The sequence below is a fragment of the Bubalus kerabau genome, chromosome 4 (genome assembly GCF_029407905.1).
Source record: "Bubalus kerabau isolate K-KA32 ecotype Philippines breed swamp buffalo chromosome 4, PCC_UOA_SB_1v2, whole genome shotgun sequence".
Taxonomy (NCBI): Eukaryota; Metazoa; Chordata; class Mammalia; order Artiodactyla; family Bovidae; genus Bubalus; species Bubalus kerabau.
The window spans coordinates 31,347,096-31,418,723 of record NC_073627.1 but is presented as its reverse complement, the minus strand read 5'-3'; the positions used below and the strand labels follow the sequence as shown (position 1 = coordinate 31,418,723).

At 49.2% G+C, this 71,628-nt stretch overlaps 1 protein-coding gene across 1 annotated transcript; it reads right to left on the bottom strand.

Moving 5' to 3' along the window:
* Positions 1-32,055: 32,055 nt before the first annotated feature.
* On the bottom strand, positions 32,056-71,329 carry CDRT4 (CMT1A duplicated region transcript 4). Its single transcript, XM_055579634.1, has 6 exons — positions 71,274-71,329; positions 66,958-67,052; positions 64,998-65,080; positions 34,780-34,843; positions 34,515-34,589; positions 32,056-32,573 (listed from the first exon to the last, which is right to left on the bottom strand). Exons 1-6 carry the CDS (start codon positions 71,327-71,329, stop codon positions 32,119-32,121), a joined length of 828 nt encoding a protein of 275 aa, XP_055435609.1. The 3' UTR covers positions 32,056-32,118.
* Positions 71,330-71,628: the final 299 nt, after the last annotated feature.

Genomic DNA, 71,628 nt, shown 5'->3' with positions numbered 1-71,628 from the left:
AGAGATTTAACTGTAATGATCAAAAATACCAACTGGCTTTATTGAGCGCTTACTACCTGCAAGGTATATCGTGCCCCCCTTACGGAGACCTGGGTTCGATCCCCGGGTCAGGAAGATCCCCTGGAGAAGGAAATGGCAACCCACTCCAGTACTCTTGCCTGGAAAATCCCATGGACAGAGAAGCCTGGTAGACTACAGTCCATGAGATCGCGAAGAGTTGGACAGGACTGAGCGATTGCTTGCCTTGCTTGCCTTACGGGGTCAGCAGTAGAGAGGAGAGAGGTGGGCCCAGAAGGAAGGAAGGTGGGAAAGGATGCGGCCCAGAGGACCTCGTGGAGGCGTCAGGCCTCATGACAGCAAGTGGGACTTCACTGCCTTCCTTGGATGTTCCCCTGTGTGGACAGTACATCCAGTGCTCTGGGAGTGGACAAAGGTTGCTAATGGATTGAAAAATCTCTTAAGAGAATTTTTTTTTTCTGTCTAAAGTCGAGTTCATTTCTTTTTTTGGCTGGGATTCCTTCAAATAACTCAAAGAGCTGGGGTTTTGCTTTTACAAATCTAGTGTTCTTCCCTGCCAAAAACCTCTTTGCATTTATGAAGCTCGGCAGTGTCTTAGGAGAGCTGATGGGCAGGGTCACAGGAATAGACAAGCCTTTGCCTTCTGGGTTTGTGGGGTTTTTTCTCACTTCCATCCCACCCCTGTCCTCACCTACACCCTCCTACCCCTTAGTTAGCATTTTCCTGGATTCCCTGCTTCCCCAGGCCCCAGCCTAGATCTTCAGCTTCAGAAAAGTCTTTCTGAAATCCCATGTCCATCATTCCACGTCTTGCTTGCTAAGCCAGCAAGGATCTTTCTCACTGAATCAGAGTCCCCAGTCTGACAGTATCACTGTCCTGAGAGCCCACTTCAACTTCCCATTCTGGTGTGCCCCGTACCATCCCTCTTTGGCTCCAGCCAAGACCATCTCCTCCACAACTGGCCTTCCCTGGCCTTTGTGCTAAATAGCTCCATCAATTCAGAGCCACCAGCTTCTGCAGGATCCAGCTTAACGCCTGCAAGAAGAGTTCCAAAACATCCATTTGTGTTTTGGGTCATTGTGTTTAGTGTCCTCCTGTCCAGACACCTGCAGTTGAAGCATTTCCAGAGAGAAGAACATCTGGTTTTGTATTAGCCTGTGGGCCAGGTGGTCACCTGCTGAACAGAACAAAGGAGGAAAGGGGAGGTGGGGAAGGAATATCTCACTTCTTCCTAAACAGCTTCTCAAGGAATGATGTACTTTGATGTCCACTTTTAAAGGCACATGGGGGCTGCCATTCTTCAGGCTTTGGGGACTTCTGGGCTGGAAACTGGGCTTCATTTTTCTCACCCAGGGTTAGCAGTGAGCCTCCCACATCTGCAAAATCACTTGCTGTGTGTCCCTATCTTCTACCTTCCAAAACGTCCCTGCAGTTGACTCTTCTCTCATCTTCTTTACCCTTACAGATGTGAGCCTTTTTTTCCCAGCCCCTCCTCAGTGATGTTCACAGTTTTGTGAATATGGGTCCCATCTGCCTTCTTGCACCAGAAGTCCCAAAGGGCCGTACTTTGCTGAGGGGTGTAGAGAGCTGTATGTGACCCCAGATGAGGGGTCGAGCGAGGTGAGTGAGGTTTAGAGAAACAAAGAGGGCAGATTCGGACCAAGCCAAAGGCACAACTCAAACCACCACCCACACGGCCCGGGGCTCACACAGGCTTGGAGGTCACCTAACAGTTTGGACTAACCTTGAAGAACTGTGGAGAGCCCTGAGAAACTCCCAGGCAGGGGAAGGATTCACATTCTGGAAAGATGATCATGAGGGTAAGAGAAATCCCAGGGGAGGGGTCTCAGGCCAGAAGGGAACCCAACCCCCACAAGTCCCCAGGGAGAGGCTGGAGCCTTGTGCGTGGTCCTGCAGGGCCCACGAGGCCTGCAGCAGGTGAACTCACTGGGATCTGGGGATGCATTCGCTCCAGAGAAAGCAGTTCAGGAGTCTGGGCGGTGGTCCCATTTCCAACTGGGCATCTGTGTGGTGACATTTACCAAGACAGGGAGCCCTGGGGACAGTTCAGCCAGATGTGGTGTATCTTTCTTACTTAAAGGAAAAAGAAAAGCATATATGTGGAATCTAGAAAAATGGTACAGATGTACCTATTTACAGGGCAGGAGTAGAGATGTAGACATAGAAAATGGACGTGTAGGCAATGGGAGAAGGGTGAGATGAATTGGGACAGTGGCATGGACATATATACACTGCTGCTGCTGCTGCTAAGTCACTTCAGTCATGTCAGACTCTGTCCCCATAGACAGCAGCCCACCAGGCTCCCCTGTCCTTGGGATTCTCCAGGCAAGAACACTGGAGTGGGTTGCCATTTCCTTCTCCAATGCATGAAAGTGAAAAGTGAAAGGGGAGTCTCTCAGTTGTGTCCAACTCTTCGCGACCCCATGGACTGCAGCTTACCAGGCTCCTCGTCCATGGGATTTTCCAGGCAAAAGTACTGGAGTGGGGTGCCATCGCCTTCTCTATACCACTATGTGTAAAACAGATAGCTAGTGGGAACCTGCTGTATAGCACAGGGAGCTCAGCTTGGTGCCCTGTGATGACCTAGAGAGGAGGGATGTGGGAATGGGAAGGAGGTCTAAGAGAGAGGGGGTATATGTATACATATGGCTGATTCACTTCATTGTACAGCAGAGACTAACACAACATCGTAAAACAACTTCACCCCCCCACCAAAAAAAAAAGATGAAGGGCTAGATTTGGCCTATAGGCCTTAGTTTGACAACTACTTGTTTTGAGCATTAATTCAGATAATCCCAATTAAAGCTTTATAATAATTACCCACACTTAATAAACATTCAATAAATATTAGCTGTTATTATACAAAAAAAAAAAAGCATCAGTCAGGACCCTAGATGAACCTCCCCAGATACTCCACTCAACAGACCTGAGGAAGGGTCTGGGTCTACCCTGAGCTCATCAGCACTTTATCAGCACCGCCCTCTGCCCTTTCACGGCCCAGCTCCACATCTTAACCTCTGATTGGACTTTCTGTACAATGAGGAGCCAAGAGACCCGGCCCCTTGGGCCAAGTCCATAATGTCCCAAAGCCAAGCGGCAGCCACACCTGGGGATGTCAGCTGTCACTCTCCCGCCTTCACTGCCCTGTACTCACACACAAGGGTGTCCGACCACACCCTCTCACTTCTGAGACCCACATGCAGGCTGTCTGCTCTACCTGAACCTCTCTCCCTAACCCCGGGACCTCCTGCAAAGCCCATAGGACCCCCAGGCCTCCTGAGACTCTCTTCTAGCTGGAAGCAGAGTGGGTGACAGTGATGCTCTGATTGATGACACACGAAACATCCAGGTAAAAGCAAATGACGTCACTCATGCTCCTGCCATGCACGGTGACCCTCAGGCTGTCGTGGTCCAAGGCCCAGACTTGCTCAAAATCTCAAGTGTCTCCTTACAAGTGCTGAGCGGGATTTAGCACCAAGAGGGACTCAGGGTTGAATCAGGGTAAGTATCACCTACACCACTGCAGTCTAGAATTGACCCCGATCCTGCAGCTGTGGGCTGAGTCGTGTCCCCAGATTCACATCTGGACGTTCTCCTCCTGCCACCTACGCATGTGATGCATCTAGAGATGAAGCCAAGAGGGAGTAGAGATAAAATAAGGTCATGGGGATGGGCCCTCATCCAATCTGACCAGTGTTCTTCTGACAAGAGGAGAGCAGGACAAAGATGTGTACAGAGTGAGGCAGGGGCGAGAGAACACTGTGTGTGTTACCAAAACCAAGGTCACTCTGCTTACTGCACGACGGGAGAGGAGGCGTTGAGGCAAGGAATAGCGACTTTATTCGGAAAGCCAGCAGACCGAGAAGATGGCAGACGGGAAAGTGGTCTACTCAGGGGCCACTCGTGTGGATTCCAGAGCCAACTGACTGGGTTCAAACTCCCTCACCTATCCTCCCCGGGGTACAGTCCCACTGGGTGTGGTTGTCTGCAGGATGAAGGAAAACAAATTGGTTACAGACTAAGCCCACAGTAAAGGGTCATGACTGTGGGGGAATTCCAGGCCATAAAAGCTAAGAACACAGAGATGGGTGGGATTCCAGGGCTGGAAACTGGAGGAAAAGGCCTTTCCAGCAGAGGGGATCCTGGGCCAGGATGCAGGGCTGGGCTGGATGGATTTGGGGGGTGTAGCGGTGGGGAGCCTGGGCTGGGGAGGGGCCAGAGCAAGGGAACACCCAACACCAGACCAGACTCTGCTCTGGAGAAGGAGAAACAAGTCAAGGTATGTAAGGCAAAGAAGCAACCAGCAGGGAAGCAAGTGATGACCGGCCAGTGGACTAGGGGTCGGCAGAGAGGACTGAGAAACACGTACAGACAGACATGGGCTTCTTCTAGCCCTTCTCTCTGCTCATCTTAAATATTTATTTCAATGTCTGCATGCATAAGCAAGAGCCCAGAGGCAGCCGCCCCCACCTCCAGCTCTTAAAAGACTGCTGGAGGAGTGTTTCTGGAAGAGGTGGTTAATGCCTCTGCTCCCGGCCCTGAAATCCATTTCTGAGAAGCAGTCCAGGTGTTCACGGGCTGGCCGCCAGTGGGGTTTCTCAGATACATCCCCTCTCCTGGGTGGGTTTTTGATGGGACTCGGGGAGGTCAGGTTTCCAAACAAAGAACTGTCCTCGGGGAATTCAGCGGGCTTTGGCTAATGAATAAATAAAAGCTCCCGAGATGCCCCTGACATCCATTCACCGACACTGTGCTATTTAATCTTTGATCTGAGGGGTGAGTGTCACCCCTAACCTGCAGGAACCGAGACAGACTGGGCAACCAGCACTGCTTCCCAGTTCACCCACATTATTTGGGTAGCAGAAAGTGTTAGTCGCTCAGTCATGTCCGACTCTTTTGCAACCCCATGGACTATAGCCTGCCAGGTTCCTCTGTCCATGAGATTTCCCAGGCAACAATACTGGAGTGGGTAGCAGAGAAGTGGAAAAGAGTTGTAGGAGGCTCAGATGTTAGCTAATTCAACTCCCCTATTTCACAAAAGAGGAAATGGAGGCCCAGAGAAAGGATTTGCTCGAAGTCTTTTGTTTTGGGAGGGCCCATAGGTGATACATGAGTTTGAGTAAATTCCGGGAGTTGGTGATGGTCAGGGAGGCCTGACATGCTGCAGTCTATGGGGTCGCAAAGAGTCAGACACGACTGAGCCACTGAACTGAACTGATAGGTGATACTGGAACTCAGACATCATGATGTCATAACACCCAGCACCCACCAGGCACATGCTGCCCGACAGAAAGAAGATGTGAGTCCCAGTTGCGCTTTTTAACTTTAGAGCGGCCCCATTTAAAAAGTGAAATGGGCATCTAGATCACAAAAGTGAATTATGCCAAGTTAAAAATTTTTTGAAGATATGAAACCAACCTGAACACAAGCTTTTTCTTTTCTATGATTGAAGTCTGTACTGAGTTGTTGAGACTGTATAATAAGATTATATCCAAACACATTAGCAGAAGCAAACTATTACATACTACATATAGGATGGATAAACAATAAGGTCCTATGGTATAGCACAGGGACCTATATTCAATATCTTAAGATAAACCATAATGGAAAAGAACACATACGTGTATAACTGAATCAATTTTCTGTATGGCAGAAATTAACACAACATTGTAATCAACTGTACTTCAATTTAAAAAATTATACCCCTAAAAAGGAGAAGGAAATGGCAACCCACTCCAGTATTCTTGCCTGGAGAATCCCACAGAGGAGCCTGGCAGGCTACAGTCCATGGGGTCGCAAGAGTCAGACACGACTTAGTGCACTGTCTCTCTCTCACCCCTAAAAAATAAAAATAAACATTTTAAAAAGTGAAATGGGGATTTCCCTGGTGGTCCAGTGGTTAAGACTCTGATCTTCCACTGAAGAAGGCACAGGTTCAATCCTCAGTCAGAGAATTAAGATCCCACAGGCCACATGGCCAAAAACATTTTTAATAAAAATAAATAAAAACTGAAATGAATCATAATATATTTCATCCGGTCAATGCAAAGTATACGGACTCCTCTACACACACCTCTCCTTCCACCAGCTCAAAACACGCTCTGCACCTGCCAGGACTTGTGGGGGATGCAGGCAGGGAGCAGGGGGCCAGGCTAAGAATAGCAGCCTCTCCAAGGAAACAGTAGACATGGAAGCCCAGTAAGCCACAAATTCTGCAGAAAATCTGCACTTCTCTCAGGAGCCTAGAGCAGAGAGAGAAATGTCCCCATAATGGAAGCGTGGGCAGTTGTGGACATTGTCCCCGCCCATGGCACACAGAGGACTTTTTATCCAGCCACCCATCTCCAGGGCTCTTTTTGCTGACACAGGAGGCCCGTGGGCTGCTGGCATTCCAGCCATCTCCAGAGGTGGCTGCATGGGGGCGGCACTGCCAAGTCCTGGGAGGAATGCTCGGTCTGGCCCTGATGCTGGAGGCCCGCAGGTCAGCCCAGAGGACTAGTGCAGAATCCCCAGTCCCTCCAATCCAGGCCACTGGACCAGCTTCCAGAGCTCCACTCCCTTCCTACCACCTGGAGTCCATTTCAGGTCCTTTAAAAGCTGCTGCTGGGTCTGCTTGTCCAAAGTGGTCCACGTGCATCTCAGGGCACGTGCTTCTCCCCTGACCCTCTAGACGAGCTCTGATGTGGGAGCCACTGAACAGGGTTGGGGAGGCAGCTGCCGACCAAGGACTGGTTCCCAAGGTCACAGAACCCTGATATCGAGGCTGGTATATCCCTCACTTTCAGCCAGCCCAAGGTGTGGCCCACCTGAGTGCCAAGGCATGTGGAATTAGCCAGTTCTTCGGACAATAGGTTTTCACAGAGGTGAGCGGTAAGGTTTGATTTAGGTCTGAACTGACCAATATAAGTAGCCACTGAGCAACATGGCTCGTCCAAGCCGAGATGCTGTAAGTGCAAAACACACACAGGTGTCAAGAGCTTAGCGTGCAGAAACAGTGTGAAAGATCAAACTGAAAACATTTATGTTGCTGCCATGCTGAAATGAGCATATTTTGCATCTATTAGACGAAGTATAATGTGCATGCGTGCCTGCTAAGTCATTTCAGTCATGTCCAACTCTGTGAAACCCCATGGACTGTAGCCCACCAGGCTTCTCTGTCCATGGGATTGTCCAGGCAAGAATACTGGAAAGTGTTGCCATGCTCTCCTCCAGGGGATCTTCCTGACCCAGGGATCAAACTCGTGTCTCTTTAAGTCCTCCTGCATTGGCAGGCAGGTTCTTTACCACTAGTGCCACCTGGTAAAAGTCACTCAGTCTTGTCCGACTCTTTGTGACCCCATGGACTGTAGCCTGCCAGGCTCCTCCATCCATGGAATTTTCCAGGCAAGAATACCAGCGTGGATTGCCGTTTCCTTCTCCAGGGGATCTTCTCAACCCAGGGATCGAACTCAGGTCTTCAGCATTCCAGGCAGTCTCTTTACTGTCTGAGCCACCAGGGAAGCACCACCTGGGAACTACCTCCGCCTCCCCCCAAAAAAATGGTTGGTTAAGATAGTAAACTTCATGTACATGTCTTTTACCACAGTGTTTAAAAAGTTAAAAATCAGGGCCTTTTAGCCTAAAGATCAATGTCTTTCTTTCACTAGTCACCCTTTCCAAGGCAGCAGAACCAACAAGCTGTTGGGCATGTGAGCAGGAGCCAGGTGGCCAGCTTTGGGGTGATCAGCCTCCGAGAGGAGCAGAAGCAGGGCGTGCGCTCAGCAAATGGGCTGGGCATTGGGGCAGGTGGGGCCCAGCTCGTGCCAGGCCTCACCTCAGGTACGTCCCATCCCCAGACAGATCTTGTGTGCGCCCTAAAGGTGGAACTCAACCTGTTATTACAGAGGTGGCTGTGATCAAAAATGTTTATGCTGTCGGGGGCAGGGAGCTGAACATCTAGGTGGAAATATGCATGCCTGGAGTTGCATGGGGCTGGGAAGGTGGGGGCTGAAACCTGAACTGGGAAATTAGATCTACTTTAACATGGCGGTGGGGGACATGGTGGGATTGGCATTTGGGGGTGTAGTTTTTCATACCAGCTCGTAAAGGTGCCAGGTTTGTCCTGTACAAACTAAGGGAGGAGCTTGACCTTTTGAGCCCAATTGTGCAGTTGAAGCAGCCATGCGCTTCCTGGGACAGGGCACATGTAATCCAACCTGCTGAGTCAGGCAGGGCAGGGCGGGGGGTCCCTGCACCCCAAGAAAGTGGCCACCCAGGGCTGACTTCAGTGTCAATGAGGAGGAGGAAGGAGCTGCCGGGCTGGGAATATCTTTCTTATCCAATCATGAATGTGCACAGGTATCAAGGGTCCATTTTTGGGAATGGGGGTGTCCCAGAAGGTGGATATTTCCTCCCTCTGAAATTCACCCAGGCTGCCCGGGAGCCCTTGGATGGCCTGGAATGTTTATCCAGAGTGACAGATGTCTTAGTGTTGCCCCTTTTCAGCCACTGGGGCGTTAAGACTGTCTGCCTCCATCATAGTCAACGGTCACACACAGTGCCAGGCAGCAGTTTTGGTGGTCTTGCACCTGACCTTGGCAAAGGCAGGTGGGCATATATGCATGATTCTGCTCCCCGAGCAAAAGATTCAACTGTTTATGAAAAACAGTATTGTTTTCCCTCTTGGTCGTCTAAGTCATAGGAAATTTTTGTGTGGTGATGCAAAAATCCCAGAAAGTTTGGTTTTTAAAAGTTCCCTCAAATGTGGGTGGTTCCTCAAGTTTGCCCAGATTTATTGACTACCCTGCATCCATAAATCAAGCCTGACGCTTTCACCCCAACACCCTCCAGAGGCCCCTGGGATCCTCATTAGTGAGTTTTGGCAGCTGGCGGTTGCATGCAGGACTTTTAAACTTGAAGTTAAAATGACTCTACAAGCCTAAATTAACAGTCAGCAGAGAATATCGTTTGAGCTCAGTTAAAGACAACCCTCCCAAGATTCAAAACCCCTCTAATAAAGGCATCGTAATTAGTCCCAAATCAGTTAGCTGTTTTCCTTGAAAAACTTGTCTTTGTTGTTTTACTCAATCCGTCACCTGTGTATGGTACTGTAGGAAGCCTACCCAACCCAATTCCTTCTCCTGCCCTCCCTGCCCCCACCTCCTCCCCACCCAGACGATGACTCCGCTAAGATGCCCCCTCAATGTCCAAAGCAGCCAACAGCGCATTGACACGGAGAGATGGGGGCTGACAAGGCAGCCCTCGGCCAGTGCTGCCTCTGTAAACACATCAAAGCTGTCGTGCTGTGTTCAGTCATGTCCAACTCTCTGTGACCCCATGAACTGTAGCCCGACAGGCTCCTCTGTTCTGCAGGAGGAGCAAACAGTTGGCATAAAAACCCAAATTCCTGGAGCTTCCCTGGCGGTCCAGTGGTTAACACTCTGAGCTTCCAAAGCAAGGGGCACAGGTTCAATCCCTGGTTGGGGAAATAAGAGCCCACATTCTGCACAGTGTGGCCAAAACAAAGCAAAATAAAACAGGCCTGGACTTCTCTGGTGGCCCAGTGGTTAAGAATCTGCCTGCCAACACAGAGGACACGGGTTCAGGGAAGATCCTTCTTGCCACAGAGCCGTTCAGCCCAGGAAACACAACTACTGAGCCTGCGTGCTCTACAGCCCGAGCTCCACAGCAAGAGAAGCCATCGCAGCGAGAAGCCCGCACACCGTAACTAGACGGTAGCCGCCACTCACAACCAAAGAAAGCCCACGTGCAGCAACAAAGACCCATCAACGTCAAAATGAAATAATTTTTAAAAAATAAAAATAGCCTATTTGTTCTCTCATAGTAAAAAAAAGAAAAACAAAAAACAATATAAAGTTTAAAATAGCAATTTTTTAAATCAAATTTCTGGTGTGGATATGGGGGGAGGGGGTGATGAGGGGTAGTGTAGCTCCTGACAATAGCAATTTACATTTGGGAAAGGTTTTAAATCATGTGTTACAGGATCGTAATTGTAGGGCTTCTTAGAACTGGTGGTTTGCCTACTGAGCTCCCAGCATGTGCTCAACATCCTCCAGGGAAGGGGGTGAGCCCGACCAGCTCCAGAGCCCCACCCGCCCCCTCAGCCCCAGCCTTCTCCCTGCCTCCAAGCAGACCACCCAGCTTTCACCTGCTTGATTTCACCCCAAAATCATTTCATGGGAAGAAAAGTCTCTATGATTACAAAGAGTATATAAAATAAATATTCTATATATAATATCAATATATATTACTTATAACATACTATGTTATATATAATGGTATATAATTAGTATAATATTATATGTTGTATGGGGACTTCTCAGTTGGTGCTAGTCATAAAGAATCTGCCTGCCAGTGCAGAAGCCACAGGAGGCAGGGGTTTCAGCCCTGGGTCGGAAAGATCCCCTGGTGGAGGAAATGGCAACACACTCCAGTATTCTTGCCTGAAAAACCCCATGGACAGAGGAGACTGGTGGGCTACTGTCCATTGGGTTGCAGAGAGTCAGACACGACTGAGCCACTGACCACCACCACATATATAACATAGGATAATGCTATAACTCTGGAGGAGGAAATGGCAACCCGCTCCAGTATTCTTGCCTGAAAAATTCCATGGCCAGAGGAGCCTCGTGGGTTACAGTCCATGGGGTCACACAGAGAGTCAGACACGACTGAGCAACTGAGCACACATATAATACATAATATATATGTGTATTATATAGTATTACACTGTAATATATTATATATAGCATAATATATTAATTATATATATACTTATAAATATGTATATATGCCACTGATTTAGCTGATTTTGACATGCATATAAAGTAACTCAAAATACAAATATCCAACAAAAAGTCTCTATGGTGAAATACAGGGAACTACATTCAATACCCTGTGATAAGCCATCACGGAAAAGAATATATGTGTGCATACCTGAGCCACTTCACTGAGCAGCAGAAGTTAACACAACATTGTCAATCAACTATACATCAATAAATGGTTTTTAATTTTTTAAATATAAATATTCCTCTTGCCTATGATGCCTTTTCTGAATCACATGGATTCGACACGTGTGTCTACAATTCATTCCTAATGAGAAAGAGCTCTTCAGGCCAACAGGAAACTAACTCTGGAGGAGATCTGTCCCTAGGGAAGACGCTCAGACGTCAAAAACGAGGACTGTTTGGATGGAGATGATCTCTGGCAAGAATGCCCTTGGCGAGTCTTGCGCGTCCCAAATTAACGCTTCGAAGTCAAGCCAGCCGAGAGCACCGGCTCTTCCTCCCCAAAGAGGCCGTGAGCGCCGAGATGCTGTACAGATGTGGCTGCCTCTGTGGAAGCCCCTGCTGGGAAAGGAAGGGCTGAGCTCGCCAGGTGGCTGCAGGGCCTGGCCTCAGAGGTGTGCTGTGCAAGAAGCAGGCCCTGGACCGTCGTCCTGACTTAAGGTCCTCACGGGTGGGCGTGGGGTGCAGCGAGCAGAGCGGCTCCAGGACAGACATGCGTGCTGCCTGCACTGTGGGCTCAGTCACTCAGTCTCATCCGACTCTTCGCGAGCCCACGGACAGAGGAACCTGGCGGGCTACCGTCCATGGGATTTCCCAGGCAGAATACTGGAGTGGGTTGCCATTTCCCCCTTCAGGGGATCTTCCCAACCCAGGGATCAAAGCCGTGTGCCCTGCTTTGGCAATCAGATTCCTTTACCACTGAGCCAGCTGGGAAGCCTGTACTGGACCCGCTCTCATTCTGTCCCCAGTCCTTAGTGGGGCCTTCTCTCTGGGAAGCATCGAGCTCCATGCTGAGGGGACTGAGGTGGGGAGGAGGGTCCTTGTTGTGAGGTTGGGGGAGGGGCCCTACCTACAGATGATGGAATGTCCCGTGTGAGATGTCTCTGCTCCAGGGCCCCAGGGTGAGGCAGGGCCTGACGGGAAACCCAGAGAGGCTTTCTGAGCTCCGATCAACCTCTCCAGCACTCTCATTACAGCACTGTCTTCATGGACTTGGGGTCTATAAATATCTTCCAGTCCATCCACAGCGAATGCACTTGCTCAGAGAGATAGAATTTCAGCCTTAGGAGCAACCCCCATCTCCATGAACCCACACGCCGGTCTGAGGCAGGAAGCCCCTCCAGGATGCCCTCCACGGATTGGCATTTTTGATTTGCCCTCAGGACGGGGTGCTCACTCCCACCTGTCAGGGGCTGGACTAGCTGGCATCCACTCAGAGGCACCTACTCTGTAGAGCCAGTATCCATTCTGGGGTGTGCAAGGCTGAGTTATGCTGTTCCCTGGGTGTCTGGCTTGCTTGGGTACGCCCAGGGCCCCAAGCTTGGGGATGCCAGGCCTTGGGTTACATCCCAAGTGGGGCGCCCAGCTGCCCACAGTCCCTCTGGAGGCTCACAGCTCCTTCTCCAGCATGCAATGTGCCTCTCAAGGCAGTCGGCCTGGCCAGAGGTCGGGGGCACAGTACCTGATGCCCCCCTATCTGTACCCCTGCTCTGTACCCCTGCTCAGCCATGGGGCCTACGGTGACCTAAGCCTTCAGGGCTCCACCCAGCCTGGTGGCCAGCTCAGTTCACTCACAGCGCCCTGGGCTCCACTCGTATGTGCTGCCTTCCTGGCTTTCAAGAGGTCTTTTGTCTTTTAATGGGGATATAGCTGATTTACCGGAGAAGACAATGGCACCCCACTCCAGTACTCTTGCCTGGAAAATCCCATGGACAGAGGAGCCTGGTGGGCTACAGTCCATGGGGTCGCTAAAAGTCAGACACGACTGAGCAACTTCACTTTCACTTTTCACTTTCCTGCATTGGAGAAGGAAATGGCAACCCACTCCAGTGTTCTTGCCTGGAGAATCCCAGGGATGGGGGAGCCTGGTGGGCTGCCGTCTATGGGGTCGCACAGAGTCAGACACGACTGAAGCAACCTAGCAGCAGCAGCAGCAGCTGATTTACACTGTTGTTTTCATTTAAAGTGTACAACAAAGTGAATCAGTTACACATACACATATATCCACTCTTTTTTAGATTCTTTTCCCACGTAGGTCATTACAGAGTGTTGGATAGGGTTCCCTGTGATATACAATAAGTTCTATTATCTATGCACACTCAGTCGCTCAGTCGGGTCCAACTCTGTGCCACCCTATGGACTGTAGCCCACCAGGCTCCTCTGTCCATAGAATTCTCCAGGCAAGAATATTGGAGTGGGTTGTCATTTCCTTCTCCAGGGAGTGGTATGTATATGTCAAGCTCAATCTTAGCTTTGGAGTTTTTTTTTAAAAGCAAGAGAGTGGGGTTTTGTGTTTTTTTTTTTTCCATTTATTTTATTTGGCTGCATCGAGTCTTCGTTGCTATGCAGCATGTGGGATCTCAGTTCCCCTACAGGAGATTGAACCTGCATCCCCTGCATTGGAAGGCAGATTCTTAACCACCAGACCACCAGGGAAGTCCTTGGAGGGTTCTAACTTCCTGCCTTTTGTTTCTGCCGTGGCTCAGGGGTCCCTTTTCACTATCTCAAGTGCATCAAGTTCCCTGTGAGCACGGACTGTCTCTCTTGTAAACCCTCATCAGTCACATGGCTGCCAGTTTCAGTCCCAAGTCCCCCACCTCAGAGCTTCTTCTAGCCCTGTCTGTCACCACCCGCTACTAACCTCACCCTTTCTCAGCATCTTCGGCACCTTCAAGCTCCACCTGCCCAGCCAGGGTCTCATCACATCCTGCCTCCGGTTTCTCTCTGACTCCTCCTCCCAGTGAGCTCCTAACAGAAGAATTTCATGTCATCTTATTTTAATCCCCTTTGAAGCACGTAATAGGCTTTTAAGAATGTTTGTTGAATGAAGACATGAATACAATTTGAGCCCTGCCCTTGAAGAACCTCATAATCTGGGGATGGGGAGGGGAAATGATAACAAAGGACATAAAAAGCAGCAGGAGGCGGGGCAGCAGGTTGCGGTCACCCCAGGTGCTTGGCAAAAGTTCAGTTGCTTGATAAGATGTGCACACCGTCTGTCTCTTTCTTCCCTTAAGTCTTTGCATCCAAACCTCCGGTCAGCTTTATTACTTACAACACACACTTGGGTTTGTGCTAAAATAAGGAGACCTGTTATCATGAAAATCATGGTGATTGCACTTAGGCGATGATTCACAGTCTTCAGAATTTTCTGTGAACAGAGAGTCTGTATGGAGCAGTGATGGGCTGGGTGCTTCTGGAGCTCCTTCTAGATCAAATTCCCTTACTTTATGGAAAAGAACAGACATTCCAAGTGGCTTTCCTAAGTTCCTGCAGGGATGTGGGCTCCTGGGCAGCATGTTTGCTTTCAAGGACCTTGTTCAGAAAAACGTGTGGCAGGGCACCGTGATACCCACTTACCTGTCTCTGACATCACACCTGTACCTGGAGGTTCCCCAAACCGTTTGCCCCTAAGCACAGACCCCTCGAAGGTGTTCTCCTGCCCCTGAGGCTGAAGACCACAAGAGTAAAATTCTTTCCTGATTGAAATTTATCTTCAGTATGATAAAGATGTTCCCACCACTTAAGCCATTTAGGCCAGTCCCCTCTTTCAGTGTATTGATTTTCTCCAGGGGATCTTTCCGACCCAGGGTTCAAACCCAGGTCTCCTGCATTACAGGCAGATTCTTTACCATCTGAGCCAGGAAAGAAGACCATATTGATTTTAGTAGGGGTCAATTCTAAGATAATTTCTAGGTCATAAGAGTATAATCTTAGTAAGTAGTCATGGTGCTGAAGCGGGCTCTTTAGGAAAAAAAACAAAAAACAAAAACCTGATTTGTAGTATCTGCTGATTTCTGTGGTGTGAACACTCCCACCCTGGTCCATTTCAAGCTGCCAACATAATGTCGCGGAGTCGGCAAGGGGCCAGCTGTTCTTGGCATTGGAAGTATTCATACAGTTAGCTCTTATGAGCCCCTGTGAGTGGCTGTTCCAGCCACATTTACCGAGATTTGTCTAGGAACTAGGCATTTCTTTAGGTTCACTGAATCCTAGCATTTAAACTATAATTTATCTATGACAATAGGAACAATTAAGAGTACTTGCCTCTCTGGTTTTGTAAAGTCTGAAGTCATACAAGGTGACTAAGCCCTGCCTGGCTCATGGGAAGCTCTCAGTAAACAAACACAACCATAACTGTCCCTATTACTCCATACATCATTTTATTTACTCTTTTCAGTAGCTGAGTGCAGCCGATGTCTGTCTGTCAGGCACGGGGAAGATGATGCCACTATTCCCCTTGTGACAGACCTCCTTGGGGATAAACTGTGACAGAGTCAGCTGGGCTGTGCTAAGGGATGCCCAGAGAGCAGGTAAAATGTTATTTCTGAGTGTCAGTGGCGAGGGTGTCTCTGGAGGAGATTAGCCTTTGAATCCATGGATGGAGTAAAGATCGCCCCCACCTGTGCAGGTGGGCCTCATCCAACCTGCTGAGGGCCTGAAGAGAATAAGAAGACAGAGAAAGGCAAATTCTCTCTCTCTCTGCTGGAGCTGAAACACTCCTCTTCCCCTGCCCTCTAGCACTGATGCTCCTGGTTCTTGGACTTTGGGATGCAGACCAGCTCTTATACCATCGGTGCCCGAATTCCCAGATCTTTAACTCGGACTCAGTTACACCACTCAGAAAGTGAAGAGGAACTAAAGAGCCTCTTAACGAGGGTGAAAGAGGAGAGTGAAAAAGCTGGCTTCAATCGCAACATTCAAAAAACTAAGATCATGGCATCCAGTCCCATCACTTTATAGCAAATAAAGAGGGGAAAAGTGGAAGCATTGACAGGAGACAGTGAAGGACAGGAAAGCCTGGTGTGCTGCAGTCCACGAAGAGTCAGACGTGACTGAGCGATAGTAACAGTTAGACCACAGGCTTTCCTGATTCTTCAGCTTGCAGAGGGCAGACCATGCGCCTTCTTGGCTTCCATCACTGCATGAGCCAAGGCCTATAACAAGTCACTCTGGAGCTGTAGAACAGCATGAAATTTTCTTAAGGGTAATCAGTTTTAGATGGCAGGTTTACAATTTTTCCACAACTTGTACTATTTATGTTAAAATGTTTTGTAATTACTTCTTTACATATTATGTTCATGCTTTCTTCTTAAAAAATTTAAAAATTGTTTTGTACAAATGTAACTCTAAAACCAAAAAACCAAAAGTCTCTAGCACCTGTTGATTGAGCTGAACACTCACAGAAGTACAGTGGGGGTGGGGCTTTACTGGGCACTAGGCTAGAGGCAGGGGCCCTTTCCTCACTTGACCTGTACTCAAAGCTTATTAAAAATCAGAGGCATCACTTTGCTGACAAAGGTCTGTATAGTCAAAGCTATGGTTTTTCCAGTAGATATATACAGATGTGAGAATTGGATTATAAAGAACGCTGAGTGCTGAAGAATTGATGTTTTTGAACTGTGGTGTTGGAGAAGACTCTTGAGAGTCCTTTGGACTGAAAGGAGATCCAACCAGTCAGTCCTAAAGGAAATCAATCCTGAATATTTATTGGAAGGACTGATGCTGAAGCTGAAGCTTCAATACTTTGGACACCTGATATGAAGAGCTGACTCCCTGGATAAGACCCTGATGCTGGGAAAGATTGAAGGTAGGAAGAGAAGGGAACAATAGAGGACGAGATGGTTGGATGGCATCACCGACTTGATGGACATAAGACTGAGCACCATCCAAGAGATGGTGAAGCCTGGCATGCTGCAGTCCATGGGGTCGCAAAGAGTTGGACGCAACTGAGCGAATGAACAACAACGCAGCTCCTTCACTCTCCGTCCCTGTTATCCTCATCCACCCTTCTCCATCTAAGACACACACCAGCGTGGTCCTCAAGAAACGGATGAGCCCAGTTGTACGTGATGCTCATCGGCTGGGTATGAGGGCCCACTAGTGGGCTCATCTCTGAGTGTCAAGCTCTGGACTCTTCCTGAGTTTTGAGTGATTCTGCAGGACAGATGCTGGTGGAGAAGGGGCATGCTGGGAGGGGATGTCTGAACGGTCTTGTAGCTGCAACTCTGGAGCCTAGCTCTGCCCCCCAGGGCCCGACACACTCTCTCCTGGGGCGGGCTATGGCACCCTGGCCAAGCTGCCCAGGGTGGGCATGTACAATGGAAGCCTGTTCCTGAGGAACCAGGAATAGTCTAAGAGAAAGAAGCCGAGAAGGAAAAATGTCTTCGTATCTGTTTTGCTTCCCACGCCTCACCCACTGCGAACATTAACTTCATACCAAGCTCCCACTGCTGGGGACTAGGGACGGGAGCTGTCAGGGTGGGGGCAGCCGCTCTGCACCACTTCTAGGTCCGCGGCAGCCCCGGGGCCTCGGCCCCATGGTCTGTGCTTTCAGTGTCCTCAAATATTTGTCAGCATCATCTGCACCAGTCCTTTTCCAAGGGTGACGAAGGAGGAATTTCCTTCTGAACTGCGTTTTCCTTCTATTTTGGTATCACTTTCCGAAGTGGAAATGGCAGGCCTTCAGACCACTACGTGAGCTGGCGAATTCAAGTTCTGATGTTCCCATCTCACCTGCTGGAGGTGAGCCAGCCCCGGCACAACATGGTTATCACTGCCTGGAGGTGAGGGAATACAGGTGCCTTGCTGTCACCTTGTTATGGAGTTCAGCCTTTCAGCAGGAACAAGAGGATTGCCAGTTACAAGGGTCAAGGAGCCTGCCTTCTAGTTACCGGTCTCATTACCTAAGAGAAAAGAGGGCAATTTTACTACCTGAAAATCACTTTCATTTTCACCAAGAGGCTTAGTGGTCATCAGGGAAAAAAATTCAGAAAGATTCTCTGGGCTTACCTTATCAGACAATAAAAGAGATGTTAAAGCTGCCATAATGGAAGCAATCTGACTCTGGCAAACAGGCAGATCAATGAACTGAAATAGAAAGTCCCCAGAGAGACTGGAAAATGTGGAATAATTTAAGGTATAAGAAAGGCAAGTTTCCAGTCATTGAGGGAAAGATGGATTGTTCAATAAATGTTGTTGGGAAAACTGGCTGACCAGAGAGGGAAAGTTCAACTAAATCCTCCTTCCTGCCTTTATACTAAAATTAATTAATTACAATTTATACTAAAATTAATAAAAAAAAAACAGAAAAACTGTAAAAGTACTAGAAAAGGACATGAGTTAATTTTTTCATATCCGATTATGAGAGGAAAAAGCTTTTATAATTCAGACAAATTTTTTTTGTCTGAATTAGACAAATATTGATGAGGCTGACTGTAAAAATATTTTAAAGTTTATGCATTTCAAAAGTACTAAAATGGAATCAAAATACAAAGGAAAGGTTGGGAAATATTGGAAAGACGGGTTATGAACAAAGGACTGAAGAGCTTAGTACAAAAAGAGGACTTGAGAGCCACAAGTAAAAGGCCGTTAATTTTTTTTAATCAGTAAAACATATTTTAAAAATGGTTCACAGAGAGAGCATTAGAAATGGTGAATAAACAAATGCAAAGAAAGAAAAGGCACATTAAAATCTGTAAAATTTTTACTAATTAGGTCAAAAGTGAAAGTGTTAGTCGCTCAGCTGTGTCCTCCTCTTTGCGATCCCCTTGACTGTAGCCCTCCATGCTCCTCTGTCCACAGAATTCTCCAGGCAAGAATATTGGACTAGCCATTCCCTTCTCCAGGGGATCCTCCCAACCCAGGGATCAAACCCTGGTCTCTGCATTGCAGGTGGATCCTTTACTATCTGAGCCATCAGGGAAGTCTTTTAGTAAAGACCAAAAATTTATTAACAAATGTGCCGATTAGGAAGTGGGGGAAACGGGCTTCTCACAACTGTAGGGGGAGTGTGAATAGGTGTGACCTTTTCTGAGGTCAATTTGGTAATAGTTTCTGTCCAGATAAGAATGAACCAGGGCAGCTGCACTCCAGGAATTCACCTTGCTGATGTGCCCCTCGTGTGAGCAGAGACACAGCAGCTCTGCGTCCAGGAACCACCAAATGTCCACTATGGGGAGGCCGGCTAAAGAGCTATATTCATGGTGGACATACAACAACATTACACTCTGCAGCTGCTTAAAAGGATGCGGTGATTCTATGTGCCCAGAGAAACCACCTCCAAGATGGCTAAATGGGAAAAGCACCAAGCAGGACGCTGTGTATTATACAACATGTTGGGGGGGTGGGGGGAGTGTGCTCATGCACGCACATGTGCATTCATTCAGCAAAGCTTTGCCAAGCAGCTGCCTGATATGGAAACTGTTCCAAGAGCCGGGGACCCAGCGGTAAACACAACAACAGACCCTCTGCTCTCCTGAGAATGTATCCTCCTGGGAGAATGACAAGCAGTAAGTAGGTGGGGGGGCTGGCCACCAGGTGGAAAGTGACGTAGAAAAAAACGAAGAGATATGAGGGATGCAGGGGACAGGCTGGAGCTTTACCAAGAAGAGGGTATTTGAGCCAAGACTCCTACGATGCGGGAGAGAAAGAGTGAGGATGGGGTGGGAGCGTTTCAGCCAGGAGGGCGCAGAGAAGCCTGACAGTCCAGGCAGGCTGGAGCTGCCAGTTGGAAGGAGAACGTGGAGAAGAGGAACAGAAAAGAGGCCAGAAGAGCTTGCTGGTTGTACAAAGGATTCTGGTCTCTTACTGAGAGGAGATGTGACATGACCTGACTTCAGGGTTTAAGAGCACACAGAGAAAAATCCCCCAAGGCATGCACACACACACACACAGAAGTTGCTCAGTCATGTCTGACTCTTTGTGACCCCCATGGATTGTAGCCCACCAGGCTCCTCGGTCCATGGGATTTTCCAGTCATGAATACTGGAGTGGGTTGCCGTTGCACATCCACCCGTTAATGGTGGTCACCTCCAGGCAGAGGAACGGCAGGAGGCCGGCAGGGAGGTGGGGGCGGAGAATGATTTCTCATCATATTCCGTGGATGTCTTTTTTGTTTCTTGACCGCAAACATGCACGCCTTGCTTTTTTTTCACGTTTCAAAGAGCCCTTGTGCCCTGAGTGAAACACAAAATAAAGAACTTCCCCCGCAAAGGGCCTCCTTTATTCCTGTGTGGCTGGATAAGCCAGGGGTTGCCTGCATGATGTTTTAGCTTGGGTTCCCCAAAAGCAGACTCTGAGATGAGGATTGGAGAACAAGGAGCCTACTGGGGGGTGTAAACCCGGAGACACAGGCAGGGGAGTGGAGAAGTGGGCAGAGGAAGAACACAGACTGAGGTACAGGGCGTCCTTGAGCAGATGGCCGCTCAAATACTCAAGTCTGTCACCAGCATGGGACTCCCTCACTTACATGCCCGAACTGGGGAGTGGGGGAGGGGTAGGAAGCTGGGCTATTTTTCCTCCCCCTCCTGTTGGCCATTCTGAGGGCATTTCCCAGGACCTTAACTCCTTGTCCCCTCCAGGGCATTGAGAGAAAGCTCCAGGTGGAGAGTTATTGGCGCCTGGAGTGCGGGCAGGGGAGGGGATGTGAATGTTGCCTTTAAAAAGTCCTGGCAGGGGGTTGCCCCATGGGTATTTTCACCCTGTGTTTTGTAAAGGATGCTGGTCTTTAACTCATTCCACATGAAGATGAAATCAGTAAAGGAGAACCAGGTGGGCTTGGAACTGTTTCAGAAAACTCTCCTAGAGCACAAGGAACTAGAACCACCTTGGAAGGAGGGTGTGCACGCAAACACAACTTTCCTGGGGCGCTCTGCTGGGAAAATAAGTTTCAACAAAATCTCTGGGGAAAACTATATTTGGCGATTTTCTTAAGAAAAGGAATTGCAGATAGTGGTCCACTCCACAAAGAAATTCCAGCGGCGCGCTCAAGGCTATCTGGAGAGGCCCCCTTCCCTGATCCATGGCAGACGTCAGCAGTGGATCAGGAAGACCAGGATGGACTGCTTTCAAATCCTCCAGAAATCACTGGGCCTCTCTGACCTTGTCTTCTTATCTTCAGAATGATTGGGGGAGATTAAAGGAGCCACTCTTATAGGCCCTCCCTCATTCTGTGGTCCTAGCGCAGCTGAGTTTTGCTACAGCCCGTGAACTGAATCAGAAAATGACAACGAAAGTGGAGCTCAGAAGGCTCCAAGCAGAGCCAGCTTGTTGAACAGGACACAACTTCTCAGGTTGAGGACACGGCACCACATGGATGACTTGGAGGGGATAGCTCTCACTTGAGAACAAAATTCATGTATATATAATACTCTTTACTCCTCAGAGGTGGGCCTCATATCCCCCTTTTCCTCACCTCTTGATATTTAAGGTGGTTGGTGAGCTCATGTTCATGGTACCAGGCCAGGGAGCCAGAAATCCAGAGTTTAGCCTCATAGATCTCGCTATTTCCCTGCCTGAAACCCTGCTGTAGCTGTTGGTCATTCTTAGGGGGAAAATGGTCTTTCATTTTTGTGTCCTGAGTTGACCCACTCTTACCCCCTTACTTCCCAACTTCTACTTGGATCCCTCACCCCACCCCACCCACTCATACTGGGGCTTCTCAGAATGCATTCTTCAGTCCTCCTTCAAACATTTACATGGTATTATTAGCTATAATCAGCATCCTGTACATTAGGTCTCATCAATCTTATAACTGGAAGTTTTACCCTTGGACTAATATCTACTCCTCCCCCACCTCCAACCCCCGGGGAACCACCACTCCACTCTCCTGTTTCTGAGTTCAGCATTCTTAGATTCTACCTAAGGGCTTCCCTGATGGCTCAGATGGTAAAGAATCTGCCTGCAATGCAGGAGACCTGAGTTCGATCTCTGGGTTGGATAGATCTCCTGGAGAAGGAAATGGCAACCCATTCCAGTATTTTGCCTAGAGAAGTCCATGAAGAAAGGAGTCTGGTGGGCTGTAGTCCATGGGGTCCCAAAAGAGTCAGACATGACTGAGTGACTAAGCACTCACACACTCTACAGTATTTGTCTTCCTCTGTCTACCTTATCAATAGGCCCTTTAATGAGACTGTGTCTTTGCTGGTTTCATAATTGTTCAATAAATAAGGGCTGCACTTTCATAAGTTTGTTCAGAGGTGACGTGGCCTGATGGAGGTGGTGAAGGTGAAAGCGGTGGTGGTGATGGAGATGGTGGTGGTGGTGGTCACGGTCCTGGTGATGGATTTGCAGGTGGAAATGGTGGTGGTGGTGCGGTAGTGTGTGTTCTGCCAGGAGCTCCCCACTCTGGCACATCAGAAGGCAAAGTTTGCCCAAATTCTGCCAGCAGGACCCTAAAGAGGACTAGACAAAAGCCCCCTGCTAACCATTCTGAGCTCTTAATTGCAGTGTGTTCTGTTGAACATTGGGACTGCCTTCTCCAGGTCAGAACTACTAAACCTCTTCTTAGAAATGGGGTACTTGGTATCCTAGCAGCAATTCGGTGATCAAGAGGGAAAGCTATTGATGCAGGAAGGGAAGATGAAGGATTCAGGGGGAACTGGTTCTGGAATCTGAGTTAACGGAGATGCCCTGAGATCCATGTTGGAACTGGAGCTGGTCCTCACTAGGGAATACCACTCAGAATTAGGCTGTGGGCCTCCCAAAATACACACTTCCAGTAGAATTGTAACTTATTCTGTTGAGTTTCTGCCACCCCCAGGCCCCCAGGGCAGATTTACTGATGTGTGTCAACCTGGGGGAGCCATGCCCTGGGAAACCATAGGGGGACCCAGTGGAGAAGAGGGACAGCAGTGGCCTGGCACCTTGGAGCAATGGCCCTGGAGAGAACGGCCAGGGTGACCTCAGGTGACGCACAGTCCTCAGAGTTTCCCAGGGTGCACCTGAGCACATCTCACCTCCTCAGGATGGAGGCTCAGACCCAGGATCTGAGCATAAAGGGACCTGCTTCTCCAAAATTTGTGCAGCCCAGGCCATCTCAGTCACTCCTACCGCAGCGAGACCGTCACAACAAGCATCATTTCATTTTGCAATGACAAAAAAATAAACAATGAAAATCAGATGGAAAGGAAGGAGGAAAAGGGAGGGAGAGAGGCAAGCGGAGAGGGAGGGCTCTGCAGGTATGACCAGGACGACGACGAGGTGGAGCCGGGGACCACGCCTCATCCCTTTGTTGAAGGGCACCCCTCGCCCTGGTCTACAGAGGGGTCCCCCAAAACCCAGAAAGGCAGGTAGAAACCATGGAAAGCCAGACCTGGTCTGGCTTTGCTCTGAGACCTGGGGAAGTTCAGGTGAGGCTCATGTGCCTGGGGGCCCAGATGCTAAGGGCTTGGACCTGACCACCACCCGGTGGGGAAAGTACAGGCACTGGAGGGGGCCCCCCACATCTGAAGCTGCCTTGCCCAGCCCCAGCCCTCCAGCCAGGAAGGTGAGAGGTAAGAGTCCTAGGGCGAGCAGCCTGCAGATGTGGGTGCTGCCTCTGTTCTGCTGTGAGGGGCCGGTCGGGAGAGAGAGGCCACACCCCGGGGACAGCTCCATGGTGCTACAGAAACAAACACGGCAGCGGGGTAAGCGTAAACTGAAGGCAGCTTGGCAAAGCTCAAAAAACTCACCGGGCCGCCAAACTTCAGTTTGGCCAAAAATTCGACATGACCTCACCCCTTTTTATAAGCAGCTGTCCTGATACTAATCCTGCCTCTTCCCTAATCCCTTTCTCATGAGCCTGGGGAGAACACACCAGGTGCTTCAAGCAAGAGCACTCCACAGAACCCCAAGCTTCTCTGTAACATGCAAGGGCGATGGATCAGGGTCTACACCGCCAGACGGAAGACCGAGTGTCTGCCATGCTCACGCTGGGCCCCCATGGGGTCCCTGGCACAAGCCAGCACCCAGCACATATTTGTCAGGTGCCCATTGGATGGCTGCTGATGTCGGAAAGGGAGATGGCGTTAGGTCTGTGAATTTACATCCCTTCTGATAAAGGATGGAGAAAATACATTAACTTGGACTTCCATCAGATTGGCATGGGCTGGTCATTTTAAGAGGACAGAGTAACTAGATGCTGAATTTTGAAAGACTGTGCCTGCTGCTCCTCCATGTCCTTCAGGGAAGGGCACATCCAGGGTACCACCTGGGTCTTTTATTCAAATCACACCATCAGGACCAAAAGGAGCTTTCCAGCAAAGCTGCCTGCCCCTTGCCTCAAACCTTTTACACAACCCCGGCCAAGCAGTTTCTCTAGCCTCTGGACATTACAAAATATACCACCACATTGCAATTCATTCTGTTCCAGGTGTTGGTAACTGCTGTTGAAAATTATTTGTAATTGAGCTCAAATCATGTGTCAGGCCATGGGCCATGTTCTAGGAAAATGACCATGAGCATGGCTGACCTTGTCTGGCTCTTGCGACACTTTCAGAGCCTCCTTCCCAACTTGGCTGGTCCAGTGGCAGGTGAGTTGGCCCTGGGGAATGGGCCATGAAGGATGGGCTTTTGGTAAAGCCACTCACAAGGAAGAGTGCATGCCTTCCAAAAGGATGCCTGGCACTGACGCTGAGGGTCAAAGCCACAGGCCAAGCTCACCTGGCCCTTCTGAGGATACACCAGCAGGACTGCCAGTGATGAAAACAAGGAGGAAGAGAAGGAAGAGGGGGGAAGGGGACCCAGGTACAGGGAAGGTAGCCAGGAATTAGACCTGAGGGCTTGGGTCCAGTCCCAGAAGGGCTCCCTTCTAGCCAGGACAGCAGACAGAAGCCCCCAGGCAGTGAATGGACCTGGACGAGCTGGAACACACAGAAGTGGGCACAGAGGGCCTGGTGCACTCAGGGCCCACAGGGCAATCGTCCTTCCAGTGGTCACTTTCCCTGGGACCAGTTCGCCTCTCTGCAACACCCCTCCCGACTGGTGGACCCACAGAAACCATTCTGACTTGTCTGAAATGCAGAAGCTTCCTGCCTGCCTTGTCTACCAAAAAATGATGGAGGTTACCGGGTGGCTGGAAACTGGACCTGAAGGGGAAGTGTGTTACCTGGAACTTTGCTGGGCCTCAGAACTAGGAGCTTCCTAGAAAGGCCTTGGGTGGGGTGGGAATTCTTTGCCCTGGAACAGAGAGCCTAGGAGAAGAGACGGGGCTCTCGGCACGAAGTCCAAGGTCATCTCCACATCACTGTTTTTCCTGACTGTCCCATGCGGAAACTGGATCATGGTCGGGACCAAGGCATAGAATGTGGGGGCAGTGGTGGGCTCCACCTAAAACTGGGGTGTTCCCGCATGCCCTGCCTGCCCCCCATGCCCATCCCAATGCCCCAGAGGAAGCCCCCTGCATATGCCCAGCCATGCCTCGCTGGTTTAGGGCAGCACAGTGTGAGTTCCAAGTACCTAAGCAGATGGCACTAGTGGTAAAGAACACGCCTGCCAATGCAGGAGACATAAAAGACACAGGTTCACTCTCTGGGTCAGGAAGAACCCCCGGAGGAGGGCATAGCAACCCACTCCAGTATTCTTGCCTGGAGAATCCCATGGACAGAGGAGCCTGGAGGGCCATAATCCATGGGGTCGCAAAGAGTCGGACATGACTGAAGCAGCTTAGAAGGAAAGCAGGTGGCTGAGGCTTTGGGTCCCTGGTGAGAGTTGGGGCTGGGGAAGGGGGTAGTGAGCAAGGAAGAGGGAAGATTTCCTGATTGTCTGAGCTTCAGTCGAGGCTCAGCGACACTGCTGCTGCTGTTGCTGCCAAGTCGCTTCAGTCGTGTCCGACTCTGTGTGACCCCATAGGCAGCAGCCCACCAGGCTTCCCCGTCCCTGGGATTCTCCAGGCAAGAACACTGGAGTGGGTTGCCATTTCCTTCTCCAATGCATGAAAGTGAAAAGTGAAAGTGAAGTCGCTCAGTCGTGTCCAACTCTTCGTGAGACCATCTCTCAAATATAGTCCTGAAGCTACTGCTTATCCAGCATCTCCCAAACTTTGTTAGCCAAATATTACAAACCAACTAACCATCACACTTATTTTTACCTTATTAGATAGTTTTCAGTCCCCTTAAATCCCAGGATCAATGTTATTCTAGCCAGCTCTCTATCATTAACTATGCATCTCTACTCCTTTATATTCAATACCTTATACCTGACTCCATAATAGCCATGTAATTAATATATATCCAAACAAAAACAGAAGACCTACTTACATGAATTCCACTCTATAGGATGGTCATAAAGTCTGAAAACATAGGTATTATGTTAACATATTCTATAACATCAATAAACCATTTATTGTGTATGGTTTTTTATTGTTGTTGTTTCCAGATTTGGTGGCCACCCTGTACTTAAAAAAAAAGCAAGTAAGCAGAGACAGAGGCAGAAAGAGCAACATAAATCAAAAGCCCAACAGCAAATAAACTGAACTAAAATACAAACCTATCACTGAGAAAAAGACTCAAGATGTTACGAGTAATAACATCCTAAACTATCACTAATCCTTAGAAGCCTCTACTTCCCTTACAAACTAGAGTCAGATTTTATAAAACAAAAACAAAATGAAAGTATAACTAAATCTATTATGTCTTAAGCTAAAAGTTACTATTTCACTTTCACATTCTGATTCAAAACACTCCAAAACAGTTGAATAGAAAGAAGCTAAACTCAATTTCCTTACATTTAGGACCTAGAGTCACCAACACTTTATAAAAGATAATTTTAGAAATCAATTAAGGTTATTTTTGCTTCATTTTTCAGTCTAAAATATAGGCACTCAAAGATGTCCAGATGTTGAACAGCTTAATGAACCTTGTCTGAATTACAGTCTTAAATTTAATATATTCAAAAGTTTAAGTTCTGCACATCAGAGTTTTGATAAAAGTGATAAATACAGTTACAAAAATACATTAAAAGTGAAACCAGTACTCTGAAGGCTTATTCGGGTGTTATAAAGGGAGTCTCTTAGGTCATGAATGGAACTAGTGTTCATTTTCATATTGGAGCACTGAAATAAACAGAAGTTGATTTCCTTTAAAATAAAAAAATCATTAAAAAATCTATCTCAATTCACTGCAGCAAGCAAGATCACATGAGACTCTGACGGAATGACTCATAAATGAAAGCAAAAAACAATTATGCATTAAAACAAAAACAAACATCAAAGATCTCTCATGCTTATCTTTAAAAGTGTGCAATGTATTGTGTAAACTCAAGAAGAGACTTCTTTACCAAACTGGATGGTCACTAAAAAAAGCTGTAAACAGAAAGTAGAAAACTAAGCACCTGCTTTGTCTCTTAAGCACAACAGGACATCATGCAGAAACTTATAAGGCAGGAAAACAAAGGCACAACTTCAAGTAATACATAAACAGCTATGGAATTAAGGGATGCAGTTCGATATACAGGGCAATTTGAGGACAATAAACTAAGAGATGGATTGACTCCATCAGCTAACCTCAACAGAACTGTCAACTAACCAGAGACAGATCAGCAGTCACAAATCAGGGACAGTATTTCAGACACTACTGGCCAACCACTAATCTTTCAACTATGTTCACAAAAGAAAAAGAAAAGGGTCTTTTCCAAACACAAATAACATATATTTTATAGGAACATCCCAAGTTACTTAAACCAGACTTGTTAAAAGCCCTGTTTACCCTTCTCCCACTATTCCATCTTTTCTCCCATTCTCCTGTCCAAGAACTCCTCTATCTGAGACTGGACAGTAAATGGTGTTTTCCCCAGCTTCCCACATGCCTAATGTAGGAATCTCTTTTTTTTCATCTTTGGCTCACATTTTAATCTTAGGTACAACACTATTTCCCCCTTCCTACTTCCTCTTTTCATATTCCAGGTTTTGTGCAGTTATAGAAAACCTCCTCTTCCTTCTCTCTTGTTAAAAATAGTAAAGCTCGAATCACAGCTTCTAAGTAAAGTGTAGAAAACATCACACAGGCCAAATCCCACTCATAATTCAAGTCATCCATGAAAGGAGCACAGTTGTAAACTAAGGAAGAGTTTGTTATCAGAACATAAGATCTCTGTGGGCAAGGATTTTGTCTGTTTTGTTGGGCCTCCTGCCTGGAAAGTAGAAAATGGCAACCCACTCCAGTATTCTTGCCTGGAAACCTCCATGGACAGAGCAGTCTGGCAGGCTGCAGACCACGGGGTCGCACAGTCAGACAACACTGAGCACAGAGCACACACAGGGGAGCAGGGCAGCCTACAGACCAAATACTATTAAGTTCTACCGATTTTTTACTTCTCACTGGGTTGGTAACCTAAAGTAAGCAAAAGCAACAGGAAGCTCCTCATATCTATCTTTTTAGAGTCACTTTGAGTTTATTTCCTCTTTGTAAGAGACTAAGAAGGGCCACCTGTGTTCAACAGATAACACCAGTTCGTTAACTCAACTACTGTTTTAATCTGAAGAAGGAAAAACTCTTTGCCAAGACAAGTTTAAGCACCTATGAGTTATATGAACACTCTTAGATTCTCCTACTCATAAGAATATCTATTAACCATCCCTTTTCAAGGTTAGGAGTACACTTATACATACCTGTATCAAGAAAATGCCATTATACTTAAGAATCAGTAACATTGCTCTCAAGCACCAGATCCTGGTAAATCCCAGGCCCTTGTTTACTGCCCCTCCAGCTCTCATTCAGTCTCATCACTGATAAGGTGTGGGTTTTGCACACATGCCCGTCACTCCAGAAGGGTGGGGATTCCAAGAAGCTTCTAGGAGTGACTGACTCAGACAGAGCTGGAGAGAGCCGCGGGGGCAGGACAGGCACATGGGCGCACCCACATCCCACAAAGCACTTTACAATCTTTTCTACCACTTCTGTGGACATGCGGAGTGAGGCTGCAGGGCTGGGGTTCCTGCTGCTGGCTTTCTGTCTCCAGGGACGTGGGGCTGGCCCTTGGTTGGGATTCCTGGGCTGTGTCCCCTCTCCCTCCCAGGGCCCCCACCAAAGCCCAGGGGTCCAAACCCCTACCTCAGGGGACCCATTATTTTATCTCTGTCCTGAAAAAAAAGACTAGGGGGACTGTGAGACATTTATGCCTCCCACACAAGGCCCTCAGGCCCCCTAATGGACCAGAAGGATTTGTAATCACACGCGCTGTCAGTTAAGTCCATGGCTCCACGAAGCCCCTGGCCTTAGGCCCCGCCCTGGCCTCCCTTTCCAATTGGAGGATCCCTGGGCCACCCCCAAACATCTGGCTGGCACACACCAGCTCCAGGAACTGCCAGATCGTCTGTCCTTACAGCCCACCTTCCCCACCCGACCCCTCCCAACCCCTGAATGGCAAGGACCACAGGCTCAGCTGAAGGTAAACGTCAACTGTTTAAACACCAACTGTGGAATCTGCAAACAGACAAAAACCATATCGTGCACAGGAGCCAGAGAATTTGCTCAAAAACAGCTACTCAACGTGTCAGAGGCAGAGGGGTCCTTAGTTACTGAGCAGCACAGAAGGGCTAACAAAAGATACACTCTGGTGTTTCACACACCAACCAGAGTGGGGAGACAAAACAGCTCCCCTGCCAAACAGAACTTTCCAGATGCTGTGGAGATAAAGAGGCGGGAGCTACGGGCTGTGGACTCCCAGCACTGAGTCCAGCACATCCAAGGGAACCTGAGCTCCCCCAGGCCCTCTACTCAGAAGGCGGCTGAGGTTGCACTTGGAAGAATCCACATTCCACTCCAAGCCCCGCCCGCTGGGCCGACTCCAGGCGGCTGGAAGGCTGCTTGCAGGCCCTGGGAGCATGGGGAAGTGTCCCAGCTTCATGAACAAAGCCAGTCCAGTCCTGCCAAGCATCCACTGGGCTCTACAGACCCACAGCTTCGTGTCCACGCCCAGGGCGGGGACCTGCACGTGGGTGCCTTGTGACATCAAGAAGTCTCTCCCCCACTTTTTGTCATTATTTCAGGGCCTCCCAGAATTTTAGCAAGAGTCCTCCACGAGTTTAGCACAAGTTCAGCTCCAGGGCCCCCACCTCCATGCAGTCAGGCATCTGGGCCTGGAGACAAATTTAAGCAACCGCCACTTCGATACTTCAGGGTCACCCTCCTTCCTTCAGTGACGGAGGCTTTTCACTGGTCCAGCTACTCTGTCCATCAGCTGCCTCCCCAGGAGAACCCCTTCCAGGTAGCCCCCTCAGTCCTCAAGCCAACATGGTCAAGTCCTTGAAGTGGCTGGACCCATGAACCCAGTTTGGCCTTGAACAGACTCCTCCCTTTCAAAGCAATTAATAGTTTTTCTTTCTTAAAACAGCCCCAGAAGGCAACACGTCTGGACTGCAGCCACAGACACAAGCCATTCTCATCACAGCATAAGGTGCTTAGCTCCTGCTTGTATGTTATAACAGACTGAGAATTAAATTAATCTAAGCAATGTTATCTATAAAACAACCATTAATTTAGAGAGTATATATTTGTAAAAACTGTGAAACACCTAGAAATTTAAAAAGCAACGGCCACCAAAACCAAAACAAAACATTATGTAACAACTCTGCCTTCAAAGGAATGGAAAGAAATCAGCCCAAACCCCTGCAAACACTGACACAATGAAAATCTATAATCCATCACTTCCCAAGTATACTCCAGCTATGAACTCCCATAAAGGGATAGAGAAAAGAAAATTTTTCGTTGGGAATTCATCACTTGCCTCCATGTCTGTAAATGTTCTGTGGACCCAAAAGACGGTCATTCGGATTCACTGTAAATCACATTATTTTTGTAAGAATTCATTCTGGCCAAGAGCTGTGGACCCAGGAATGGATCTGGAGCTCCTAACTTGTGCAGCTCTCTACACAGCTCACGGCAGCCAGAGTGCAGCCAAGTGTTTCTGCAGGGCTCCTGGGTGGAGAGGGCACATTCGCAGGGCAGCTTCCACCTTTTCCAACAACTAACTCATTGCATCTGCTGTGTCTCTGTGAGAAGCTAGGTGAGTATTAACCGTTTCAATAACACAAGCACAGACACTTGAGTGAGGCAAAGAAGAGAGATGCAATCAGTGAAGCCATGCTCAGTGGAGGAGCCCCAAAGCTGAGACTGGGTGGTCTGCCTGTCACATGGGGTCCCCTCTGTGACTAAACACATAGTGTGTCTGCCTCCAGACTGAGGACAGCATAGTTTGCTCTGGGGCCAGCTGGGAATAGCCCAAGCATGGGTGGACCGATTCCAGCTGTCTGACAAAGCACAGCTGGGGGCCAGCTGGAGCTGTCTCCCCGCCAGCTCTGCTCCACAAGCCTCAGAGAAGTCCAGGGGGCAGAATCCCCCATCTCTCAGCAGCAGACACTTGGACCCCCATGGCCACTTTGTAAGCGCTTCCAAGGAAGAAACCTCCCAATACAGGTTCAGGAACCAAGTGGGACGGCAAGGTGGGATCTCTTGGAACCCACTGGACAGGGACTCAAGCTTAACTCCCTGGCTCTAAGTCCATCCTTTCACACTCTGCTTCAAGGTGCAGGGTTTGAGTTGCTGCAAACCACATTTCTATTTCCCTCCCGGTTAGGCTCCGCCTATCAGGAGAGCCAGAGGGAGTGTCAAGGCTGGAGGAGGAAGAAGAGACTTGCTCCAGATTTGGTTCCTGCTGGCTTCCTCTCCTCAGCAATACTCATTCACTTGGGCAGTGTCAACTCCTTCCAGAAACATCTGCCCTCTTGGGTTTCCCCAACACTCTCGGAACCAAGCTTGGGGCGTCCATGAGCAAAGAGGTGGGGGTGCCACCCCACAGGGCTGTCCTCCGAGCTCAGGACACCAGCATCTGCTGAGAAGCATTCGTTAGCCCACCTCAGGAATCAGAGATCAGCCCACCTGCCCGTCACCAAGCGTCTAACTTAATATATTTGCATCTTCCCTGGGTGCATGCCCCAGGCTGCTTCCTGCAGGTGCCTCTCCATCCACGGCCTCTGAACCCTCTTCTTGCCTTTTCAGTGGCCTGCTTAGGGATTCTTTCTATTAATAGAAAGAATCTCTGGTGTGGTTTCTGTCTGCTGCCTGGACCAGAACTGATTCATCCCCAGCTGGGTCCTAAGCATCTACACCAGGAACTGGAGCCTGGTATTCCCAGGCCTACTTAATTGCACTGCCAGAGGGAGCGCACCCGCCCACCCATGGCCCCCATCCCGTGGGGTTGATCTCAGCCAAACTCTGCACCAGCAGGGGCGAGTTCCAATGCAAGGGCTGCCACACAATGTGTGGCAAACGGCGCTTAATTGCCATACAAGCTCGGGGGTCGGCTGCGGGGACTCTGGCTAGAGGCAAAACATTTCCGAAGGCCGCCCGGCCGTGTAAGGGAGCGTCCTCATGGTGGGTGCCCGGGCAAAGATGATCTTGTTGTAGCTGGCGGTGGGACTTGCCCTGGAGTCCAAGTGCAGGTGGAGGGGCTCTGGGACCCTCGAGGGCCCCATGGCCGACATGGTGAGGGGGCCCCACACAGACAGCATGGTTTCGGACCTCAGGTCCTTGAAGGTGGCAGTGCCCGAGGACTTGGAGGACTTCCTCCTCTTTAGCTGGATGAGGCTGGCTGGCTTGCTCTGCTTGCCCACCCGCCGACTCTCCTCCACCGTTTGCAAGCACTCCAGCTCTCTGGCCTTGCTCTTCTCCATGAGTCTCTTCACCATCGGGGAGGTGTATGTGACATAGGCCGGCCACGGGTCGTGTTTCTCAAGCAGATTCACTGGGAGCCCGATGTTCTCAGTGAGTTCTACTGGCAAAAAGAAACACAGGCAATTTAGAGGCACTCACGGCAATGGTTCCATTCTTTAGGGGTCAGAGGAATCAGAGTTTGGATTTCTCCCCATCAGGCATGATAGCCCTTCCACCCCCTGTATTCAGTGGGAATAAAATGGTGCGCTTGAACTCAAATCTAATGGGCTCACACATCCATAAACTTCTCACTCTAGCTGCTGGTCAGAAGTTTTGGGTGTCTGAGGTGGGGGGAACTTTACTGGAAAATCTGTAAAGTTGGGAGACAGAATGACACTCCACGGAGTATATTAATTAAGGAAAACAAGAGTGGGACCTTGGAGTCCAATAGGCTTGGTTTCAAATTTTTGCATACATCAAATTGTTTAACCTATAAAGCTGTGTCATTTCACCAGTAAAAATGGTTACCATAAGGCTATAGGAAGGATGAAATAAAGTAATATAAGTCAAGGACTTGTAACAGTGTAGCTCAGGAGTTGAAAGCATGGGCTTTGCATTTGGACTGCTGCTGCTACTGCTGCTAAGTCGCTTCAGTCATGTCCGACTCTGCGACCCCATAGAGGGCAGCCTACCAGGCTCCCCGGTCCCTGGGATTCTCCAGGCAAGAACACTGGAGTGGGTTGCCATTTCCTTCTCCAGTGCAGGAAAGTGAAAAGTGAAAGTGAAGTCGCTCAGTCGTATCCTACTCTTTGCGACCCCATGGACTGCAGCCCACCAGGCTCCTCTGTCCATGGGATTTTCCAGGCAAGAGTACTGGAGTGGGGTGCCATTGCCTTCTCCATGCACTTGGACTATCTGAGTTCAAATTCATTCTCCACCCCGTCTTCTTATCTGTGAATCTCAAGCAAGTCTCTGACCCTCCTTAACTTCATCGGCTTTGTGTGCAAAGCAGTGATTAGAAAAAGACCAACCCCAAAGAGCTTTCTTGTGGATTAAAAGAAGCAATATATGTAAAGATTTTATTTAACACAGTACCTGGCATAGAGTAATCAGTGAACAGCAACTATGAACATCTTGGCTGAGTCTCACTGCCTTTTTCATTCAATCCTTGTTACACCTGATGATGGGCGTCATCTCCCTTTAAGAGAGGACAAGCCCACGGCTGTCCATCCTGCACAGCTAGCACATGGTGTGTTTGAACTCGAGTCTCACAGGCTCACACATACATAAGCTTTTCACTTTGGCTGCTGGCCAGAAGTTTTGGGTGTCTGGAGTGGGGGGAGCTTTACTGGAAAATCCACTCATTAGTTTGCCAAGCAGCCCATCGCTCTGTGAATACCAAGTCCTTCCAGGTCAGATCTTCTTTCTTTCCTTTGCAGCTTCACTTGGTCCAGAAGAAAGGCCTCCAAATGTCCCTCCCGCAGCTTCTCCTCCAGTGTTTCCTCAGGTGTTGCCTACTTGCCCTAATTTTATAGTCCTTTGGTCATTTTGATATGAGTTGGAGAGGCAGGGGACTTAAAAGGTTCATCTTGCCATCTCCAGCCTGAATTCAGTGAAAAGCACTATAACTCAAGAGAAGAGGCAGATTCTAAAGTGATTCTCAGGCTCCCTTGTGGGGAAACGAGAGCTCCTCAGAGACAGGGCCATGAGGAAGAGCATCATGGAAGGTTCCAGGTCCTGGCAAGGGTGTCACTGTGCCTGGGGGGAGACAGGATGCATGATGTCACCTCGATCTAGAAGAAGAGCATCCAAGCTTCCAGGCACAGATGTGACCACCCGTCCTTGCCTGCCCAAAGCAGACGCAAAACTCCAGGGTCCTGCGGGTTAGGGCAACCACTGTACAGGACAGAGATGAAACTACCCAGAGACCTGCCCCTTCTGTCTCTCCAACCCACCACATCCTCGCACCAGTGTGACAAGAGTGGCCACCTCAGTGTCTCCCCCGTCCCCACCACCCCCCAACCTCGGCCAACCCCGCCCGCTGCGAAGACCTGAGCTTTACCTTCTTCCATCTTCATCTTTCTTGCATCAAGCCTCTCCATGTTTACCAAATTCTTCACAGCAAAGGCCTGGATACCTTTGGAGAAAAACATTTGTAAGCCTGGACTCCCAACAGAGAGTCCTGAAAGAAAGCGACGAGCAGCCTCCCTGGGAGCCTGAGCTCAAGGGCCTCTGTCGTCTCAGAGACAAGGAGGAGCCTCCGGGAGCCGGAGAGAGGGGCTGAGCCCAGGGCATGCTGGAAGGGCAGGCCAGCTCCAGGCCTCCACCTTCTGACTGCCAGCTTTTGAGGACCCAGTGCGGGGCTGGCTTGGGGGCTGCATCAAGGCTGGACTAGGGAAAAGGTGAAGAAAGAAACGCCCCCACTTCAAAACCACGTCTTCTTCTCCACCAGAGCCCAAGTGAGCACGTTACTGCTGTTGGGCGGAATACCTCTCCCCGGCAGCACCCTTGGCCTGCTATCAGGAGAAGGGGCAGCAGAGATGGGCAGCTGCCTGGAGTCAACCTCAGGCCCGCAGGCAGAGGCTGCAATAAGGCTGCCTTCCTGCCCAACATGACCATGTGTATGTGGAAATCCGATGGTAATTGCAGTCTAGGGACTCTCGAACCTGAGGGTCCATCGCCTGGAGGGTTGTTAAAACATCCCTGGGCCCAGATCCAGAGCCACAACTCAAATCTTCAGCAAGGAAGATTGGTGAGGTTTTATTATTAACCACTTAGCAACCTTTTCCGGAGAAGGCAATGGCACCCCACTCCAGTACTCCTGCCTGGAAAATCCCACGGACAGAGGAGCCTGGAAGGCTGCAGTCCATGGGGTAGCTGAGGGTCGGACACGACTGAGCGACTTCACTTTCACTTTTCACTTTCATGCATTGGAGAAGGAAATGGCGACAGTGTTCTTGCCTGGAGAATCCCAGGGACGGGGGAGCCTGGTGGGCTGCCATCTATGGGGTCGCACAGAGTCGGACACGACTGAAGTGACTTAGCAGCAGCAGCAGCAGCAACCTTTTCAGCTCCTTTCTACTTCCAAGCCCCAGAAATGCACATCGGGGAATGGATGACTTTATAGATTCATTCCTTGAGCATTGGGAAGGCCCAGGGAACATGCCCACTGCCTCCTGTCAACACCCAGGGACTAAGAATTTGAGTGGCTCTGAACAAGCTTGAGGGTGAATCTGGAGCTGTGTCCAGGAGACCCTGCTTTGAGAACCATGGGTCCAGGGCAGTGCCACTCCATGGGAACCCTGGCGGGTGGGGCTGGGAAAACACAGCAACAGGGTCCCGCACCAGGGATGCAGGATCTGCCACCTGCTCTGGGGGCCTGAGAATGTGCATGTCTAAGTCATGCCCAGGTGCCGCTGCCAGTGTGAGGACCTACTCTTAGTGGTCCTGTTAGAGGATGAATGACAATTCTAAATCTTTCAGCTGCAACATACACGAGGCTTGGCTTGTGCAGGTAGGAAACGCCCCTCAGGTGAGCAATTCCAAGACTGTCTGCCCCTTTTCCCTCCCCATTGAGGAGCCACTGGGGAAGGCAGGGAAGGGAGCTCTTGACAGGGCCACCATCAACCCTACTGTAGTTATAAAGTAAATCATGTCCAAGGTCAGAGCTTTATTATGACATGCCTCACAGCCAAAAAAAATAAAAAATAGAAAAATAAAACAGAAGCAATACTGCAGCAAATTCAATAAAGACTTTTTAAAAATTCCACATCAAAATAAAAATCTTAAAAAAATATATAAATTAAGGGCTCTGGAGCATTCCCACCACCACCTGCTAATACTGGGATTAGGAAGAGTAAAGAACCAGTGTCTCAAAGTGGGGGCTAAGGATGGTGCTTTCATGCAGAACTGGTTCACACTCTGTCCATGACCACCAGTTGCATTCTTATTTCAGGAAACCATCCTGCAAAAGGATTTTGTGGGTTCCAGGCAAAACTGATGAATCAGTGGGTACAAATCCACCCCGAACACTCAGATTGTTTGCCCCACAGACACTGTGAAAATGGTGATGTATACACACCCCTGATGGGCAGGACAGTGTCTTAATCCAGTGTTTCCCAAGCTGTGCCCCACAGAATGCAAAAGAAAAAGTGAAAAAAGTGAAAGTGTTAGTCACTCAGTCATGTCCGACTCTTTGTGACCCTAAGGACTGTAGCCTGCCAGGCTCCTGTGTGCATGGGATTTCCCAGGCAAGAACAGGGTTTCTCCAGGCAAGAATACTGGAGTGGTTGCCATGCCCTCCTCCAGGGGATCTTCCTGACCCAGGGATCGAACCCACATCTCTATGTCTCCTGCATTGGCAGGTGGGTTCTTTACCACTAGCACCACCTGGGAAAGGCCAAGCCAAATGGAGGGCTCAGTGCTCCCTGGAAAGTAGACCCGCTCCCTTCCTTCTGCTTGGCCTGCCCCCTGCTCTGCTTCAGCCTGCAGGCATCTTGTCTTGCTTGCATCTCATCTCCCTCTTCTCCCTGAGCCATCTGAGGAGTTTGTCTGATCCCCCTCGGCCCCCCACCCCCACCCCACCCCCCACAGATGGAGAACCTTATTTTCCCCAGCAGGAAGCTGGTGCAGAGTTTCTTTCCACCTCTGCACTTACCCTTCTCAACCTCCGGTCTCCTCCCTGGCCTGCCCGTTTCCTTGTCTGCCTTCTGGTTACTCTGCATTTATTTTGGGCTGAAGAGGAAGCTTCCACTTAGGACAGAAGTGTCCTGGGAGTCTTATCTCTAAGACCTGAACCAGCCTGGTACCACGTGGTGTTCCCATGCTGACCTTCATCCTGAGCGGACCCTCATCTTATAGGCTGGGAACACTCTCTGACGCCCCGCACTTCAGACCTAGGGAAGCTCTGGGCCCCCCAACAGACTTACCATGAGCCAACCGCCCACTTACCAAGACTCCCTCCACCTCTTCATGCTGCCCCATCCTCCACCCAACACTATGGAGCTGACAGGCTCCAGGGGGCATCCAGGAGATCCTGATATGATACTGGGAAGCCCTGAGAATTCCAGAGCTAAGACAGAGGGGACAGGGGTGGGGAGGGGAAAACTGGCCTCCCCTCCCCACTCCCTATGAGACAACTTGCTGGCCACCTTCTCAACCTCAAACACACGCCTACTCCAAGAGAGGAGAAACAAGCCCATCACTGAGCTCTGCTAAAAAGCCTATTTGTACACGATGGGCAGCTTTGGTAGCTGTCAGCTGGTCCTGATCGAGACCATGCCTCTTTCCAGGACAGGGGATGAGGGGGGTGGGCACCACCCTGGGGCAGGAGGCAAGAGTCTCATCGAAGTGCCCATCTTCTGACACAGGCCTGGCATCACTGACTCATCACAGTGGCAGGAGGGAGAAGGGGGGCACGCTGCTTCTTGAAGACACTTCTGCACATCCATGTTCTCTAATGATTACACGTGGACTTTGAGGGACACCAGAAGTGGAAGCAGAGTTGAAGTGCCCACTGCCACGCACAGCCATTCATGCACAGGTGCAGGTGTTCACCAAATCCATCCTGAGCCCCAAACACAGCACTTCTAAGAGGTGTGGGTCCCACCCTCCCCGAGAACCCACAGTGGATTCTCCATGTTCATCTCTTGCTTTCAGGGGGTGAGGGGGAAGGGGTCTATCCTTCGCAGTGCCAAGGGTCCACAAAGCATGTTTGTCTCCCATGCCCATAACACATCAAACACAACCGGCCCACGTCATCCGAGTCATCAAAAATAAAAGAAGAGAAGTTCCTGCAGAGACCAGAAGCAGTCCCCTCAGCCACTCTGCAGATGGGGGTGGGGGGGGGGTCCACTGTCACCATGCACAAGGCCTGGAGCTTCGGTTCAAGGAACACCCGGCCCATTGAGGAGCCAGACCACAAGCTTCCCAACTAAACCCAGGTCAGGATGGGAAAGCACGAAACAGGTTCAAGAAGAGAAGATGGTTGTGCTGAGTCCTGATGGACTGGCGGGTGGCAGTGAGTCCTGAGGAGTTCAAGTCCTGAGTGAAGTGCGTCTCTACTCGGGCCCACCTTCCTCTCTGGGTGCAGCTCACACAGGCTGCAGGGTTTCTGCCTATGAACCATGATGCTGAATTGGCAGAATAAACATTTGACAGATGTGCTGCAGGAAGCAGAACTGAGCCTTGGGTAAAACTACAAATCTAAATTTCATATTTATCTGAGGACTGTTCCATGATAAATAGTAAAATTCCCAATTTAAATGTAATATGAAGACTCATTCAGCAAACAGCACCCGTGGCCATACTGTCTAGAGATCAAGGTTCAAATTTTTAAATAAAATTTCCAAAATGAGCCAAACAGGCACAATCAGAGGAACACTGTTCAACCTTTTCCTTCCGTGGATGTTTTCGGTAGCCGGGTACACCGACAGGCAAGACGGCTAGGAAAGATGAAAAGACAGGCAGCAGGAACCAGCCCTGCCTTCGTACTCAGGAAATCAGACATGAAAGGCACGAAGCAGTGTATGCCCAGGGACCTTCTCTCTGCCTGACAGCTGGCTCAGGAGTAAAGGGACCATGAAAACATGTGGCTTTGCAGAGTGTAATCAATCAGGGAGAGGAAGCCCTGCTCCACTGGAACAATGGGAGGACAGACTGGCATCTCCAGGGTGGCCGCAATCAGTGGGCCCCACCACCCGATTCTACAGTGCTCAAAGCACCAGGAACCCAGGGTTTGCTTTAAAGATGGTGACTTGCTAACAGCTAACATTGATTACCCTTCAAGTCAGGGACCAGGAGACCAGAGAGTGAAAGAGAGAAATCAAATTTCATTTCATCCTTAATGAACACTGTGAATTTTCAACCTGGCATATATTACTTACATTTAACATATCTTTAAGAAAAAAATAATAAATATCAAGCAAATCCTAGAAATAATGCTTTCTTTTTCAAAAGTTAATATTTTAGATAATAATGATGAGCAAAATTTTATATATCCTTATACAATATTAATTTGATTTTTTTGCCTGTTTACCTGTATATTTTTCATAATTGGAAGATTTTTATAAGGCCATGTTTTACCTGATTTTTTTTTAACTTCACTTTAATCATATTAAAAGGATAAAATATGAGGAGGCTTCCCTCATAGCTCAGTTGGTAAAGAATCTGCCTGCAATGCAGGAGGCCCTGGTTCGATTCCTGGGTTGGGAAGGTCTCCTGGAGAAGGAAATGGCAACCCACTCCAGTTGTCTGGAAAATCCCATGGATGGAGGAGCCTGATAGGCTACAGTCCATGGGGTCATGAGGAGCAGGACACAACTGAGCAACTTCACTTAATCATATTAAAATCCCTATCTTGTTTTGTTTTTAAAGAAAAATGGTGACTGCATTTGAGACTCTGCCTGGAAGCAAAGAGCTAATGTGGCCACCTTCTTCAGAGGTCAGTTATCCCAACATACACATAACCTATGGGCTTCCCTGGTTGCACAGTGGTAAAGAATCTGCCTGCCAATGCAGGAGAGAGGGGTTCGATCCCTGGGTCAGGAAGATCCCTTGGAGAAGGAACTGGAAACCCACCCCAGTATTCTTGCCTGGGAAATTCCATGGACAGAGGAGCCTGATGAGTTACAGTCCCTAGGGTCTCAAAGAGTCATATATGACTGATCAACTACACAGCATATACATATACATACACATATACATGCATGCGTGCCAAATCGCTTCAGTCGTGTTCGACTTTTTGCAACCCCATAGACCGTAGTCCACCAGGCTCCCTGTCCACGGGATTCTCCAGGCAAGAATACTGGAGTGGGTTGCCATGCCCTTCTCCAGGGGATCTTCCTGACCCAGGAATCGAACTTGCATCTCTTACGTCTCCTGCAAAGCAGCAGAGTGAGGGAGGAGGATATGCCACTAGTGGCACCTGGGAAGCCCTGCCCAGAAATGAGCCCAAGACCCTGGCTTGAAGCCAGCAAGTCCAGGCTTCAGGCTTCACTGAAACCCTGTCTCACACAGAAAACCACAGGGCCCAAACAGACTGAATTCCAACCCCGCTTTTCCTCGGAAGCCGCGTTTCCTTTCCTGTCTGGTCCAGCACGCGCTCCGTCCCCTGCATGCCCACCATACACAGGGATGCTGCTGCTGCTAGATGCGGCCCCGGGCGGCCTCCCATCTGCTCTTAGAGGATGGAGTGGCCTTTTCTTCCCTCCAAACGATGATAAGTTCAGACACCCCTTCATCTCTCCTTCCAGGACTGTTTTGACTCTTCTTTTGGGAGGCCGATCAGCACCCCCAGCGGCCTTATACCTGCTCTAACCTCTTCTCTCAAGTGTCTTATCTGTGCCTGGTCTACCAGGGCCCTTTGTCCCATTGTGCATGACTTGGTATTGGGGTCTCTCTCCCCAGGTTTGCTCACCTCGCTCTGACCGTCTCTGGTTTCTGTTTCTCCAGCATGCAAGCTTCTGAAAGTCTCTGGTGTGGCTCATTTCAAGAGGTTTCTGAAAAATACAGAATGAGGAAGGTAAACTGGTAAAATACACTATCATGTAACTACCATGGATGCTCTAGGGGAAACGGACAGCTGAATATGCAGGAAAACTGTTGCCTGCAGTTAAAAGAGAAAATAGCAAAGATTGAGTACCCAAAGATCAAGAAAGGGGTCTTTGAAATTGGAGAGAAAAACTGAGTTACTCATTTTAAACGAATTTTTCTAGGCACTGATATACAAACAGTCCACAGCGACCCATTACCATATAGGAAATATGTGCGGGTCATGTGCCAGGAAGTTCTGAGGATCTGACAAAAGGAGTTTTTGTTGAGTCAGAAATCCAATTCAACAAGGGTTTTAATGTGTCTCTCCTTGGCACAGTGGAGGGGTGCACGGAGCACTTTTACTCTCCGGAAACGGGCCCTCCACAGTATGTGTTGGGGAGACATCCTCTCCTGACAGAGGCCCAACCTTCCAGACCCACCCTCGTGCAGCCCTGCATGAGAACCAGCTCTCTCCTCAGTGCTCCCACAGTGTTTCTGTGATCTAACTGTGTTTGTATTTCAACAACTCCAAGAGGCAACATACGAGAATGTGCCTAACGGGACAAAGATACATATGAAGCAGTTGTATGGAGTAAAGTATACAATTAAGGGGCTTCCCTGGTAGCTCAGTTGGTAAAGAATCTGCCTGCGATGCAGGAGACTCTGGTTCGACCCCTGGGTCGGGAAGATTCCCTGAAGAAGGGATAGGCTACCCACTCCAGTATTCATGGGCTTCCCTGGTGGTCCAGACGGTAAAGAATCTGCCTGCAATGCGGGAGACCTGGGTTTGATCCCTGGGTTGGCAAGATCCCCTGGAGGAGGGCATGGCAACACACTCTAGTACTCTTTCCTGGAGAATCCGCATGGACAGGAGTCTCTCAGACTACAGTTCATGGGGTCACAAAGAGTCAGACCTGACTGAGTGACTAAGCACAACACAGCATGTACAATTAAGAGCATGAGGGCAGGACAGGACGGCTGCTGCCCAGCTGTGTGACCTGCAGTGGGATCCTTAAACTTCCTGAGGCTCGATGACCTCGTCTGTAAACTAGGGGCAGTAACAGGATTTCTCTGGCTTTGACGGCTCTGTCGTGAGGTACATTATGTGAAGCAGGTGGGAGCCCAGGTTGGACCGCCCTCACCCTCCTTGGGTGACTGTCATGCAGGACTATGACATCCAGGAAGAGGCTGGAGCAGGGGGAGATGAAAGGATGGGCTACGGGAGGGGGGGCACACTTCTGTCCCCAAGTCCCACCCATCCCCCACATCAATGCCACTCTCAGTTCCCAGCAGCCCTGTTTATATCATCTGCTTGTAGAAACGACACCCTCTGGAGGTGACCTGAGCCCAGCAGGTCTGAGGCATCCCAGGCAATCTGCAGCCACTCGAGTCCAAATGTACAGATATGCGCACGGCCCTGATCCCCAAGGTGAAGGGGGGGTTCTATTATCTACACACACACGTGCGCATGCACACGTGCACACACATGCCCCGTGCAACTCCCCGATGTTCCCAGGCATGCGTCTGGCAAACCCTCAGCTTCAACACCCCTGGTCCCAGCTGACCCCGTTTCTCTTCTCCTCAGGCCACTGCAGCTCCAGCCTGCGATGACTTCACGAGCAAACCGGGCCAAAAAGTCTCGCCAGATTCCTGCTGGAAACAATCTGGAGACTTGGGTATGTGAGCAGCTTAAAGGGGACGTGGGCTGGAGGAGAGTTCTGAGACCCAGCTCTGCATCTTTGGTCCAGTCTTGAGTAGGTTACTCGATCCTTCCAAATTTCAGTTTCTCCATGAGAAACACCCTGTCCCATGGATGTTACTCCAATCCAGTTGATTCAGGGAGAAGGATGTCATGATCAGTAAGTTCTAAACTGTCTGCTTTTGTAGAGAGGATCAGGAAGCCTGAACTAATGGCATGAACTTACCTCTCTGATGTGTGACTGGGGCGCGTGTGGGTAGCAAGATGATGACGTAACATGGGCACCCAAGACAAGAACTAGATGAATTCCAGAGAGAGCAGAGGGTGGAGGTGGGACAAGAGGAGAGAGTGGAGGGCAAGTGTAACCAGTTCAGGAGCTCAGAATCACCAGCCCCGGGTGGTCTTCAGAACATTGTGTCTTACTCTCTGGTGACCGCAGAACTCGTTTATCTCTCCCCTCACAGCCACGGGCTTATCAGAACCACCAGGGTTCCAGGGCCCACAGGCTGAACAGACTGAACAGAACTGGGCCCAGAAGCCTTGGCAGGCAGCCTCCCAGAAGGCCCCCAAAGATCCTCTGCCCACCAGAACTAACATCCTCTGAAACCCACCCCCCACCAATATCTAATGTCTCCTTTCTAACAGATAGAATGTGATCAAAGTGATGGGACATTACATGGCGATTAGGTTACACAGAAACCTTAGCTTCCTTCTTGAACTCACTCTCTGTCTCTGTCTTTGTCTGTCTCTCTTTGTCTCTGTACGTCAGAGGGAAACCCTATTATAAGCCACCCTAGGGGGAAGCTAATGGCCAGGGATATTTCTAGCCAGCAAGGAACGGAGGCCCTTAGTTTCACAACCTGTGAGGAACTTGATCTTGCCAATAACCATGCGAGTGAGCTCTGGCAGGGACCCTCCCCAGTTAGCCTCTTGGGTAGCAGCACAGCCCGAGCCAAAACCACAGCTGTCTCCCACAGAGAGGCCTGGAGACAGAGGCACAGTTAAGTCCCACTCAAATTCTCAACCCATGGAGACTGGGAGGTACATGTGTGTTTTAAGAAACTAAATTTGGGGGTATTTGTTACACAGCAAGAGGTAACTGATACAAGGCCCATATCAGACTTCCCAAGGAAGGATCCTACTCCTGATACTGAACAGAGACGTGGACTCTGCCAGCCGTGGGGGTAATTCCCCTACATGGTTCCTCCTTCCACTCTGCTCCCATCTCTGGGGAACAATGCAACTTCTGCTACAAGGGAGCATGTGTATGTAAAGAATTCATGGCTATCAAACACCACAGAAACGAGGCCATCGTCTAACAAAGCCAGTTTGGACAAGGCCATCTTGATGCTGCAGACACTGTGGCTGGAGGGGTAAAGGCAGAGAGGGGACAGGGAGGGGTGGAAAGGGGTGGAGGTGGGGCTCAGAGATGATGCCAGGGTGCTTTCTTCACATGTTCCTTGAGAGGTTCAGAAAGCTGTAGCTTTAGTGGTTTAAGACCAAGTAAAAATGACTTTGGCATCAAAATGGCTTTGTGAAAGCAGCCAGATTATAAAGTCAAGTTCTATCATGCAATTATTTTACGCATACACCCCCTCTACAACATAAATGCTGTTTGGGCTCTGGATCTGGGTGGCTGGCCAGCCACCTTTCTCTCCTGCTGTGTGTACATGAGTGCATGTGTGCAGTTGCACATGCACACACATACACAAACCATGAAAGGGATTCAGAAGTAGGTTTTCAGGGTCTGAGAGCACAGGATAAGAAAACTGGGGGTTTCAAGGCCCCCATCTGCCCCCTGCCTGATGTGGATCTAGGCTGTTCCTATCCAAAAGGCTGAAGGGCACCTGCCCCCAGGGCTGAGGCTTCACCCAGGACCCCACAGAGAGCAAATCATCACCGAGAAAAAACCAGGAACCAGGTTATTGTGTTCAAGGGAAGGGTGCCTTTATCTTTGAATTGATCCCACTGGTTTCCCAAAGATCTCTATATCGTTAATAAAGAGAAGAGGGTCTCAGTGGCCCCGTTGTGTAATCATCCTGCTAAAGGACATCCTATTAAAGGACAGCAACAGTCACAGATCATCACAGGCACCGAACAGCATGGTTCTGAGACCCAACCAGCTATGTTGGGGTCTTTCTGGTCCAACAGTCTAGCCCTCATGTCACTAGATTTCTCTGTGAAAATAGGGTTGTTGTTTTTTTTCCTCTCTGTCTCTCCAGCTCTGACCTCCTCCCCACACAGCAGCCCAGGACCCAGGATGCACGCCAGCTTCCCAGCACCCCACCAAATGAGTTCCATGTGAGCCCAACTTCTGAGTTTATCGCAACCAAGAAAGCGCAGCAAGCCCTGACCTTCAGCACTCGGCCCCCTTTCTGCTGGGTTCCAGAAGAGAAAGCTCACTTTGCCCTCTAGGGTGGGAAATGTGAAAGGCAGGGTGCAGAGCTGGGGTGACCCCCCCCCACCACCACCACCACCAAACAGCCAGCAGTCTTTCCATCCACCCATGGAAATTCTAGACGCACGAGGTACAGGAACCGACCCTGAGTTCCCACCCTTGCCAACTGCCGTAAACCTGTTTCTCTCCCGTTGGAGTTACGATGTGGAGCCAGAAATCTGGAAGAATTTACCGCCCAGTCAGTACAGACAGAGGAAAACATTGTTCGGAATAAACACTGGGATCCCTCCCTCAGCATCCAGGAATGTGGAGCCGGCGGGGTGGAGATCAGCAGCTTCTCAGCACGGCCCTCCTGGGCCACGGCGGGAGGGCCGGCCGAGGCTGCAGTCCAGCCCAGAGCCCAGGCCTGGGGCTTCCCCCTTCCCTCCCTCGATCCTGGCCTTGGCTCCAGAAACCCTGTTTCTGGGCAGGACCCTGCCCACCTGCAGAGGCCGCGCCTCCCTGTCCTTGGGAGGGGCCAGAAGGGGCAAAGGGACCCAGAGGGGCTCATAGGCTCTGTCTAGGACTTTCCACTTCCTTCGACTGCACCGCCCATGAAAGAGTGGCTTCTCCTGGAGGAAGAAAGGAGGCTCTGTATATGCAGCGGGGACGCAGTGCCTGCAACCAGGAGCCGTGAGGGCCGGGCTCGCTGTGACCGCCAGCATCTACCTGGCTTTGAAGGAGTCATGGGCCCGGCCCCACCCCATGTTCTCCAGCCCTGGGGTGGGGAGACGAGGGGCTGGCTTTTCCTGGGGCTATGTGGGGATCCCAGGAAGGTGTCTTTGGGTCACGGCGTCCCTCTGCCTAAAGTTCCCCTGCCAACAGGTAGGCCTGACCGGAACTGTTGACAGTTTCTGACAGTCACAGTTCAGGAGGAACTCTGCAAGTCAGGAAGGCCTCAAGGAGACGGTGCAGACAGAGCCCGAGGATGGCTGCTTTGCCCCAGGACCTCCAGCGGGGCTGCCAGGCAGGTTAGGGGCAGCAACAGAGGTGCATGGCCACCCTGTGGGCCCTGACCCTCACCATGGCTCTCACCCCATCCTCAGCCCCAAAGGATGCACAGAGGGCATATTTAAGTGGACTTATTGATGCCTCCCACTGGGCTTCCCATGTGGCACTAGTGGTAAAGAAACTGCCTGCCAATTCAGGAGACGTAAGAGACTCAGGTTCAATCCCTGGGTCAGGAAGATCCCTTGGAGGAGGGCATGGCAACCAGTATTCTTTCCTGGGAAATCCCACGGACAGAGGAGCATGGCATACAGTCCACAGGGTCTCCAAGGGCTGGACATGACTGAGCACGCACACATTGATGACTCCCACTGGGACTTCCCTGCTCTCAGTGAGCGTATGACCCGGACTAGAGGTCACCAAGGTGATCCGGGGACCAGCCTCAGCATCACCTGGCTGCTTGTTGGCAATGCTTTTCCTCTGGTCCACCCAGGCCTGCTGCATCGGAAACTCTGGCATGGGGCCGGAACCTGAGTTCAACAAGCCTGCCAGGTGATGCCGGTTCACAGGAGAGCTGTCCTCTGCCATCTCCCCACCGGATAGCAGAGAAAGGCTGAGAGGTTCATGTTGGCTTCCAAGAAGTCACAGAAATGGTGTGTGAATGTCGCCTGGACTAAGAACTGCTGTGCCAAACTCTGGTGTCAGTGGAAATTTTTGACTCCAGCTTCAGAAACACTTTTTCCACCTCAGTGTGGTCACCCTTGACGGGTGGTTTCTAAAACTTTACTTTGAAGCCAAGGGGTGGGCAAGAAAACGGCGAGATTTCTTGGCTCTTGCAGCAGCTGCCAGCCCTGGGCGCATCACAGCTCTGCCTGGAGGCCCTGCTGTTGCCAGGGCTCCCTCCTCACCTAGTGCTTCAAGGGGCGACGAGGAGAGGATACAGCCAGACTCTGAGCGGATTTGTAAAGAAAAGTACTGACCGAGGAAGTAAAATCTCATTTGTCCCTTTGGCAAATGATGCTGAATATTCATTGCAAGGACTGATGCTGAAGCTGAAGCTCTAATACTTTGACCACCTGATGCAAAGAGCCCACTCGTTGGAAAAGACCCTGATGCTGGGAAAGATTGAAGGCAGGATGAGGAAAGGTGTGACAGAGAATGAGATGATTGGATGGCATCATCAACTCAATGGACATGAGTTTGAGCAAACTGTGGGAGATGGTAAAGGACAGGGAAGCCTGGCATGCTGCCGTTCATGGGGTCACAAAGAGTCAGACACAACTGAGCAACTGACCAACTGCACGTCACCAAACTCCATCTGTTCCATTTGGCTGTCCTGAACTGTATCCTCTACAATAACCTGGTGAACATTTCCTGTAAAGTAACGGTAAAACATTTCCTGAGTTCTGTGAGTTATTCTAGCAAATGAGCAAATCTGACGAAGGGGTGACGGGAACCCCCAAATGTATAGCCAGTGAGAAGTAGAGGAGGCCCTTGGGACTTGAATTGAAATGGGGGCAGTCTTGTGAGACTGAGCCCTCTACCTGATGCTCTCCGGGTAGACAGAAGCTGAATTGAATTCACGTGTAGGCACCCAGCTAGTGGTGGAGGAGGGGAGAATCAGCTGGTGTCAGAAGCTATACATTTGGTGTCAGAAAAAAGATGTCATGGACATGGACGTGTGAAGGCCACAGAGGCGTCAAGAAACTCAAGGACCAAATGAATCCGTTGACATTGACACTAGGAACGTGTATGAGGCTGATTCCATAAAATAATGGGGTGAAAGCCAGAACTGGGAGCGCTACAGAGTTCATGGGGGAGGCGGCTGTGGGGACAGGGATGGGAATAATGTAAATGGAGGCCCGGGAGGGCCAGCACTGCCGTCAGAGGGACCCACTTCATGCCATTCATTCCTTACCACTGTCCACCTATGACACGCTGTCCCCATTCTGTAAAGGGAGTAATGAGCCTCAGAAACACCAAGCAACTGTCTCAAAGCCCTGCAGTTGGCAAATGCTGAGGTTAGAATTCAAAAGCAAGTCAATTTGATTCTAAAACCTGCTTGTAACTAGCGGACAGTTGCCCCTTGGAGCTATAGGTGCTGAACCCGCATATTTGGGACCAACTGTAAGGGATGTGAGCATCTGTGGACTTTGATACCCTCAAAGGGTCCTGGAACAATCCCCCAAGGACACAGAGGGAAGATTCTGACTATATCTGTAGATACCCAAGTGAATCTACAAATAAACTATTAGAATTATCGAGTTTAACAAACTTGTTGGAGGCAAAGACAACATACTACTTCTAAATACCAGCCTGAAAAAAATGTCTGAAAAAGTTACTGTTTAAAATTACTTCAAAAATGCCAAAGTCAGTAAATAAATCCAACAAAATATGTGCAAGTCCTCTCTGCAGAAAATTATACATTATTAAAAAAACATGTTTCAGTTCAGTTCAGTCACATCTGACTCTTTGCGACCCCATGGACCACAGCACACCAGGCCTCCCTGCCCATCACCAACTCCCAAAGTTTACCCAAACTCATGTCCACCGAGTCAGTGATGTCATCCAACAATCTCATCTTCTGTGGTCCCCTTCTCCTCCTGACTTCAATCTTTCCCACCATCAGGGTCTTTTCAAATGAAGTCAGTTCTTCACATCAGGTGGCCAAAGTACTGGAGTTTCAGCTTTAGCATCAGTCCCTCCAATGAACACCCAGGACTGATCTCCTTTAGGATGGACTGGTTGGATCTCCTTGCAGTCCAAGAGACTCTCAAGAATCTTCTCCAACACCACAGTTCAAAAGCATCAATTCTTCAGCGCTCAGCTTTCTTCATAGTCCAACTCTCACATCCATACATGACCACTGGAAAAGCCATAGCCTTGACTAGATGGACTTTTGTTGGCAAAGTAATGTCTCTGCTTTTCAATATGCTATCTAGGTTGGTCATAACTTTCCTTCCAAGGAGTAAGCGTCTGTTAATTTCATGGCTGCAATCACCATCTGCAGTGATTTTGGAGCCCCAAAAAATAAAGTTAGCCACTGTTTCCCCATCTATTTGCCAGGAAGTGATGGGACCAGATGCCATGATCTTAGTTTTCTGAATGTTGAGCTTTAAGCCAACTTTTTCATTCTCCTTTTCATTTTTATCAAGAGGCTCTTTAGTTCTTCTTTACTTTCTGCCATAAGGGTGGTGTCATCTGCATATATGAGGTTATTGATATTTCTCCTGGCAATTTTGATTTTAGCTTTTGCTTCATCCAGCCCAGCATTTCGCATGATGTACTCTGCATATAAGTTAAATAACCAGGGTGACAATATACAGCCTTGACGTTCTCCTTTTCCTATTTGGAACCAGTCCGTCGTTCCATGTCCAATTCTAACTGTTGCTTCCTGACCTGCAAACAGATTTCTCAAGAGCCAGATCAAGTGGTCTGGTATTCCCATCTCTTTCAGAATTTTCCACAGTTTATTGTGATCCACACAGTCAAAGCCTTTGGCATAGTCAATAAAGCAGAAATAGATGTTTCTCTGGAATTCTCTTGCTTTTTCAATGATCCAGCAGATGTTGGCAATTTGAAGTCTGGTTCCTCTGCCTTTTCTAAAACCAGCTTGAATATCTGGAAGTTCACGGTTCAAGTACTATTAAAGCCTGGCTTGGAGAATTTTGAGCATTACTTTGCTAGCATGTGAGATGAGTGCAACTGTGAAGTAGTTTAAGCATTATTTGGCATTGCCTTTCTTTGGGATAGGAATGAAAACTGACCTATTCCAGTCCTATAGCCACTGCTGAGTTTTCCAAATTTGCTGACATATTGAGTACAGCACTTTCACAGCATCATCTTTTAGGATTTGAAATAGCTCAACTGGAATTCCATCACTTCCACTAGCTTTGTCTGTAGCGATGCTTCCTAAGGCCCACTTGACTTCAGATTCCAGGATGTCTGGCTCTAGGTGGGTGATCACACCATCGTGATTATGTGGGTCATGAAGATCTTTTTTGTATAGTTCTTCTGTGTATTCTTGCCACCTCTTCTTAATATCTTCTGCTTCTGTTAGGTCCATACCATTTCTGTCCTTTATTGAGCCCATCTTTGCATGAAATGTTCCCTTGGTATCTCTAATTTTCTTGAAGAGATCTCTAGTCTTTCCCATTCTATTGTTTTTCTCTATTTCTTTGCACTGATCATTGAAAAAGGCTTTCTTATTTCTCCTTCCTATTCTTTGAAACTCTGCTTCAAATGGGTGTATCTTTCCTTTTCTCTTTTGCTTTTTGCTTCTCTTCTTTTCACAGCTACTTGTAAGGCCTCCTCAGACAGCCATTTTTCTTTTTTGCATTTCTTTTTCTTGGGGATGGTCTTGATTCCTGTCTCCTGTACAATGTCACAAACCTCTGTCCATAGTTCATCAAGCACTCTGTCTATCAGATCTAATCCCTTAAATCTATTTCTCACTTCACTGTGTAATCATAAGGGATTTGATTTAGGTTATACCTGAATGGTCTAGTGGTTTTCCATACTTTCTTAAATTTAAGTCTGAATTTGGCAATAAGGAGTTCATGATCTGAGCCATAGACAGCTTCGGTTTTATTTTTGCTGACTGTATAGAGCTTCTCCATTTTTGGCTGCAAATAATATAATCAGTCTGATTTCAGTATTGGTCATCTGGTGATGTCCATGTGTAGAGTCTTCTCTTGTGTTGTTGGAAGAGGGGTTTGCTATAACCAGTGCGTTCTCTTGGCAAAACTCTATTAGCCTTTGCCCTGCTTCATTCTGCACTCCAAGGCCAAATTTGCCTGTTACTCCAGGTGTTTCTTAACTTCCTACTTTTGCATTCCAGGCCCCTATAATGAAAAGGACATCTTTTTGGGGTGTTAGTTTAGAAGTCTGAATAAATGGAAAGAAATGCCATGTTCACTGTAAAAATATCAGTTCTCCTACATTGGGCTGTAGATTCAATGTCACCTCAACCAAGTTGAAAGTGTCTATAGAAACTCACAAGCTGATTGTAAAGTGTATTAATGTAAAGGGGCTTCCCAGGTGGCACTAGTGGTAAAGAACCCACCTGTAAATGCAGGAGCCTCAAGAGATGTAGGTTCAATCTCCCAGCTGGGAAGATCCCGTGGAGAAAGGCATGGCAACCCACTCCAGTATTTTTGTCTGGAGAATCCCATGGACAGAGGAGCCTGGCAGGTTACAGTCTATGGGGTCACAAAGAGTCCATGACTGAAGCAACTCAGCAGACCACATATTAATGTAGAATGTTTTAAGGATGTAAGGATGGCAGGGGCCAGAAAAGGGAGCCAAGAGTGTGGGTAGGAATGGATCAAAACTTGGAAGCGAAAAGAGAGATGAGAGACTGTGGAGACGAGTCAGGGGGACCCTTACATCCCCCACTGTCAGCACCGCTGTAGGGCCACCAGCTGGAGGTGCATCTAGATATGGAGAGGGGATTCTCTTTAGCATCAGAGAGGAGACTTGGTTTGAAGAAGTTGGGAAGAAGAAAAAAAGGATCAGATGTGGTGGAAAAACCAGTGGGCTACAGAATCAGGGAGGGTCAGGGTCTCGATGAGCAAGAGTGAAATGATGGTTCCAGGGTGGCTGGAGAACAATACAGGCTGGGGACATCCTGCAGGTGGCCCCTCCAAGAAACCCTGGCTGACAGCCCATGACTGTGATTAGCTAATTGGCTTCTGTCTCTCTGTGACCAAAAGTCAAGAGTCTAAAAACCAGAACAAAGTCATTCTCTGGCATGTTCCTAAAAACTTGAAGAATTACAACGGTGAAATAAACATTTGTTAGAAATAAGCAACGAAAAATGAAAACCAAAATGGGCCAAGTATTTCCCAGGCTGCTGGCTTGACCTGCTGCACATTCCTGATGCCTAACCTAGACCAGACACTCGCTTGTTGTTGTTCAGTCGCTCAGTCAAGTCTGACTGTGACCCTGTGGACTGCAGCGCGTCAGGCCTCCCTGTCCTTCAGAATCTCCCAGAGCTTGCTCAAATTCATCATTGAGTCAGTGATGCCATCCAACCATCTCATCCTCTGTTGCCCCCTTCTCCTCTTGCCCTCAATCTTTCCCAGCATCAGGGTCTTTTCCAATGAGTTGGCTTTTCACATCAGGTGGCCAAAGTATTGGAGCTTCAGCTTCAGCATCAGTCCTTCCAAAGACTATTCAGGGTTGATTTCCTTTAGGATGGACTTGTTTGATCTCCTTGCAGTCCAAGGGACACTCAAGAGTCTTCTCGTGAGCATCCCTCACAGCAACTTGGCAAACTTTTCCTTCCATTCTGTTGATTTCTGGGCATTTTCCCTTCAGCACCAGCCTCCATGAGCTGAGGAAGCAACTTCCCATCTTCTCTCTGCAGCAGACTGCCCACCACACAGTTTACCAGGTGCCATCAGACCTGACACTGACCCATCCGACTGGAAATGCCCTGTCATCAGCCCCCTCCTCAGAGCCTGACTTCCCGCACACCTGTCTGTCCCATCACCAGAGACCTGGTGGCCTGAGGAAAACGGGAACTGGGAGAAGAAGGTCCTGAGGTCCTGGAGAAGAAACAGGGGCCAGTAGTTGGTGGGAAAGTCGGAACTTGCACATGGACTGGCTGAGGTCTGGACAGTGAAGGGCCGTGCCAGGAGCAGGCAAAATGACAGGAGGTCAAGCAGGCAACAGAGTCAGAGTTCCCAGAGGAGCTGGGAACCCAGTGCTCCACACTCGCCCAGAGTGCGAACACTAGGGTCAGAGGGCGCTGGGTTCCTATCCTAGTTCTGTTGTTTGCCAGCTGTGTGACTTTGGGCAAATTACCAACCTCGCTTGGCCTCATTTTTCTCTAGTGAAGAGAGGGTGGGGTGGGGGTGGGGCAGGGGTAAGGGTAAGGGTGGCAGAGGAGTGAAGACCCATGGGCCAGGCAAGCCCTCAGGCGCGGGAGACTGATACATCTTTGTCCCAGGAGATGCTGAGCCTGTTAAAGGCAGAAACCAGCTCCCGGCCTGGGCATGGTGTTTGGCATCTTCTCTCTGCGCCCTTTGCTGGTCAGCACTCACTGGGGACATCGACAGCATGGATGCTGGGGGTGTGAGCAATCTGGGCGCATGGCAACTGGCCCGAGACAGACCGCAGCAGTGCTGACATCCACTGTCCACGCTCGGCCCCTTCCGCCCGCCCCACCCATTGGCCTCACTCCTCGCCCCCATCACCAGCATTTTCCAAATGTCCCTCCCTCTCTGCTTCAAACGTTCCCAAGTCTCCCCTCCTCTAGAAAATTCTTCCCTTGACCCCAAGCTTCCCTGACTTCTCTTTTCCTCCTTTTTCTGCCAAAACTCCCCAGGGAGTGGCCTGTACCAGCTGCTATTCCTTCCTCACTCCCCCAGGCCCAGCTGCCTGGCGCCCATCCACCAAGCCCCACGGCCCCACTGAGAGCCTGACGGGGAAGGACAGGGGGCACGGCCATGGAGGGGCTTGAAAGGGCAGGGGTTGGGCCCGTGTGTGCACACACACACATATACACAGATGCACACAGAAACACAAGCACAGACACAAATGCACATAGGAACACAGATAAACACAAATGCACACGAACATGTACACACAGGCACACACACAGAAATACAGACATGCACACACAGACATACACCGACACACACAAGTACGTAGAGGCAACAAATGCACACACAGACACAAATACATACACACATGCACGTGTGCATGCTCAGCCGTGTCCATGGGCGACTGGAGTCCACCAGACACACACAAGTACATAGAGGCAACAGAAATGCACACACAGACACAAATACATGTGCACGCTCAGTCATGTCTGATTCTTGCGACCCCATGAACCATAGCCCACCAGGCTCCTCTGTCCATGGAATTCTCCAGGCAAGAATACTGGAGCAGGTTGCCATTTCCTCTTCCAGGGAATTTCCCCAACCCAGAGATCAAACTCACGTCTCCTGAGTCTCCTGTATTGGCAGGTGGATTCTTTACCACTGAGCCACCTGGGAAGCCCCCAACACACAAACAAGCACATATACACACATGCCCACACAGACACAAAGACACACACACACTAACCCATTCCAATACAACAACCGAGGGCCCCCGCTCTGACTAGGGGAGGAGGAGGGATCCCAGGGCTCCAGACCCCTCATGGCAGCACCAGGAGGGCAAAGAGAAGACACCGGAATGGCTGTCCCGCATCCCAACCCAGGCCATGTAGGCCTGACCATTCATTACTAGGGAGGAAGCATCCCTGTACCCTGCACAGGTCCCAGCTGGGAGCACTCAGAAAACACCCCGAACTAACTCAGCTGAAAAGGAAGGCGGGAAGTGCTGGTTGGAGGCCTGAAGGAAGACTGTGACCTTGGGACGCAGCGGGTGAAATGGACAGGACCGGCTCCCTGACCCTAGGCTGGCCAGTGACCCTCTCCCAGACACGGGGCAGTCTGAACTGAACCCAGGACTCTGGCCCCCTCATCCTTGCCGCTCCCTTCCTGCTTCTCCCACAGCAGCTCCTCACACCTCGAGCACATGCAAAACCGCAGCTGCTGGCACAGACGGTGGCCTCTGGGGGCCTGGGTTTGAGCCCAGCCCCACCTCCCTCTTCCCCTCCCCCATCCACACTGTGTCCATGCTGATCAGAAAGCTTATGGACTGCTGTGTTTACGTACTCACCCTTTTTCCTCCTGTTCTTTATTATTCTTCAATAAGCAACTGGAATATTCATCATCACTTTTTCTAAAACCTGCTGTCTGTGTGGCTGTCACGACCTTCTCCCCTCCGGGTTCCTATAGGTCCTTAACCGTCAAGGCCTCCCCCAATCCCAGTGTAGCATGTCCTCGGTGCTGAGCTCCTGGTGGGTGGGGAGGGAACACGATAGGAGCCCCGTCCCCCACCCCTAGGGAGGAAACGGGTGTATTTCGTGTGTTTGTTTTGGTTTCTTTGCCGTTCAAATAGACTTGTTGCCCTGGCTGCCTTGTGGAGTCACCTGACCATTTTAAAAGACAGGCCTAAGTTCCTGCAAAGTTAATCCAGACCTCAGTAGAGTTAGAGTCCAGGGGTGGACGGCAGGGAAGGAGGAAGACTGAGGCTCCGACGTCCAGCAAAAGGGCTCCTGCTACTGTGACAGGCTGGCCTTGCTCCACATTCATCCCTGACTGTTCTCTCTGGAACACCTGGTGCTCCAAGGCAAGACAGGACCTACCCCCGAGTTACCTGAGAGGTTTCTGTGCTTCTCCATGCTACCTTCAGAAGCCTGGTGACTCTCCCTCCCGGGGCTTATTTTCGCCCCCAAATGTCCCCGTGTCCTTGACCCTACTTCCCCGTTGGTCCTCTACTCGTGGCCGCCAGCCATCCTCTCTCCACTGCCCCAGGTGGTCCAGGAGCCTGCGGCCAGAGTAAATGGGCATTGTGATGTCAGCAGGTGTTATGGTCCCCACCCTGAGCAGAAGAGGAGCAGAAGAGGCTCCTGCCCTCTTCTCTTCATCCCCCTGGAGCTCAGCCTGCTGCAGGGTGCTGTCCTCAAACCCTGGTATGGGATCCCCCCACCCCTGGCCCAGTCATAAACACCCGCTGGGTTCTGGGCCTTAGCCCAGGTAGCAGGGGGGTTCTCTGCCCCAGAGAGGCAAATAAACCCCTATTCAGTGGTCACCTGGAAGGTCTATTGAGACCCAGATTGCCAGACCCCACCCCAGAGTTTCTGATTCAGTAGATCTGGAATTCACCTGTCCATATTTCTAGATATTTGGGGGCTCTGAGAATCTGCCCTCTCTCCTGGTGGGTGTAGAGAGACAAGACTGTGGGCACTTGTGTGATATTTGGGGGCTCTGAGAACATTCCGCCTTCTCCTTGGGAGTCTAGGGAGACTGTGGACACTTGTGTGCAAAGGCCTGGGGTGGCGGCTGGTTTGCAGTGTGGAGGGTGGGCAGGTGAGCACAGATTCACAAGAACCTCCAAAGAATCAGCCCATAAAGCCTTCTGCAGCTTGAGGTGGCTCTTGGAGCCCCTCACAGGCCTAGCGCTGCAGGTAACAGGGACCAGGCCCTTGGACCAACCAGCTAAGGAGCCTTTTGGGAGTGACCTCAGCCCCACCGCCTGCCAGCACACAGGGGGCCGTGATGCTAGTCACGCTGTGTCTGTGTTGTTTTGGCAAGGCTGCAAGCCCCACAGAGAAAACCTACAGCCCGAGTTCTCTTCCTCCCACTGGGCCTGCCTGGCCTCTGATTGTCCCCTCTTAGAGAGGTGCATTTTTCCCTCCTCTGTGGGCAGAAAATTCCCCGAGAGTCAGGGTGCTGTGCCTCTGCAGTCACCCACCCACTGCCATCACCTCAAGAGGGACCCCTAAGGGAACGTGCAGGGCAAGCCATGGGCCTCCCGGTGCCCCAAGGCTTCCTGCGTCCCCCCATGCGGGAGGGCCAGCCTCATCCCTGGCTCCCCCATGATCGCCCTGCAGCACGTGCTCAGCCCCACCCTCCCTCCACCGGGAGCACAATGAGTTAGGACGCCCAGGGGTCAAGCGCCGGCTCCGGGTACATGCCCCCCGTGCCAGGGACTGTCCTCAACTCACCAGGCCCTCCCCGATCCACCGTTCAAAATCTTCTCCACGTGCTAACAGGCAGGTTTCACTACTTCAATCCCCATTTTACAAGTGAACACAATGAGGCACAGAGATGGTAAGTGAGTTGTCCATGGACACACAGTCTGTAAGAAGAATTAACTCCAGAACATACATGGATAAAAGCTATATGATAGTCATAAAAGACAGTATATGCTGATTCCATTTATATGAAACATCCAGAATAGATAAATCCATAAAGACAGAAAGCACTGTGTACAGTGCTCCAGACCAGGCAAGCCTGCAGGAATTTCTTTTCTCTTTGAAACACTACATAATTTATTTCACAAGAGATCCACATACCTAATTCCACCTCTTACTGTATGTAGTCACTCAGTCGTATCCAACTCTTTGCGACCCCATGGACTGTAGCTTCTGTTCATGAAATTCTCCAGGCAAGAATATTGGAGTGGGTGGCCATTCCCTTCACCAGGAGATCTTCCCAACCCAGGGATCAAACCCAGGTCTCCCACTTTGTGGGCAGAGTCTTTGGGTGTCTATTAATAGGAGCTCCCGCTGCTCCCAGGTGAAACTCTGGAGCTACAACGGGTGCAGATGGAGGGGACGGAGGAGAGATAGGGAGGGAGCCGAGTCCACAGTGGGAGTCCTGCAGCCCTGACAGCAAGGGACTCTGGCCAACCTGATGTCAGCTATGGACCCTGAGTGACCCATCAACTACAGACACCCACCATCCAACAGCCCCCCACAGTCGAGCAGGAGGAGAGACTCAAAAGCTTCATGATGGGTTGAGGGCATGAAAGCAAAATCTTGCCTGGGAGAAACCAAGTGGAAATTTGCGGGGGGCTTGCTTCCTTTTGAGCTGAGCCAGTGAAGCTCCAGAATGCTCCCCATTCCCAGCTCCATCAGGTGTGTTCATGCTGGGCCCTGCACCCAAAAAGCCCTCTTCTGTACGTGCAAAACCGCTCATTCTTCAAGGCTCACTTCACCTCTACGAGGCCTCTCATCCCACCAGGCAGAGCTCCTAATTCCCCCTTGGAGGTTCCCGATGTGCCACGCATACGTGTCTCACGGTAACAGCATCACTTCTTCACATGCATCTTTACCCCCAGTGGGTCAATGGCTTCTTCCTCTTTTCTTTTTTTTTTGGCCATTATGTATTCATTGGTCTTGCAGAAGGAAATAGCAACCCATTCCAGTATTTTTGCCTGGAGAATTCCATGGACAGAGGAGCCTGGAGAGCTACAGTCCATGGGGTCACAAAGAGTCAGACACAACTGAAGACTAACACACACACATATTCGTTGGTATATTCAGTTCAGTTCAGTTCAGGTCAGTCGCTGTCGTGTCCGACTATCTGCGACCCCATGAATCGCAGCACGCCAGGCCTCCCTGTCCAACACCAACTCCCGGAGTTCACTCAGACTCACATCCATCGAGTCAGTGATGCCATCCAGCCATCTCATCCTCTGTCGTCCCCTTCTCCTCCTGCTCCCAATCCTTCCCAGCATCAGAGTCTTTTCCAATGAGTCAACTCTTCGCATGAGGTGGCCAAAGTACTGGAGTTTCAGCTTTAGCATCATTCCTTCCAAAGAAATCCCAGGGCTGATCTCCTTCAGAATGGACTGGTTGGATCTCCTTGCAGTCCAAGGGACTCTCAAGAGTATATTAGATTTGGGCAATTCCCTCCTAATAGTTACAGAAATGTATAAATAAAAATAAATTACACATAAACAAAAAAAAAATAAAGGCATGAAAACAATATTGTAAATATCATCAAAGTGTTTACTACACAATAATATTTATCAGAGATGTTAATTTTGCCTTTATCTTTTTAATTAACTTTTATTGGCGTATAGTTGCTTTATAATGTTGCATAGGAAACTCTTCTCAATGCTCTGTGGTGACCTAAATGGGAAAGAAATCCAAAAAAGAAGAGGCATATGTGTACATATGGCTGACTCACTTTGCTATAAGGTAGAAATGGTCTGGCTTCTTGAGGGTAGCAGCTGTGTTTTAGTTGGCGGCTGCATCTGAGCCATAAAGGGCTGGCGATGTACCTGGCACACCTCCTGCTGTACATTACTGAACTACTATTTCTTAGAACCCTGAAGAAGGAAATGACAACCCACTCCAGTATTCTTGCCTGGAAAATCCCATGGACAGAGAAGCCTGGCGGGCGATATTCACAGGGTCACAAAGAGTCGGACATGACTAAATGACTGAGCTCAATTTTTGGAAATCCTATAATTTAACATACTGCGATTGTATTGTACTGGGATTTAAGCATATTGAAAAGCATTACCTCTTTTAAGATTAATGTATGTATTTTAATTGGAGGCTAATTACTTTTCCAGTGGTCATGTATGGATGTGAGAGTTGGACTATAAAGAAAGCTGAGCGCCAAAGAATTGATGCTTCTGAACTGTGGTGTTAGAGAAGACTCTTGAGAGTCCCTTGGACTGCAAGGAGATCCAACCAGTCCATCCTAAAGGAGATCAGTCCTGGGTGTTCATTGGAAGGACTGATGCTGAAGCTGAAACTCCAATACTTTGGCCACCTGATGCAGAGAGATGACTCATTTGAAAAGACCCTGATGCTGGGAAAGATTGAGGGCAGGAGGAGAAGGGGACAACAGAGGATGAGATGGCTGGATGGCATCACTGACTCAATGGACATGGGTTTGGGTGAACTCCGGGAGTTGGTGATGGACAGGGAGGCCTGGCATGCTGCAGTTCATGGGGTCGCAAAGAGTCGGACACAACTGAGTGACTGAACTGAACTGAACTGAATTACTTTACAATATTGTGGTGGTTTTTGCCATGTATTCACATGAATCAGCCACGGGTGTACATGTGTTCCCCATCCTGACCCACCGTCCCACCTCCCTCCCCATCCCATCCCTCTGGGTAGTCTCAGTGCACCAGCTTTGAGTGCCCTGTTTCATGCATCAAACTTGGACTGGTAATCTATTTCACATATGGTAATATACATGTTTCAATGCTATTCTCTTAAATCATCCAACCCTCGCCTTCTCCCACAGAGTCCAAAAGTCTGTTCTTTACAACTTTGTCTCTTTTGCTGTCTTGCATATAGGGTCGTTGTTACCATCTTTCTACATTCCATATATATGCATTAATATACTGTACTGGTGTTTTTCTTTCTGACTTACTTCACTCTGTATAATAGGCTCCAGTTTCATCCACCTCATTAGAATGCAAATGCATTCCTTTTAACAGCTGAGTAATATTCCATTGTGTATATGTACCACAGCTTTCTTATTCATTTGTCTGTCGATGGACATCTAGGTTGCTTCCATATCCTAGATATTGTAAACAGTGCTGTGATGGACATTGGGGTACACGTGTCTCTTTCAATTCTGGTTTCCTCAGTGTGTGTGCCCAGCAGTGGGATTGCTGGGTTGTATGGCAGCTCTATTTCCAGTTTTTTAAGGAATCTCCACACTGTTCTCCACAGTGGCTGTACTAGTTTGCATTCCCACCAACAGTGTAAGAGAGTTTCCTTTTATCCACACCCTCTCCAGCATTTATTGTTTGCAGAGTTTTTGATGGCAGCCATTCTGACCAGCATGAGATGGTACCTCATTGTGGTTTTGATTTGCATCTCTCTGATAATGAGTGATGTTGAGCATCTTTTCTTGTGTTTGTTAGCCATCTGTATGTATTCTTTGGAGAAATGTCTGTTCAATTCTTTGGCCCATTTTTTGCTTGGGTTGTTTATTTTTCTGGTATTGAGCTGCATGCTGCAGCTGCTGCTAAGTCGCTTCAGTCGTGTCTGACTCTGTGCGACCCCATAGACGGCAGCCCACCAGGCTCCTCTGTCCCTGGGATTCTCCAGGCAAGAACACTGGAGTGGGTTGCCATTTCCTGTTCCATGAGCTGCACGAGCTGCTTGTATATTTTTGAGATTAATTCTTTGTCAGTTGCTTTGTTTTCTATTATTTTCTCCCATTCTGAAGGCTGTCTTTTCACCTTGCTTGTAGTTTCCTTCATTGTGCCAAAGCTTTTAAGTTTAATTAGGTCCTATTTGTTTATTTTTGCTTTTTTCCATTACTCTGGGAGGTGGGTCCTTTTTAAATACATTTTTTCATTTTTATTTCATTGGAGTTGCTTAAAACTAAAAAGCAATGCTTTTTATTGCTTAAAGCTATAAAGCAAAGTGAATCAGCTATACATATACGCATATCCCCTCTTTTTTGGATTCCATTCAGTTTAGGTCACCAGAGCGCACTGAGTAGAGTTCCCTGTCCTGTATAGAAGGTTCTTACTATTTTATACACAGTAGTGTATATGCGTCAATCCCAAGCTCCCAATTTATCCCACCCCTTCTTTCCCCCTTGGTATTCATAAATTGGTTCCCCACATCTATGTCTTTATTTCTGTTTTACAAATATGATCATCTATACCATTTTTCTAAATTCCACATATATGCATTAATGTACAATATTTTTTTTTCTCTTTCTGACCGACTTCACCCTGTATGTATGTGTGTGTTTGTGTTGTCCCTTCAGTCATATTCACCTCTTTGCGACCCTGTAGACTATAGCCCACCAGGCTCTTCTGTCCATGGAATTCTCCAGGCAAGAATGCTGGAGTTGAGTTGCCATGCCCCCTCCCCCAGGGAATCTTCCCCACCCGGGGATGGAACCCATATCTCTTAAGTCTCTTGCACTGGCAGGTTCTTTACCAATAGCACCACCTGGGAGGCCCTCTGTATAAGGACTTTATTTTCTAGCATGATTTCCTGTTTAAACACACTGGCGGTACAGAGTTCCCATACACCCCCAGCCCCCACATATGCACAGCTTCCGTATAATCAGCATCACCCTCCAGAGTGAGACATGCTTCACCCAGGATGAATCTACACTGAGACATCAGAATCCCCAAAGTCCATAGTTTACCTTAAGGTTCATTCTTGACACTGCACGCTGGGTTTGGACAAATGTATAGAGGACCCATGTCCATCATTATAGTATCATACAGAATGTTTTCACTGCCCTAAAAATACTCTATATATTCACCTCACTCCCCAAGGGAGTGGAAACCTCTGATCTTTTCATTGTATCCATAATTTTGCCTTTTCCAGAGTATCCTATAGTTGGAATCATACAATATGAAGCCTTTTCATGTTGGCTTCTTTCACTTAGTTATAGGCACTTAACATTCCTCTGTATCCTTTCACAACTTGATAGATCATTTCTTGTTAGATTGTCTGGATGGACCACAGTTTTCCCATCCATCTACTGAAGGACATCTTGGTTGCTTCCAGGTTTTGGCAATTATGAATAAAGGTGCTGTAAATGACCGTGTGCAGCTTTTTATGTGAATGAAGATCCAAGTTCATTGGGATAAATACCAAGGAGCACAATGGCTGGAGGATGAGATGGTTGGATGGCGTCACTGACTCAATGGACATGAGCCTGAGTAAACTCTGGGAGTTGGTGATGGACAGGGAAGCCTGGTGTGCTGTAGTCCACGGGGTCGCGAAGAATCAGACACAACTTAGCAACTGAACAACAATGTCACAGCAAAAGTGTTCCATTCTGTAAGAAACTACCAAATGTCTTCCAAAGAGGCTGCGCCACTTTGCATCCCCACCAGCAACCAACGAGAGTTCCCTTGGCTCCACATCTTCCCCAGCCCCTGTTGTCTGAGTTCTGGATTTTGGCCGTCCTAATAAATGTGTGTTTTAATTCACAATTCCCCTGGATGACATACCATGCAGAGCATAAAATCTTACTTTTTCACATAAACATGAAAATTCTCAGAATGAATCTAGAAACTTGCTTTTTCATTTCTGCTTTTTATAAGTCCAGGAACCTGGAAGTGGCCTGTGGCTCTCCTGACCTCCAATGGACCTTGTACCCACATCAAAGTCCATGCAGAAGATGTTCAGGAAATCAATGCTGATCATTGGCTACTTTATTGCAAACTTGCGTGAGCTGGACAACCAGAAGGTGGTAGCTTTCCATAGGAAGACAAACTTGATATTATTGATTTGCCTTATGGAACTTGATTTGCTTCATGAAACATTAAGTGTGTAAAGCTCTCAGCTGCAAGAGATGAGCTAAGGGCTGAATCGTGTCCCTCCCCACCCCCCCAGAAAATGTTGAAGTTCTAAGCCCTAGTACCAGTGTATGTGACATCATTTGCAAATACAGTCTTTACAGAGGTAATCAAGCTAGAATTAGGTCATTAGGGTGGGCCCAAATCCAAAATGCCTGGATCTCTAAGCCAACCAGTTTGAGGCACTTTGTTATGACAACTCTAGAAAACTAATACAGATGGACACTAGCGGAAGCAGAAAAAGCAATGTCATCAGAACTCAGTGATTCTCAGTTTCTCTAAGCTCCGCCAGCCTCAGTCTGGGCTCCACTCCCAGGCAAGCGTTCGCTACATGGTGGCCCCAACAGCGACAGCCTTCCCATTTCACGTCCTCTGTGGGGAGAGATTCTCCTCCTAGGAAATCCAACAGTAGACCTGGGATCCAATCTTAACAGCTTGAGTCTTAGGGGTAAGATTAGCCTTCTCCCTTGGGACTTTTCTTGTGGCCCAGTTATTAAATACCTGAGCTTAAGAACCCACAAGAGGCACAGGTTCAATCCCTGGTTAGGGAACTAAGACCCCACATGACATGTGGTTCAGCCAACAACAACAACAAAAAGATTAGTCTCTTTCCACACCCTAGAGTCTGAAAGTGAGAGGATTTTTCCTCATGGAAAACTAGGGTTCTCGTCCCAAGTGGCAGTGGCGGGGGCGGGGGGGGGGGGCATAGATGCTGAGTGCTAGACAGGTAAAACACAGGAAGGTGCCTAGAGCATATTTTTTTAGTTTATTTTTGGCTACATCAGGTCTTAGTTGCAGCACGTGGGCTCTTTATTGCAGTGTGCTGGCTTCTCTCTAGCTCTGGCGTGTGGGCTTAGTTGCCCTGCAGCATGTGGGATCTTAGTTCTGCAACCTGGGATCGAACCCAGGGCCCCTGCATCACAAGGTGGATTCTTAACCACTGGACACCAGAGAGGTCCCTGGAGCACATAGTAACATGCATCCATTCAGTCAACAGTCTTTCTTGAGTGCAAGGTGTTATTCTATGTCCTTAAGGTGTGTCAGTGAGCAAAGTGGACAAAGATCCTGGCCCTCCTGGAGCTTACACTCTCGTAAGAGGGAGACTAAGTCATCAAAGGCCAAGGAAATCACTGTGGCAAATTCGGAGCCAGTCATCCATCCTGTGGGCTCTGAGTGTTTGCTGAATGAATAAACGAAGGGAAATGAGGACAAGTGACTCTGCCAAGTGAATGCTGGCTATGTCTGAAGGCCCACGGAGACGGGGTTATAAGGTTCCCACAAGCTAAGTGGGAGGGGACTTCTGTCCACAAACAGGCAGGTCAGAGATGAAAATGCTTAACTTCACCCAAACTGGAGAACCCAATGCCTGGTGCTGTGGCGTTCTGTGACAGACACATGGAAACATGATAAACGTGAACACAAACACACACACACAATGAAAAGCCATGTTACAGTGGTCCTTTTACGGCGTGAAAACAGGATGCTTCTGAAACACTATTTTTCTGTTCTTTCGGGGAACCCTTGCCAGGCCTCCCCAGTGTGAAGAGAACTGTGCTTCTGAGGGGAAAAAAGAAGAGCGTGAAGTCACCCTGTTTTGCAATCAGGGTTCTTCAACAGCCAAACGTGTTTAAATCCAAAACACTCCCTCCCTAATGAGATCACGGAGGGAGTGAGAACCGGCAGCTGGGTCGGTGAGCTTTCAGAAAAGGCAGAACTCGAAAATAACGGCCCCACCACACGCAGCTCCTGCTGAAATTCTGAGCCACTGAACCAGGTCCTGCTCCCGAGAGAAGGACACAGTCTCTTTGTTTGCTTTAAGCCAAGGGCAAATGGTGCCACTTGAGACAGCTTTAGTGGAATCCACCACCTTTCAAACTGTCCGTGGCATTTTACTCATTTATTATTTGCTCATCAACAGCTTTTTCTGAGCACCGAGTTCCAGCATGCTGAGCAAAAACAGACCCAGTCTACCCCCACGGAGCTTACGACCTACCCTGACTTACACTGTGTACAGCCTATAGACTCACACCAACCCATCACAAGGAAACACACAATCTCAAGTTGCATGGGGCATAAATGTGGAGATGTGAACCAATCAAAGGTGTCAGAGAAGATGGCTCTGAAGAAGTGATAACCGGACTGAAACGCAAAGGATGGAGTGGAAGATCCATGATGACAAGAAAGGAAAAGCAGTCATTCCAGGATAAGGAACAAAATGTCCAAAGTTAGTAGTGAAAACGAGGGGCCCTCAGTCTGCCTGAAACACTCACGAGGGTGTGGGGGTAAATGATCTGGAAAAGCAGGGAAGAGCAGACGTTGGAGAGAAGCCACATGAAGAAGCTTTGTCTCCCTCCTAAGAGTGACAGGAGGGCGTCAAAGAGGGACGCATACGCTCAGATCTGTGTTTTGAAGCAGTGAGGGATGCAAAAAGGGAAAGACTGCAGGGAGTGAAGATGGAAGCAAGCAGAACTTGAAGAGGCTCTCGAAGTTTTCTACAATGAATATGCATTACTTAGGTAGTCAGGGGAAATGTTATATAAGGGGGAAAAGAATCCTGCCACTGCCTTCCACGGTTCAGAGGATGAAATCTCCAGCTCCTCAGGAGATCCTGGTTTTTCTAAAAGGCCCCTCCCCTCCCCTCCGCCACTTGAGGCTGGGATGTGTCTGCATGGCTCTGGTTTCCCCGAGATAAAAGTAGATGTTTTCTGGGACTTCTCTGTTGGTCCAGTGGTTAAGAATCTACCTTGCAATACAGTGGACATGGGTTTAATCCCTAGTCGGGGAACTAAGATCCCACCCACATGCCTCGGAACAACTAAGCCTGTCCACCACAACCAGAGAGTCCGTGAGCCTCGATGCAAGATCCCGCATGACATAACGAAGATCCCAAGTGTTGCATATAAGATTCAATCCAGCTAAATTTTCTTTTTTAAGAAACTAAGAAGTCTGAACATGGTAGAATTGATGCCTTTGAATGGTGGTGCTGGAGAAGACTCTTGAGAGTCCCTTGGACCGCAAGGAGATCAAACCAGTCAGTCCTAAAGGAAATCAATCTGTTGCTGAAGCTCCAATACTTTGGCCACCTGATGTGAAGAACCGACTCATTGGAAAAGACCCTGATGCTGGAAACGATTGAAGGCAGGAGGAGTGACAGAGGATGAGATGGTTGGATGGCATCATCGACTCAATGGACATGAGTTTGAGCAAACTCTAGGAGATAGTGAAGGACAGGGAAGCCTGGAGCGCTGCAATCCATGGGGTTGCAAAGAGTCAAACACGACCTAGTGACTGAACAAAGACCAGAGTTATACAAAGTTTGAATAAAATAAAACAGCCAAGAATTATTTTTTTAAAGTAAATGCAAAACCAATACAATATTGTAAAGTAAAAAAATAATAATAATAATAAAATAAAGTAAATGTTTTCTGAAACAATAAAGGGAGGCTCCTTTGCTTACAAACAGTTAAACAGGTCGTGTCTCCTTTCGTTTGTTTTGCCAAGAGGCTTCCATTCACTTCCGTGTGTGGTGGAACTTGTGACCATGTGCCTCTTTGGTGGGGGGAGGGGAGGTGGTGGAGGGCTTCCAAGGATGAGTTCCAAGGAACAAGCCTTAGAGGCACCACCCTAGGCGAGGCAAGCAGGGCTTCTGCCATCCAGAAGCATCTCATGGTCTCTCAGGAGGATGCTGTGGGAACCCTGATGACGGTACACAACTGTCTCATGCTCCGTGGTCTCCACCACCATCAGTAAGAAAACTCAGATGGGATTTTCACCCCCTTCTCTCTAGCCCTTTCCAGGATTGACTTTGAGGAGGGGTGCAGTCGTCCTTTACCTGGTGGGACACAGGTGGTCGGGTTGGAGAGCTGGGCTACGACTTGCACCCACCCTACACTGCCTCCCTCTGGGCAAACCGCATCCAGAGAACCCATCCAGGAGACTAATTTTCAACATCTGTGGTCATATCATCCCTTCAGCACCCTTTCTCCATCCAGGCATCCTGTCCTGATTGAGTCTGGAAGCTAATGGTTGCTATAGCAATGGCTATGTCCCTCCCACGGCCAAGAGCTCATGGGCAAGTGAGTCAGCTCTTCCCGGACTTCCAGCAGCCTCCGAGCATGAGGGAGGAGGACAGGGAAGCAGAAACAGAAATCCTGGGGAGATAGTCACCATGCCTCGTCCTGGGGGCACTCCTGGCAAACCCCGGCTTTGCCTCCTTTCCTTGATGCTGACCTGGCTGGGGGAAGAGGTGACGCCTCTTGGTGATGTCGTGGGCGAGGAAGGCACAGATGTCCTTGCTGGCAGCGATAAGTGGCTTCTCAGGAAGCCTGAGTCACCTTGGGCAGAGTGTCTCTGGAAGCAAGGGGACCGCCAAGCTTGTGTAGCCTGGGCTTCCTCCCAGCCTAGGGGCCCCGGGAGGCAGCACTTCCTGTTGGTATCCCTTGATCTGGGCAGCCACCACCCCTGGGAAGTTTCCAGCCACCCTCACCCTGGCACTATGAACCTAGTGCTCGGAGGTCTTTGTCCCTCTGCTCATCTTGTGTTTGTTTCCTCTGGAATGTTCCAGGCCCCTGGAGTGCTCCTTGACAGGAATCTGAACATTCCAAAAGTGGGGAGCGGCTTCAGGGTATTCATCTGTGTATGGGATTTCCCAATGAGGAAGCAGAGAACTGAATTCTGGTCCAGGTCTGCAAAGTCCTGATGCTCACAGTCAAGCCCCCCACCCCTACACCCCGCCTCTGCAAAACCTTCTTTCCTCATTTACCTAACTGGGGGTGTGGGGCAGGATGGGACAATCCGGGGACTTTTAGCAGTGGGGTGATACTAAGACCCTTACGCCTCCGGCAAACTCGCTACCTGCTGGCTGGTAGCTGTCATTCCATCACTGAATGGAAAAGAAATACTTGAAGCTGTTTTCCTTCATGGGTTCTTTTTATTTTATTTACTTGGCTGGGGCCTTAGTTGCAGAGCTAACGGGCTCAGTATCTGTGGCGTGCAGGCCTAGTTGCCCCAAGGCATGTGGGATCTTAGCTCTCCGACCAGGGATTGAACCCAAGTGCCCTGCATTGCAAGGCAGACGGACTCTTTACCACTGGACCACCGGGGAAGTCCCTCCTTCATGATCTCTGATGGAAGCAGGAGTAACTAAATTCCACAAAGGCACTGGTTCCTTGCCCCTCCATGGATGCGGGAAGCCCTGGGGAACACTGGGGAAGGAAGGAAGCTCAGAAAGAAGAGTCTGCTTCATGCATTTCTTAGAGTATGGCCCAAGGAAAGGGACTTTCAGAAATTAGGACATAAGGGAATGTGTGTAAGAGCAAAAAAAAAAAGTCACTGAAGGTCAACTAACCCACCCTAAATTTTCCAAGTAGGAGACCATGACGTCAGTCTTAGGAAAGTTCCCAAAGCCGGGAATAGCACCCAGCAGCTCAGCTCAGCAGCTCAGGACTCTGGGCCAACACTCAACCTGCCAGGTGGCAGTCTGCTCAGCTGTCCAGTGAGAGTGACAGCAGGATCGGGGGGTAAGCAAGACACGGCACGCCGCATCGGGCAAGTGTCAGCGCAGCGAGCTCTGGCGGGACGACAACAACAGCAATAGCAGTGAACAACGCCACCCGGCTCTCCTGACACGATCTCCCTCCAGAAGCATCCTCCTTCTGATCCTTCAGTAAGTTTTTTTTTTAATGGAGGTAATACGAAATTGAAGCTGAAACTCTAATACTTTGGCCACATGATGCGAAGAACTGACTCATTGCGGGGAAAAAGACCATGATGCTGGGAAAGATGGAAGGCAGGAGGAGAAGGGACGACAGAGGATGAGATGGTTGGATGGCATCATGGACTCAATGGACATGAGTTTGAGCAAGCTCCGGGAGTTGGTGATGGACAGGGAAGCCTGGTGTGCTGCAGTCCATGGGGTCGCAAAGAGTCAGACACGACTGGGCAACTGAACTGAACTGAATAGGAAATTGTTCTTGGGACTTGACTGGTGGTCAGTGTCTAAGGCTCCTCACTCCCAATGCAGGGGAACCAGGTTCTATCCTGGTCAGGGACCTAGATGCCATGTGCTAAGACCCAGCACAGCCAAACAAATAAATAATTGTTCTTAATGAACCTAACTTCATTGTTTCACATCCCCCACCCAAGTCTGGTCCTGGCACAAAAGCGGGGGGACTGCTGGGGGGGGAGACAGCCTGGTGCCTCCAGGACCCCGGGAGCAGGGTGCGGGTCCAGCACCCGCCCTCGGTGGCAGTGGAGGCACTGCTGGGGCCAGCCACTGCTGCTGAGCGGTCCTGCAGCCCAGAGCGCTGGTCCTTGTCAAAAGCAGGGATTTGTGCGGGGAAAACCCCCCGGGCCTGGCATTGTGGAGCTGTCCAACTGCATTTCAGCCCTGGGCTTCACCCTCTGCTGAAACCGATCCCCTGTCACCACACATCCAGAGAGGAAACAACAGCCTCACCCTTTTCTGCCAAGAGTTTTGTGTGATCTGGGGTGGGGTGGAGTCGGGGGCGGTGCTCCCAGAACTGGACACCTACCCCTGCCCGCAGGTCTTGTTGTCCCACCCGGAGAAGGACCCCTGGGCATCTGGAGTCTATCTCCCTCTACCAGCCTCTGAATGCGGAGAAGGCAATGGCAACCCCCTCCAGTACTCTTGCCTGGAGAATCCCATGGACGGAGGAGCCTGGTAGGCTACAGTCCATGGGGTCGCTAGGAGTCGGGCACGACTGAGCGACTTGACTTTCACTTTCCACTTTCATGCATTGGAGAAGGAAATGGCAACCCACTCCAGCATTCTTGCCTGGAGAATCCCAGGGACAGAGGAGCCTAGTGGGCTGCCGTCTATGGGGTCGCACAGAGTCGGACACGACTGAAGCGACTTAGCAGCAGCAGCAGCCTCTGAATGAACGCTGCTGATTCAAGCTCAGTCTTCCCTAAATAGGGCTGAAATCCACCTGTCCCCGGAAGCACCTGGAAGGAACCTGAGGGTGGGAATGCCAATGCTGCTCTTCTGGGAAAACTCTGATGCAAGCCTCCTTCACTGCATGTCACACATTTGACAGGTGACTCTAACATAAGGGTGTGCTCCTAGTTGATGTTACAACCGAAATCACTGCAGGGAAGTCTGAGGACAAGTCACACCATGGCTAGGTCACACCAGGTCACCTGTCCTGGCTACCTCTCACCTGGCAAGGTGTGGTGTACCTCAACCAACATTTTCTCATTATTTGCAGGTTATTTCTCATAATGCTTAGGTTTCCTTTCTATTGCGGTTTACAATTGTCTCATGCAATAGTCCCAAAGTACAAAATGGATCAAGGGTCCAAAAGCAATTCATGATGGGATAAAGGCAGGACTGAAAGCAGAGCACGGAGTATACTCAGAATAACGTAATAGGAACATGGACCACATCTCAGTATAACATGATAGTCAAGCATCGCAAGCAGGACCTTGGTGAGAATACAGATGGAGAATCTATAAGCACTGTGACCAGTAAATCTGCAAATTCACTAATTCCCAACAGATTGCCAAAAAAAAGAGAAACACATCAATAGGAATTAATCTCATAATTGAATGCTTTGGGACAATGTTTCAGCCAATTTCCAGCAGACTGGCAGTCAAAAACACTCTATTAAATCACTTCCAGGTAAATCAATTAATTTTTTGTAGAAAAAAATGTGAGATCATGTTTCCCAAAGAAAACAAACTTATTTCACTCATGGTAGAGACCCAAAACACAGAGACATCGTTCTGAGTGATACTAGAGTAGCAAAAAACAGTTCGCACTACTTCAAAGATGCTGAGGGAGGGGGACAGGGAAGACCAGAAGATCATGACAGATGTTGGGCTTAGAATAAAAGCATGCTTTTATCAATAAATTCCTTTATCGGATGATCCTACTGGACACAAAAATGTCAGTGATTATGTGTAAGAGCAATTACTGCTGAGTGTGACAGCAGATACTCCCATCTGTGATTTGTCTAAACTGGTGGTTCTCAACTGGGGGTCAGTTTTGCACACCTCCCCCTCCCCAGGGGAACATTTGGCAATATCTGGAAATATTTTGAGTTGTTATCGCTGGAGAGGGGAGAAGGCGTGCCACTGTCATCTACACGTAGAGACCAGGGATGCTGCTAAAATCCTAGGATGCAAGGATGGTCCCCACGACGAAGAACTATCTGCCCAAATGTCAGTAGTACAGATAATTTAGAAGCTCTAGTCTAAACCCCTAATATGCAGAGAGGAGGGTCAGCTATGTGGGCAGATGACGAGAGCGAGAGCGGAGGAGAAAGGAGATGATGGAGGGGAAGAGGGAGGGGGCAGGGGAGGGGAAAGGGGAGGGTACAGGAAGAGTTCAAAGACTCTTGGTTCTGTCTTTTCTTGCAAATCCATCCTCCAGACAGAGCGGTGTTGTTGCTAAGATGATTCTGTCCTGAGCCACAATGCTCCGCTGCAGGGGCAACCTCTGCTGGGTGAGCGTCCTCCCACCGCGATTCAGTAATGGACATAAAATCATGAGTATGCTCACCTTGTGGCCACTGAGAGCTCACCTTTCCAGCACATCTTGTGAGAAGATGAGCCCAAGTACAAGGTCCTCCTTGTGCATCCTGCAGAATGAAGGCACTCAGGGAGGAAGCACTTTCCTGAGGTTTTGAAAGGAGTTTTTGCTGTTCTGTCACTAACTCGTGTCCCACTCTGTGGCCCCATGGACTGCAGCACACCAGGCTTTCCTGTCCTTCACTATCTCCCAGAGTTTGCCCAAACTCATGTCCATTGAGTCTGTGATGCCATCCAACCATCTCACCCTCTGTCGTCCCCTTCTCCTCCTGCCCTCAGTCTGTCCCAGCATCAGGGTCTTTTCCAATGACCAAGACTTGAGCATCTTCTGGTAACAGAAGGAAGGTG

Bases quoted from the DNA above. Each gene is read 5' to 3' on its own strand.
- CDRT4 (XM_055579634.1), bottom strand. From the start codon at position 71,329: ATGCACAAGGAGGACCTTGTACTTGGGCTCATCTTCTCACAAGATGTG. The intron at 34,844-64,997 runs GTGAGTGTTTCA...CCTTTTCCCTAG, and splicing joins TCATTTACCCCCACACCCTC to TCCAGCCTTGATGCAGCCCC. The intron at 34,590-34,779 runs GTGGAGGCCTGG...TTTTCTCCAAAG, and splicing joins CAAAAGCTGGCAGTCAGAAG to GTATCCAGGCCTTTGCTGTG.